General features: G+C 41.2%; 1 protein-coding gene, 1 non-coding gene and 1 pseudogene across 3 annotated transcripts; all 3 read right to left on the bottom strand.

Annotated features, from left to right (window-relative positions):
* Positions 1 to 22,676: 22,676 nt before the first annotated feature.
* On the bottom strand, positions 22,677 to 56,729 carry BTBD3 (BTB domain containing 3). Of its 2 annotated transcripts, XM_056121322.1 has the most exons (5): positions 56,579 to 56,729; positions 30,935 to 31,223; positions 30,339 to 30,429; positions 29,666 to 29,784; positions 22,677 to 26,635 (listed from the first exon to the last, which is right to left on the bottom strand). In XM_056121322.1, exons 2-5 carry the CDS (start codon positions 31,075 to 31,077, stop codon positions 25,603 to 25,605), a joined length of 1,386 nt encoding a protein of 461 aa, XP_055977297.1. In that variant the 5' UTR covers positions 31,078 to 31,223; positions 56,579 to 56,729; the 3' UTR covers positions 22,677 to 25,602. The 2 variants fall into 2 exon arrangements, with proteins under 2 accessions (XP_055977297.1, XP_055977296.1); XM_056121321.1 differs by lacking the exon at positions 56,579 to 56,729 and having other exon boundaries at positions 30,935 to 31,703.
* Positions 56,730 to 58,635: 1,906 nt separating this feature from the next.
* On the bottom strand, positions 58,636 to 68,391 carry LOC130030364 (axin interactor, dorsalization-associated protein-like; annotated as a pseudogene).
* Positions 60,793 to 60,899, bottom strand: LOC130030943 (U6 spliceosomal RNA). Its single transcript, XR_008793587.1, has one exon. It is a non-coding gene; the product is annotated as a U6 spliceosomal RNA (small nuclear RNA).
* Positions 68,392 to 72,089: the final 3,698 nt, after the last annotated feature.

Raw genomic sequence — 72,089 nt, 5'->3', positions numbered from 1 at the left:
GGCATATCGAATACTCTCGGTAGCTTGCCGGGCTCTCCGAATATACATATATATATAATATATATTATATTATTTTACATTGTATAGCATGTGGCACAAGCCCAAATCACGGGTCACGGTCCTCCCGTTGTTCATCGATCTGCTCGAGCGGGCCCAGTAATGTCTCTATTGGAGACTTTTTTGTTACTGTGATTAGGGCATTTGCCTTGCACACAGCCAACATGGTCAACCCGAGTTTGATTCCTCCGCCCCTCTGAGAGAGCCCGGCAAGCTACCAAGAGTATCCCGCCCGCACAGCAGAGCCTGGCAAGCTACTCGTGATGTACTTGATACGCCAAACACAGTAACAACAAGTCTCACAATGGTGACGTTACTGGGCCCGCTCGAGCAAATCGATGAACAACGGCAGGACTGTGACCGTATAGCATGTATATATGTGTGGGCTGGAGCGATAGCACAGTGGGTAGGGCATTTGCCTTGCACGCAGCCAACATGGCTGACCCGAGTTTGATTCCTCCGCCCCTCTGAGAGAGCCCGGCAAGCTACCAAGAGTATCTCTCCCACACGGCAAGCCTGGCAAGCTTCCCATGACGTATTCGATATGCCAAACACAGTAACAATTGTCACAGCGGAGATGTTACTGGGTCTGCTCGAGCAAATCGATGAACAACGGGAGGACAGTGACAGTCACAGTGATATGTATATGTGTGTGAGTATATATATATATATGTATACATATATATGTATATATATGGGCTGGAGCGATATATTTGGGTATCACATCTGCAAAGGTTTAGGGGTTACTCCAGGCTGTACACTAAGCAATAACTCTGGACTATGCTCAGGTGACAATATGAGATGCCAGATAACAAACCCAGATTGGGCATAGGCAATGCAAGTCCCCTACCCACTGCAATGTCTCTCTAGCATCTGCTTAGGCCCACTATTAAAACACTTGTAGTATATATTTTTTAATCTTTTAAAGTTCATGAGTTTTGAGGTGATTTGTTACACAGCAATAGCTAACTGATACACATGTCTCTAAGAATGAATTTCTGTTCTTATTTTTATTTTTTAGAATATCAGCACTTTATTATTTCATATAATTTAAGAAAGGTGTTGTATTTGGTATCTAGGCTTATCTTAAATGGACAATCCCTTCCAAGGCATGCCTTCTTGCTTGGTGTGTATGGGCCCAGCACGCTTCCACTGTGCTACTTGCTCTGTTGTTTGGTGATGTAGTATTCCCTGTTTAATGGCTTTTCGGTGCTTCCACTGTGTCCTCTACTCCTACAATTCTGAACCAGAGCTGTGGTGGTGTTGCAACTCTTACTGCGGTTTGACTCACCTTTTGGTGTCATGTCTTGACTCAGCTCTTGATCTCAGGGATGTTTTTGTGTTACCCACCTCCCTAAGCCTGCTTCAGTGAAGAGCTGAAACCAGAGGTAATATTAGGGTGGTTTTTCCACGTTATTTTAGGAGTCTAAAACCACTCCCAATCTATGACTTCAAGGAAATAGATTTTCAGGGGAAATTTCTCATGCTGGAACATGTATCTTTCCTAGAATTATCTCTACCTAACACAATGTCAGAGATGCCATCTCACTTCCTGTATGAATGTGTGAGTGTGCATATATGTGTGTGAATTTCATGCCTTTTCCTTTTTATGGACATGTTAATTTTACATTTAATTCTAAGTTCATCTGTGATATTCTACTTTAAAGAAAATTATAGTGGATGGTGTAGTTGAGAAACACTGATGTGTTTCTCACTCGCACCATTATTCTGAGCTGAAAATTTTGATTTTTGTTTTTTTGAAAGCGCTTCCTGACCTTTCAAAAAACAGAAGGACGACGTTTGGAGGTGAGAAACTGTGTGTTGGAAGGTTATTTCCTTATCAGAGAGAAGAGTCGTTAAGGCTATCATTTTAGTTATAGGGTTGAGGAGAAATAGACAGGTTAGAATCACATATTTAACATCAAAACACCAGAATTTTCTAATATAAGAGATGTGAGAAGTGATGAGAAAAGAATCCAGGAGGACACTGTCTTTAGCACTTGGAATGAAAGTTGTAACTTAAGTTAATAAGATTGAGAAGATGAGCAATTTGTGTTGTTTTGTTTTTAGAAGATAATTGTGGAAATCAAGGTTTTCATTTTAGAAGTGGATGGACATTTTGAGCTACTCATTTAGATATTCAAATGGAGTTTTAAAAGACAGTTTGACACATAAAGGCCTAGAACTCAGATTTAGTTTGGAGACATAAATTTAGAAGTCATTATTCATCCTGCCCGAGCACTTAATGGAATAGACAATAACTATTCTCTTCTGCTCACAGATTCTGTAGATCACAATTGTAAAAGGGCACAGTAAGGACATATCCTCTCTGTTGCTTGTTATCAAGGACAGCATCAGGAAGTGACCTAAATGCCTGAGGCTAGAATATCCACTTCCAAAATGACTTCACCACCCTGTTTCGGGATTGGGAGTTGTAGGTTACACCTAGGTGCTCGTGCTTACACCTGACTCTGTGTTCAGGGGTCACTCCTCGTGGTGCTAAGGGAATCATATTTGGAGTCATGGGATCAAATGTGGATCAACCATATTTAAGGTGAATGCTTTACCTGCTGTGATATCTCTCTGAGCTGTGGGCAGTATGTTGGAGCGATAGCACAGCGGGTAGGGCGTTCGCCTTACAAGCGGCCAACATGGCCGACCCGAATTCGATTCCTCCGCCCCTCTCGGAGAGCCCGGCAAGCTACCGAGAGTATTCGATATGCCAGACACAGTAACAACAAAGTCTCCAATGGAGACGTTACTGGGCCCGCTCGAGCAAATCGACGATCAACGGGAGGGCCTTTACCTTTACCTTTACCTCTTTTTGTGCTTTTGTTTTGGGGCCACACCTACCTGTGTTCAGGGATTACTTCTGCTTCTGTGCTCAAGAATCATTCCTGACAGTGTTAGAAGGACCATATGGGGTGCTGACCATTGAACCTCGGTCTGCCACATGCCAGGCAAGCACCCCCCCCCCCCAGTTCACTTAGTCTATTTATTTTGTGCCCATGTCAGGCTCCAGAAGTGAGTATTTCCAGTGACCAATAGTCTTTAATGATCTATCCTGGCAGACACACACAGCACTGCTTCATTTGGGTCTATGATCCACCCAAGTACAAAAGAGTAGATAGTGATCTCACTTTACACTAGATGGAGAAATAGAAAATTTAGAATCATGCCACATCTTGGGACCAGAGCAATAGGACAGAGGTTGGGCTCCTGCCATGCGCATCCCAGATTTGATCCCAAGAACCGGATATGGTCTCCTGAACCTCTCCAGCAGTGATCCCTGCACACAGAGCCAGGGATAAACTCTGTCAGCCCAAGAAACAAACAAAAAACCCCAAAACCAACCTACCAAACAAAAGTCCTGCCACATCTTACTCCCCATACAGAAATATGTTCTATGATACTGGGATTTTAATTCCAGTACCTAGCAATATATTTCTGAATTAGTGAATGAAGGAAGGCAACAAAATCACAGGACTAGGAGAGATGACTTAGGAAGAAAGTACTAGAGGAAATACTATAGGGCTTAATCCTTAGGGGGTCACTCCAGCATTTAGTTTGCTTCGTTTCACATTATACTATTTGGAATTCTGAAATTCTCTTTCACTCTCATGACCTCAGCCAGGGTCCTAAGGAGAAGGTCAGGCCACCAATGGGTGCATTCATAGGGTATACTGGGAGTGGCCAGGTGGAAAGGACTGTGTTAACTATATGGGATGAGGAGCTCACATAAGCATGGAGACCTTTGGCTGCATGAGAAAGTCGGGGATTCTAACAGAAAGAGTGTCGACTAGGGCAGAAACCCAGGTGTCAGGTTTTCGACCTCTTCTACATTCTCACATTCCCAGAGAAGAACTCTGATGCCATGGACATGAAATATGAACCTGGCCTTGAAGTTGCTAGAAATTTATATTTGTCAGTAGAGTATCAGAACATGTTTTATTTAGTAGTTTGTTGGCCTCATTTATGCCTTTTATTATTCACACATATACCACATAGGTTGTCATTTCTACAATTTGCACCGGGTCTTAAACTGGTGGGCTGTGCAGAGCTAGACGGAAGGTCTGAAGAGGAGAGGATAGTGGTGCTGCTTCCAGGAGCCAGAACAGCTAAAACTAAAGTCCAATCGACATAAGTCCTCCCTGTTCTTGCAATTAAAATTTGCTAAAATTAGATTATGTTGCCATCAGGGGAACTGTATGAATGCCCTAATGAAATCATGATGTAAACTTCCATCCAAGCTTCTCTCAGATATGATTAACAAAGATCAAGAATTTAGAATGTCTTCCCATTTAATTAGGAATTTTATGAAATAGGAGTCTTCATTTAAGCTGCTAAATATAAATGTCAATCCCTGCTTTGGGGCAGATGCATAATTTAAGTTTTAAAACTCATAAATCTAGCATTTGTAAAAAACCTGAGTCAATTTTTTATATGATGCCAGAGGTGGCGGGCTACAGAGAAATCTTTTGTCCATGTGTATGCCCAGAACAAGCCTAGTTTACTTTCTAACTTTGCTGTTGATTATAAATTATTTGAATTGGCCATGTGAGCACGATAACTTAAAGTTCAGGGCAGAGGGTCTCTGAATAGGAACTGCAAGCCATGTGTGAGCCCTCAGATGTAATTCCTACTATGATATAAAAGTTTTGTCATTTTAACAATGACTCAATGACAACAATCAGTGTAATTGTTGTGTTCATGATTTAATCATCATTTTTGGTATTTATTATTAATTCTCAAACATATGTGAACATATTCTTGTATAATCAAAGCCATATCCAGTAAAAAGGATGATATTCTTTTCAGATTTATGTTTGGCAGCCATTCTCTACTAGTCTCAAATCAAACCTGTTCTTAACTGAAGGCAATGGGTTTCTTCGTGGTTCAGGGCTTTCTTTTATTTTATTTCTCTATTTTTATTTATTTATCTTGCTACCTAAATGAGATTCAGTTTTTTTTCCTTTGGATTGTCCCTAAGGATAGGGACCTGCAGGTACATAAATGCTTTTATTCCAGATAGGGGTTTTCAAAGCAAGCTTTTTACCAATCTTCTCTCCCTGCTCCCTATTATTGTACACTTGTTTCCATTGTTAACCAGGAAAGAAAATGCTTCTGGGAAGAAATTGGAAAGATGACATCAATTTAACACTGCTGTTTGGGGTTAGCACAAAATGACAGGACAGCAGGAAGCAGTTAAAAAGCTTCCCCTGACAAGAGAAACTTAATGATTCTGAGAGCTGCTCCCAATCAGGCGTGGTATTGACAACAGACCTGTTCTAATAATGACCTATGAAAGACTATTCAGGCTGCACAGAATAATTTGTTACTTTTGTGAGGCCACTTTTGTGAGACTTTGAGAAGACAGTAAACCACTATGTAAATGGAATTCACATGACAAAACTCAGCAACTTACTCTTTAAACAAGTTCCCGACCCAGATTTGATCTCCAGCATCCCATATGGTCCTCCAAGCCCCATTCCTGAACGCAGAGCCAGAGATGCCCTACTCACTCTCCATACCACTGCAAATTAACACCTAGAAAAATTATTTTGGCTACAAGAAGCCACTTGTCTTTTATTGTCCTGGGATTTCATCATTTCATTTCATCATCCTGTTAATCGTCGATTGCCTCGAGCAGGCCCCAGTAACGTCTCTTTCATCCTAGCCCTGAGATTATATTCAGGGCTCTTTAGGAGAATGAGACCCATCATTGTTACTGGTATTTGGCATATTTGGTAGGCCACGGGGAGTTTGCCAGACTCTGCCCTGTGGGCAGGCTACATTCGACAGCCTGCAAGTTTGTCCAAAGTAGGAATGAGATAATAAGATGTCGCGTGGCCGTCTCAGCATGGTGGTGGCTGGTCCTGGAGGTCTCCGGCTGCCGTAGCCCTGGCCGGGGCGGGGAGGAAAGCTCAACCCGCTCCCCTCCAAGGGACTCCGGGAAGGAACACCGAGGCGCGGGGGCAGAGACTGCACTGCTCTCGTCCGGGATCTGGATTTTATAGTCTCTGAGTCTTGGCCGCTGATGGGATTACACGGCGCCATGCTGAGACCACTCTCCGCACACCTGAAGGTACTGGCAGAGGGACAAAGCCACGCGGGTTCCGGGGCCGAGACCTCCAAGCCTACTCGAATTGGAGTCGAGCATCTTCCACCCAGATCCTCCAAATTCCAGTAGGCGGGGGTCACACCCACCACCTGGCCCCCTGGCGCCGTGTCCTGGGATGGGGATGAGGAATCTGGCTACGTTCACACTCTCTCTATGCTTAGTTATTCCTACCATGTGATGCCATGGTACTTGAGGAATCTTCCACCTATTTTATCTCGTCCTATTTCCCCTGTATTTTTTACAGTGTAGAGTGTTGTTTCCCTATGAATTGTGAGTGCAGATATGTAACACACAAGTTCCCTCATATTCAACAATTTTGAATGATAAGTGGGGATGGGGTGGGACAGGAAATGGAAAAATTGCCCAAGTTCAGGGGTTATAGCTGAAGGGCTGTGGGTAACAGTGAGATAACAACAGGTATGTTTGGGATCGCCCTGAGTAAGACCATTGGTTCTCTCTGGCAAAAGATGAATATCTATCTTTAGAGTTGCTATACAACTTAGGGTGTAGTAATATAGAGTATATCATGTAAAGGAGTTCTGGTTGAACCGGTTTCTACCTCACTCCTTAACTAGAAGTGACTAGTGGGTCTGGCCTGGTCCTATTTACAAGCAGAGAAGCTAAGATGCCCTCAGATAAACCTGACAAGATCTTTTATAGGATGGTAGCCAACGGCTTGGTATACTTGTGCAGTCTCTCTTAAAGAGTGTGGGTGGCAGACAGGGCCCAATCACTACCTGGCATTACTCTGTCCACCCAACAAAAACCAATTCCTGGGGCACGAGCAATTGTACAGCAGGTTCGGCATTTGCTTTGCACATGGCCAACCCGGGTTCAATCCCCGGCATCCCATATGGTCTCCTGAGCACTACCAGGATTAATTCCTGAGTGCAGAGCCAGGAGGAACCCCTGAATATCACTGGCTATGACCCACAAATCACAAATCACAAATCATCCTGTTATTCGTCGATTGCCTCAAGCAGGCTCCAGTAACATCTCCTTCATCCTAGCCCTGAGATTATATTCAAGGCTCTTTAGGAGAATGAGACCCATCATTGTTACTGGTATTTGGCATATTGGCTACACCACGGGGAGTTTGCCAGACTCTGCCATGTGGGCAGGCTACATTCGGTAGCCTGCCAGTTTGTCCAAAATAGGCTATGACCCAAAAATCCAAAAATAAAAAAACAAAACAAAACAAAAAACACAACTAACTTGTTTTCTTCATTTTTCCTCAGAACAGTTTTATTTGAGGTGGGGAGAACATCTATCTATCAGGGTTTACTTTTTTTTTTCTTTTTGGGTCACACTCAGCAATGCTCATGGATTACTCCTAGCTCTGCATTCAGGAATTATCTCCTGGTGGTGCTTGGGGGACCATATGGGATGTTGAGGATCAAACCCAGGATGGTCGCATGCAAGACCAACACTCTACCAACTGTACTATCGCCCCAGCACTCAGGGTTTACTCTTGACTCTGTGCTCAGGGATTATTCCTTGTAGTGCTTTGGGGGATCATATTATGTGGTATAGGGGGTTGGTTGTATGGTAAGCAAACACCTTACCCAATGTATTATCTCACTGGGAACCCCCAAGACATCATCTTAAAATAAAATGGTGATTCTCTCTGTCTCTGTGTCTCTCTGTGTCTCTCCCTCTGCTCTGATTGTTTTTCTGTACTGCTATGGTGAGTTGAGGCATGGGTAGCCTTACCAGACAGTGCCTGTGTCTCCCCTCTTGAATCTTGACTCACCTCAATCCACCGAAAAGGTGTGTCAGGAGGTAAGGGGGAGAAATTAATAAAAATCTTCCACAAGCACCTACATTGAGTGGGGACAAAGGTCAGCCAGCTTCACAAAGGTAGCGGTTAAGCTAAACCTGAGCTTTATTGGAACACGTATGTGGAAACTGCAACAGGCATACCAGGGAAGTCTGTAATGAAGTTTTCAGAAAATAATAAAGCTAAGGAGAAATTAACTAGTTTCCATTTCTGAAGAGATCCAAAAGAGTGAGCACACATCCCTTTGTGATGCAAATACTGAACTTTTAGAGATGGAGGAAATGAGGCACCATCAAGAGAAGAGTGGACCTTTCCACCCTTCCAGAAAAGGAGAAACTTCAAAAGATTTTCAAGGTCTTCATGAGAACATCAAGATCAAGGGGGGAAAAAAAAAGACCAGAAAGAATTCTAGACTCCACTCCTTACCAAAGCCTGAACAGACTCTTACCCAGATGGCAACAGTCTGGGAACAGTCCCATTATAAAACCAACTTTGTAAAGGAGACATGTGCATTTCCCACCCTGAAGAATCTCCTCACCCCGCAGCAGGGATGTGTACTCAACATATTCCCCTCTGGAGAAGCCCACATTCTTTCTTGAAATTGAGGTACTACCCAGGCTCCCCTCTCTTATATCACTAAATAAATTTCTCTAACTCAAACCCACTTCAATATACTATTTGTCTCCTCCTGAAATTATTTTCTACAAAGGAAGGTGATGACGTTCCTGGAAAAACCTGAGTGGAGGTTAGGGTTGACTTTCCTTTTCCTATAAAGAGCAACTCCTTGCTCTGGCCTAAAAGGAGAGGCCTCCCCTGCTCAGGCTGGAGAAAGTGAATCTTTTGGAATTCATGCCACTCTTGGTATTTTGCATGGGTGAGAACTCATTTTCTGCTAAAAGTGGCGAAGCAGCTCAAGAAGAAATGCTTCACTCTGCTCTGCTACCGTAACTGCAGTTCATATTTAGACAGTGAAATCCTGAAGACAGCCAGCTACAGATGTAGCAACTGGAAGAGTTTCTTCTAGGTGAGAAACAACAGTTGTGAATGCTAAGAGTCAGCAGAAAGAGCAGATGGTGCTGTGAGAGAAGAGTGCCACCTACTCCCAGGTGTTTCTCTGCTGCCTAGCTTTGCTGCAGATGTTCTTTAGGAGCATCAGCTAAAGGCTGTCTGAGCTAGACTCCATCAGTGTCCAGCACCTACAGATCAACTGCAGTGCCATTATCTGTAAACTGAGGATAGAGAAACTAGACTTCTGTCTACACATTGCTGAGAAAGAGGAACTGCATCATCTCATGAGGAAGCATTTGGAGGCGGCCATTCACCTGCAAGAGCAGAGAACAGAGAAGTGCTGGCATGTCCTGAATACCTGTGAGATCTTTAGAAAACGGTCTGACAGGCTGTTAAAAGAGTGCAAGAAACCCAAGCAGTTGAGTGAGAACAAGCGCTGGACCCTCAGAGAGTTCAACAATGCTGAGCACTGAGCACTGGTGGAACCTGCAGTGATTCTTCTTCAGACTGCTGCCTCCTTCTCTTCCTGATAATGGGACTCCCTTTACTGTGGTGAAACATATTTGAAACAATGAAGTTATATAGGCACCTTCTTGGATTTTTCTTCAGTTTTTAGAGTGATAACAATCTGAAAAGTGCAGTCAATGATGTCGTTTTAGATATTGCAAATTGTCATGTTGGCCCCTTCTACAGTTGCTTATTTCCTAATCAAAGTGATGCGACTGTGTCTTAAACAAAATAAAAAATAGAGTCATGCAAGAACTCAGGTTATAAGGTCCAGTTCTCATGCCTTATCCATCAAGTGGACTTTAGGAGCCATCTGAGAGCTGCTCTGTGAGGTTGGTGAGACACTAGTGTCCATGGTGCATTGGTGCTCATGGCAGACTTGATTGGTCCTAACTTACCACAGCAACTTTGCTCGGTAATGAAGACAGTTGAGCAGAGAGATAGAAGTTCTCTTTTCTCAAGTTTACCGCCTTAATTCCATTACCTAAGCTACCTGCATCACTTGCTGAGAGAATAGGAAGAAGGGGACCTGCAACATTCACAAATCACCTAGGGAATCTCTTATGGTGATGTGACCTATTATCGCCCCCTACAATAGAAACACTTGAGTTTTCAGGAAGCTGTAACCTCTGGTAGGAGCAAGGGTTTGTTCTTTTTAGGAAAGGAAAAGTCAACCTGACCTCCACCCAGATTTCCAGCTTCAGTACTCACTCTTGCATAAAAAAAGTAAAGGCCCTCCCGTTGTTCATCGATTTGCTTGAGCAGGCCCAGTAACGTCTCCATTGGACATTTTGTTGTTACTGTGTTTGGCATATCGAATACATCACGGGTGGCTTGCCAAGCTTTGCCGTGTGGGCGAGATTCTCTCAGTAGCTTGCCGGACTTTCTGAGAGGGGCGGAGGAATCGAACTCGGGTCGGTCATGTTGGCTGCGTGCAAGGCAAGCACCCTACCGCTGTTGCCTTGGCCGGCAAGGGGGCACCCAGATTTGAACCGGGGACCTCTTGATCTGCAGTCAAATGCTCTACCAGTGAGCTATAGAGCAATACATTTTTTTAAAAATCAATCGAAAAAGCATTTCAGGAGGAGGTAAATAGTGAAATGGAAATATTTTATCATAAGGGAGAAATTAAAGAAAATACATTCAAGAGAGAAGGGGTTGTGGGTTGATTATTTTCTGATTGCTTTGGCCTAGGATTCTCTGAGCTGACAAGAGTTCACGTCAGGGTGCTGTCAAAAGGGAAGGGCTTTGTGCTTGTGGTGGCCTTCTTGCACGTTCTTATTATAGCCTGTTGTTCCTGTGGAAGTTTTTCTACTCTTGAGTAGGCCCCACCTTCTCTTGACTAGAGCTAGAGTTATTTAGAGTCACATCAGGCCTCAGTTCCTGCATCTCCAAAGGCCCAAACCATCATGCTTTGGAGCTGGTGAAAGGATTGGCAACAGAATAACTGTTAGTTTTCAGACCATATCATATGTGTCAGCCACGTGACACATCATAAGACACTCCATACCCATTTTCCATAATTGCCATACCATATTTGATGGGGTTCAGACAGTAGGCAACAAATCATAGATGGAATATATAGAGAGAACGATAGCATAGCGGTAGGGCGTTGGCCTTACAAGCGGCCAACATGGCCGACCCGAGTTCGATTCCTCCGCCCCTCTCGGAGAGCCCGGCAAGCTACCGAGAGTATTCAATATGCCAAACACAGTAACAACAAAGTCTCCAATGGAGACGTTACTGGGCCGGCTCGAGCAAATCGACAATCAACGGGAGGGCCTTTACCTTTACCTTTACCATATATATATATATATATTTTTTTTTTTTTCTCCCAGCAAACTACCAAGAGTATCCTGCCCGCATGGCAGAGCCTGGCAAGCTCCCCATGGCGTATTTGATATGCCAAAAACAGTAACAATAACGGGTCGCATTCCCCTGACCCGGAAAGAGCCTCCAATACTGCAGGGTTGGGAAAGATGAGTAAGGAGAGGCTGCTAAAATCTCAGGACTGGGATGAATGGAGATGTTACTGGCACCCACTTGAGTAAATCCATGAACAAGAGGATGACAGTGATACACTAATAATAGTGATCTGGGTTCTAGTGCCTCCCCACAGGCATTAATGATAAGGTCCTCCCTGACATACTGCCTGTAGCACTATCCTTTTTCTAGTAACCTTCACATTTTTTTTCTGAAGATTTATTTTTTTTTGAGTTGGAGCCAAGGTAACTAACATCTATGAGAGATTTTGTTGCTATCAGTCTAATAACTGTATATCTGAAAAGGTGGTTATGGTTATGGTTATTTCCTTGCGGTTACAGGGAAAAAAAAGTTTGTTTGCCATTTGACTTATAAAAACCGTCTTAGGGCCAGAGAAGCAGTCCAGGGGGAAAGCACATACCATGCACGTGGCTGACCCTGGTTCAATCCAGGCACACACGGTTCCTTGCACATATCCAGATGCAGTCCTGGAGGTCCCTGTGCACCATCAGGGAGGCTGGAATAATCTCCAGCACCATTTGGCTGCAGGGGGAGGAGGCTGCTTGGAGACTTCTTGGGAAACCACTCCCAAAATAAAGTAAAACTGAATAAACATTAAAGAATGACAATAAAGTTCCCTGCAAATATTTCCCGAAACGCCTAACTAGAGTTTCCTTGTACATTTTGTCACTGAATACTCTGCTATTTATCAGTAATGAAAGCGATCACTCTGGTTGATTATGCTTCCTCAGGGTGTAGTATTTATGGGGGCAAGTTCCACCTGAATGTAGGAGAAGGAGCGAGTTAAGGGGATGAAGTTTTAACATTTCACAGCTGGTGAAAAAATATGTATAAGTAATGCCAAGTTCAATCACTGTTCTCTAAAGAGATGGACAGCAGAGGCAGACTCTGGGAAGCCATCATGTCTTGTGGCTCCCAGGGACACAGAATGTGGCAACAAAAACTTATAGTCATGGCTTCTGTTTTGTTTTGTTTTGGAACCACACCCAGCCAAGCTCATAAACTACTCCCAACTTGATCGGTGCTTGAAGGTCACGCCTGCCTGCTGGTACTTGGAGTTCATATGCTCTGTCAGGGATCCCACCCAGACCTCTGCATACAAACATGTGCTCCAGTCACTGAGATGTCTCCCTTGCTACAGTTGTGGAATTTTTACAAGGGACCACATCACCACCTGACGAACATTAAACTACTTAGTGTTATCACAATTGTTGTATTTGGGCATTCCCTTATTAACAGGAAATGAATGCTGAAAGCTTAAGCAAATGAACGGCATGAGTTGCTTCTCTCTAGATTTCTGATAACCCCTGTGGCAAGCCTGAAATTGGGGGAAGGAGTAGATTGATTTAACCACTTTTGCAGCAATTGAGTTTTTTAACTGGTTACTAATGGTTACCAAGAACAATTCCTTAGTAAGAAATAGAGGATCTGGGACACTCCTGCAGTACAAATTCTCTGTTCTGTGGGGGAGTAACCAAGAAAGCAGCCAGGGCTTCCCTTCAGGCTTAAATTGTCAGTAGTTCCCCACAGACTAAAGAATAAAGAGCTAACTCACAAATGCACAGATGAGGTGACCAAGCCACGTTGGAAAGGTCACAAAAGGAAGCTTTTTCTGGGACTGGGGATGGAGCTCAAAGGACTAGTACATTTGTTTGGCATGCCAAAACCCAGGAATCAATTCCTGGTGTCACGTAAACCTCAGAGAACTACCCTTCTGAGCACCATCTGAGACTTAGCTCTGAGGCCTACCAGTTGTGGCCTAAACACAAACAAACAACAAACAGATCAAAGGAATGTTTTCACTGTATGATGCACTGGAGTTCAGGTCATAAAAATTCACAGTAGAATTAAGCAAACTCTTACAGAATGAGCCTTAAGAATAAGAATGCAGGTGGTAGTGCAGTGGTTAGGGCACTTGCCTTGAGAGCAGTCAACCCAGGTTCGATCCCTGCCATCCCTTATGGGCCCCTGAGCACCACCAGGAGTAATTCCTGAGTGGGGAACTAGGAGTAATCCCTGAGCACTGCTGAATGTGACCCAAACACAAGAAACAACATACAAAAAAGAATAAGAATACAGGTCAGGTTCCCAGGTTACCAACAGGTAGACTTGCCTTCAGTTTTTCCCATTTGCTGAGTTTTCCCAGGTCCAACAACATGGCTCAATTTTAGTTCAATCCTGAAGAGAAGAGAGAATTGGAAAGAAGTTCCAGACAGAAGCAGTGTTAGGTTTACTGCTTACTTCAGACATCATCCTTTCTCCTTCTTCCCTTTTCTTCTATCCCCACCCACCCACCCACTTCTTCAGCGTCAGCTGCATTGTTAGAGTTATATACAATTCCTTCTTTCTTCCTGACCCGCTGAGGGCTATTGTTTCTCTCCTCTTCTCCCTGTAACTAGAAGAAGCTCTCATAACACCTAAAATTTACCAGAGGTGCTACTGTTAAAGACGCTGAGGCAAGTCCTAGGACAGAAGTCCTTTCTCTCTAGTTCCATCACCTTCTCTTGCTTTCCTGGGGCCTGGTGCCCTGCATAGAAGTGCTCGGCAATGTGTACTAGTTTTAAGGAGTAGAAGTGTTGTTGCTAGGAATGAGGCATCATTTTATCCAACAAGCTGTTCACTAAGACCAAGGAGACTCTGGTATGAGACACTGGCCAAGAGAAAAGATGTGGGTCTGGTCAGGAAATACAACTGTGTCTAAGAGACATTACTCTGGATAGAACCAACCAGCTATGTAGGGAGGAGACCTGCCAACTGGATTTTTGAGTAATTTATGCTGAAACCATCAGCATGTCTAATGAAAAGCTTCATGTTATTACTAGCTTGGGGGCAAATATATTTGTTGTGAATGACTGTAGGTGGTGTTGAATGTGACATATAAGCTTAGAAGGAGCACAGCATATGCTGGCAGACATGGATCTATGCTCAGGCATCACTCCTGGCGGTGCTTGTGGAACCACGTTGAGTGCAAGAGATCAAACCTAGGGCAGTCATACATGTAAGGCAAGCTCTCTGACCACTATACTATCTCTCAGGCCCCAGAGTTTAAATCCTTACTCTTTGCAGCCAGGTTGCCTTGTAGAATGTTTGGACCAATGCAATAAGGCATGAATGCTGATGCGCAAGAGCCGAGCCCCAGCCTCGAGAGGTCTTGTTTCTTCCCTGGCAGGCAACCTTCATGGGCCTGGCCATCATCATCACAATATGCCCAGGTTAACTGAGATGAGATCAGGTCAAAGTCAAGTGGGAAGAATCATCACAGGTGCTCTTAGACACACAATCATCCCAGTATATGGGATAGTGGGTGGTTTTGTGTATGGTAGGCACTGTATGGGCAACAAGCAACCAATCTCTTAAGTACATATTTCCGGGAGCTAGGTCAGAGGTTAAAAACGAAGTTATGAATAAGGGCAAACACAACAAGGTGGGTAGGGACCTCTGTCCAGAGCAGTGAACAGGAGGAGACGCCTGGACTGGAAATTAGGAGACGAGATCACACAGGTTAAGTATACAAGGCCAGCACAGACCTGAAAGAAAAGAACGGTAAGAGACAGGCTTCAGAACTTGAGTGTCGCAAACAGGGAGACACTGAGAGCCAATGGTAATCAGTATTGAGCATGTAGCATAGGACACTGATGAAACAACTGGTTTTATGGGTTTTTGTGGTACAAACAGAAGATTAAGGGGTCAGGGAGGCTGGGAGGAGTGAGCTCAAGATGTCAGGGTGAAGAAGTTCAGCTGGGACTCCTCTTCTTCCTGATTGATTCTTCTACCAACACAGATTGGGGGGTTGTGTGAGGCTGGCTTGAGGGTTCAGTGATACAGAGCATAAGTACTAGACTGACTTCTGGGGGTATGATATGACAGGTTCCCCCACAGAAAACTGGATGACCAAGTTAGATGTCCATGTGGTTGTGAAAAAAAGGGTTCAGGTTTCCTTTCCAAAAACTTATGCATCAGGATCCTTATAGACCCATTTGAGTTCCATATATTCCACCTGAAGGAGAAACTCAGGGGAAAGATAGGGGAAACATACAGGGATAAAGCTTATTTTGCAACCTAGAGAATTCAGTCTAAAGGGATCAGAAATGAACTTCTCTGTTATCAGGTCAAATGAGACCTCTGCTGGGCTCATGACCAGATGGGCTGTTTAAGAAAGGTGGAATTGGGGGCAAGGGCCACTCTGGGGCATCATGGCAAAAGAGAGGTCCACTTGAGCACTTATTCATTATTCTGGCACCCTGAAACCCACCAAATCTATGAATGTGCTTATTCTCTTTCCTTATAAAATCTGCTTCCAGTGACCATACAGGCAAGATGGCTACTTTGAGGATATGAGTCCAACAGCTTCCAACTTGCCCACGTATCACCACTAAAGCTCTTTCTTAATCTGTCACTGTATTTCTCAATCTATCAGCCCGGGTGTGGCAGTGGAACCAGACCCTCAGGGTTATGATGTGAGACAAATCTCTAGCATAGAAGACATCTGATGGGCTTGAAATTATCTACAGAAGAATAAATTATTTCTCTCTCATTAGCATGATAAAATTGAAATACTTATTAGAGATTCAGTTAAAATACAAGAATTCTGCAACAATGCAGCTCTTTATAGCTTTATAGCCTCCCTAGCAATTCACCATAGTGATTTAAAGGCACATCAACAAAATTACTCTTCTTAATTACCTACACAGACAACTTGTTAAAAGTATGTCTAAGTATTGCAGTGGTGGTGGGAGGGGGCTGAGGAGTGGTGCCAGGGAATTGAATGAGACAATTGGTCACTTTAAATCTTGACAAGATGAGGGGTAGCAAGTCAGACAGATCATGGAAATGGTTAAAAGATGGAGATCTTTCAAAAGGGGTGCAAGAGAAAACTTCCTGTTTGACCCCCCACTCCCATGTCTGGGCAGAAAGCAGCAAGTCTCAGTCACCTGGATTGAGAACAAAGGAAAACCGAAAGGACTAAGAGCTACATGTCTACGGGCCTTCAGATGGCTCCTGAAGGTCAGCCCCCCTTCCCCCTCCCACCCCCCCCAGCAACACAGTACAGAGCTGCAGACCTGGACCAGGAGGACAGTGAAGGTCAAAGGTCATCTTGGAGAGCGTGGGACATGAAGAATGACATTGTCCACTGGACGAGAGGGGACAGACAAAGTGACATGATACACAGGAAGCAAAGAGAGAACTGGGCATGGACACAGGAAGGGCCCGGATGTACTGAGACTAATAGAGAAACGTGAACAACAGAAGCATCGGGAGTTTGTGCAGTAACTGTACATGCAGAACTCAAGGCACCCATGCAGGAGTGGGCCAGTTTCATGGTATAAGAGTCTGACATCAAATGGACTCTAAGGGGCTGGAGCAATAGTACAGAGGGTAGGGCGTTTGCCTTGTAAGCGGCTGACCCGGGTTCGACCCAGTTTCGATTCCCAGCATCCCATATGGTCCCCTGAGCACCGCCAGGAGTAATTCCTGAGTGCAGAGCCAGTATTAACCCCTGAGTATTGCCGGGTGTGACCCCAAAAACAAAAGAAAAAAAATGGACTCTCAGGGGAGTAGCTGAGGAAAGGACATGGCTTTATTTTAATGTGTGACCTTGAAGATTGTGTTCCATTGAATCAACATGTATGTGGCCCTTCCTATTTACCAGGCACTGTTGTGTTTTGGAAATTTACTTAATCTTCATAATGACATTGGTAGGCAGGCACTATTGTTAGTGACATCTTTTTTCAGGGCAGCAAGTGAGGCTCTGCGAAGTTAAGTGAACTGTCTCCAGGCATATGCAAGTTAGAGCTGAGCTTCAAAACCAGGCGGTCCTGTTCTGAGTCTGTTAGTCACAACCACAGTGCCCAGGCTGTTGGTTACCTTTGGCAAGACTCTCAAAATCTAGAGTGGGTATTTGTCACCAACAACCTACAAGATGATAGTTAAAAACAGACTTCTTGGGGCCAGAGGGATGGGACTGGAGAAAGGTGTTTACGTGGCACATGATCGATCCAGTTCCATCCCCAGCACCACACATGATCCTCAGAGCACTGCAAGGTGGGATTCTGGAGCACAGAGTGAGGAGTCAACTTTGAGCACAGTGACACGTAGCCCCAAGCCCCCGCCAAACAAACACCACAATAGGTTTCTTTCCTTTCTTAGAATCAGAAAAAAAATTAAAAAGCTAAGAGATTTTATTCCAATTTCAACAAGTCTTTAAACTGGATTTTAGAGTCACTGCACCCAGGGAATCTCTCCTGTAATTTCAAAAACTAGCTTTCCTAGCTCTCCCATTCCTTGACTTCCTTCATCTTCATTTGTATTACCGAGAGCCCTGGATGCTCCTTCCGTCTTCAGTCTGTGACCAAATCTCAAAATGTTCATCAGTGAAAGATTTGCAGGGTTTTTATTTTTAAGTCATGGGCAAATGGGGGACTGGGGGTTCCCTTTGGCTGTGAAGAGACCTGAATCCTTGCCCATGTACTTTGCAACATCCTGGCCAAACAGCTATAAAAAACAAGGCTAAACATTCATCCAGTATCATATGCTCCTGATTTGCATTTTCTTACACCTAAAATTGGGACCTCTGCCTCAAAGATTATTGAGCTCTTGAATTCAAGATATGCATTTTCTGTTCAACCAAAGTTTAGAAATTATCCTAGGTCCACCAGAGACAAACAATTTGTTATTTAAAATAATTATCTAAATGTAAAAGTCTCATCTATTGAGAATGGCATGGGCTATTTCAACTGCATATAAACTAGAATGCATTCCAACATTTGATTAAAAATCTCTCTCTCTCTCTCTCTCTCTCTCTCTCTCTCTCTCTCTCTCTCTCTGTCTGTCTCTCCCCCATCTCTATCTCTCTGTGCACTGTTCTTTTTTCCATACAGTGCTAGCTTTTATTTACTTATTTAGAGGAGAGGGGTGCCCCTCGTTGTATTTAGAGCTTACCCCTGACTCTATGCCTAAGGACCATTTCTGGCAGTTTTTGCGGGACCACTTGGGGTGTTGGGGATCAGGCACAGGTCACTGTGTGCAAGGCAAGCATCCTGCATACTGCAATGCTTAATGTTCTGCTCCCCCAATTTTAAGTCAACAAGTCTATCCTCGAGTTGAGAATGTGTTTCTTGGAAACTGGGCAGAGTGTTCAGAAGTGCTGAAGTCATACCTCACACACAGAAGTCCGAGCTCAATGTCTGGGATGACGTGATCCTGGAGACCACTTAGTCTTGCTCCCATAATCCTTCAGCACTGCAATGGCCGCACACAGGACCTGCAGATCTGCACAGGAAAACTGAGTTTGCTGAGAGTGGGCCCTGGGCCCCTAGGCTACCGCTTGAGAGGAACCCACAAAATCAAATAGAAATGCTACTTCAAATCCCCTCAAATGCACTACTTTTTTCTGTGGATGAAAGGCAAGGACTGGAGCAATACCACAGCAGGTAGGGCGTTTGAATTGCATACGGCCAACCCGGGTTCGATTCCCATCATACCATATGGTCCCCTGTGCACCACCAGGGGTAATTCCTGAGTGCTGAGCCAGGAGTAACCCCTGTGCATCGCCAGGCATGACCCAAAAAGCAAAAAAAAAAAAAAAAAAAAAAAGGCAAATCATTTACCCTACTAGGTAAAGTGCTTTGAGCACCTGTCAACTTCACAGCCAGCGCTCCACCAGGCACGCACGAGCAGACACGCCCTTTCCCAGTGCCACATTGATTTGGGATTGCCATTCCATCCCCCGGTGTTCTCTTCTAAACCACCCTCTTATCCTCTGCCTACACAAGCATCACCAGTTCTCACTCGAGGATGCTAGTGCATTCTTCAAACCCAGCTTAAACATCATTTCCTTTGGGGAAAAAAAAAAGTTCGACTCTGTAACTGACCTAGATTTCCAACCCTTCACTCCAACCCTCTGTTTTTGTTTGTGGGTCACTTCCAGCTGTGCTCAGGACTCGCTGCTGGCAGTGCTCAGATACCCATATGTGGTGCTGGGAATAAAACCAGAGTCAGCGGCATGCAAAGTAAGCTCCTTAACCCTGCGTTATCTCTCCAGCCCTATATGCCATTTTAGGTGTAGAGGCCAAGAAAGACATTTCTCTACAAACTCTTCAAACTTTATTTCAGCCTGTGCAGCCCTTCCTCCTTACATCACTCATTTTGGTACTACTCTGGTAGGGTCAGAGGTTTCCTAAATTGTTTCTTAACTACAGGAAACAATTTCAGTATTAAAGGAGAACATTTAAAATCTCTGAATTTGGGGAAAGTGTCTCTCATGCCCCATCAAACACCTTCCAATTACTTCCTAGAAGTGGAAATTGGTAATCTATAAACCTTTAGTGTGTGGAGAGTGCTGGGTTTGTACCATGGACCTTCAAGAGCACATCCCAAGTCTCGGTGTCTTATTGGTATGATGCCCTCAACCTCTCTTTACACCTAAGATGAATTAAAAACTCAATGCATGAAATCCATGTTCAGCAGATCCTTTGAATGAATTCCTAAGACCCTAAGTCTTTTCTCAGAAACTTAATTAGGGAATATATTCTTTAGCCCATTAAGACCTACATATGTTCTTAGAATTATTATTTTTTTTTTTAGTTTTCAATTGGTTATGGCTCTGGTGCTCTACATGTTTGCTTCTGCACTACTAAAGTTAGGGTACTGAAATAATATATAGTTCAGAGCTAAGACATGCAAAAAATAAAAGCTTCCTAAAATGCACAAGATGTGTCTCAAAAGTACATTTTATATCATTATGTCATATAGCACAAAGTGCTACCCTCTGCTTCAAGCTCTGGAAGATTATCTGCAATTCCTTCAATAGTCATTCCCTTTCTTTTGACTACTTTTTGAATAGAGTTGTTTAGGAAGGAAAATGCAAATTGTATAGCTCAAGTAAAGACTGCTACATATCAAAATATTATCTCATAGGCATTTCTGGTTTCTTACAAAACAGTCTTTATGTAATATGCTGCTCATAAAAATTTACTGTAGAATCTCATGTAAAAATGAACAAGGGCACTAACATGACTTATTTAAAATTATTTTAAAGTTTCATTTCATTCATTTCTCAAGCCAATTGATGTCAAGGACTTAGTGTTCAAAACACTACTAATTAAATTTATAAAAGCCAAAATTATACTTTAATATTGAAGTAATTTTCTATACTGTTATATGAAGTGAAAAATGTAACCCTTAATTTGAAACACAGCTCTCTGCCTTCCTACTGCTTAAACTGTTGAAAAAACTATGAAAGTACCACTAAAAAAGAAATGAGTAAGCAGTTTAACTAACCTACTAGGCAACTTTGGTTATCTCTGTACACAGATTCAAAGTGCAGACTTGACAGAAAGGGTATTTTGTTTATGTATTTTGAGAGGATGGGCATTTCAGATGACTGGATATCAAATACCATCTGCTAGTAAAATTGCTGCCTAATGGATATTTGGGTAAACAAGCAAATAAAAATGATTATAATATCGCACCGGAGCAAGAGTACTGCAGGTAGGCAGTTGCCTTGCATGCAGTAGACTCTGGTTCAATCCCCGGTATCACATATGGTCCCCAAAACCCACCAAGAGTGATCCCTGAAGGCCTGAAGTCCTTCCCGACGGTACCTCATACCTCTCCAAAACGAAAAATAGTTCAAAAGAGACAACAGAGGGGAGATTCCCAATGCATAAATACACCCAAGTATCCCTCCGCAGTAGATCCACCCTTGATAGTGTCTGACACAGTTTAGGGTGGGACAAGATCAATCATCTATCTCTTCCTCAAAAACATTTCTTATTCTCTACCTATTTCTGATTGGGAAACTTCACCAAAGTTTCTGTTGGTTATAGAAATAAGTTAGGAAATAAAACTGTTGAATGAAGAGTCAGTGGTCAATAAACAACTCAAAAAAAAAAAAGCAATTAGAAATAAAAAAAAAATGTATTCATCTACAAACCATCTCAAAGGCACACAAAGTCCTACTTCAGTCCAAAGAACACGTAACTATAGGTTTTCAGGGCCCTTGCTAGCTGCAGTCTCTAATCTTGATACCACTTAGTTCTTCAGGAATGTTCTGCTCCTTCCCAAGGTTTTGTCCATGGTTTTAGTAAGCAAGTCCTGTTCACTGGGAAGAAAGTGTAATTTCAGTGACAAGCTGATCCTGAGTCCCAACAAAGGAAGAGGATCATTTCTAATTGTCTTGGGATACTGAAAACAAACATATGGGGATTAAGTTTAAACAGCAACAGAGAATAGATAATGGCTAAGACTTTCCTGGCTTAAAGATCTTTGCAATTCAGGTTGCATCTGTAATTAAGCTGATGAGAATAGTATTTCCAGTTGTCTTATTGTTTGGAAGGATTCCAAAGTCCTTTATGTATAGACTCTGCAGAAAAGGGAACCCTGAGCACTTGAAGTATTTAAGCAAATATACAGGGATTCACAATAAACTCCAGTATAAAGCAGCAGAGCTACAGAGAAAAAAATGATGTATGTGTATATAATTATGCAAGATTGTCCCTGTGTGTATATATGTATACATACATATATGTGAATGAGAATTTGAAACAGGAAATAGAGACTTGGTTGAGCATATAAATTATATAAAAAAATTCTCATATGGCCTTACCTCCCCATCCCCACCTCCCAATGTAAGCTGTTGTAGCAGATAGCAGGACTCGTCACATCTACAGCAAGACGAGATTCAGCCCCCTCTTTGTACAGCAAGATCCACAGATATTCAAAACACCACAGTACCAGAATGCCAGCCAACCAGAGCTCCATAAAGGGACTAGAAGTGTATCCATTACTCCTCATTAATTAAAGAGCCAGGCTTTGGAACAAAAACAATTGATTAGTTTGTGTACTGTTTTATGTTCTCTTTAGGATATTTTGTCTCAAAATTTACCTTTTGGAAGATGGGGGGGAAGGGAGGCGCACACCTAATGGTGCTCAGGGTTGATTCCTGGCTCTGCATTCAGAGATCACTCCTCACGGGCTCAGAGGACCATATGTGGGTGCCAACAATCAAACTCAGGTTGGTTGTGTGCAAGGGAAATATCCTGCCAGCTTATTATCCCTCTGGCCCTCAAATGTTTACCTTTTTAGGAATAAAACGAATGCTCCAGTGAAACTATCTCTGACAAATGTAGCGGCACCAAAAGTGCCATAAGAAAGTTTTTACTACTACAAGGAACCTAAAAAAATACCAAGGCAAACAAATTATGAACCAGCTTTATCTTTATTTGCATTTAACAGGATTATACACATTCATGTGTCTAACAAGATCTGCACTGTTACATTAAAAATACAGTACAATAACATTCAACATGAGGTACTTCATATTTATATATTTTCCTTCATAAATAATGCTGTAAGCCACTAAATTCAAGCACTCTGATGCACAAGTGGCTAGTGTCTTGAATTAGTTGAGCTTATTTAACATCTTAAAAAAAAACAAAAGACAGTTCAGTGCAATAATTATGTAGAAATTAGACCATTTACTTAAATACTATATTAAAGTATGCTTAAAGAATGTTACACAAGAACTGCTAGCCTAGTTCCCCTTTTTTCCCCAGGTATGAACAACAAACTGCCAGATATATTGGGAAAGCATCTACAGAGTATTTCTGTTTAATAAAGTTGAGTTTATACACTGGAGTTGCCTGCTTGTCAGAACAATGGTTTCTAGTTTTAAAAGCTACAAAGTCTGAAGTCACCAAGGAAAACAAGGCAAAGTACTATAAGTTCTTTGCTTCATACTGCTGAAAATGCAGAGGGGAGATAGGTTTCAGAGTTAAAAGTATTTCTTGTTTTAAATGCAATTTTCAAATTTAACTCATAGTTCTTGGTACCAGCTAATTAGATGGCGGACAGTTTCTTTAAAAAAAAAAGTCAACATAAAATTAAGTTCTTCCGCACCCAGTGTACAGCTGTCCAGGTGGTTCCCACCTGTTCCTTCAGTGACATGGGGGACAGGTTGGTGACAGGAGTAGCTGATAGTGAGTGTCTGTTGCTGACTGAACAATATTCACCTGAAGTTTTCACACCCACCCTCAACAACCTGATCCAATGGAATTAGTGCTAAATAAAATTACTTATTCTCTGGCTTGAAAATGAGTGCCTTCAAACAGGCATACCGTCTATCAATTTGCATGATAGCGGTGAGTTACTGAAATGTTTAGGCATCACTTAAAAATAAAGTCCTTTGTATACGAATTTTTTTCCCAATGGAAAATTGGACATCTATTTCACGGACGCACTGCCAAAACTACTATCTGTCATCTCCCTAATAATATAATATAAGCAACTGTAAGTAAATACTAGGTAATTCTAAAAAGTTGTCCTAGGAGTACTCACTCACAGTCAGCAATAACAGTTTTTTATCATTGACATTAACAGATGTAGGTAATGGCAAGGGTGATTAAAACATTTCCCCAAATCCAGTGTTCTCCTCCATCAAGGAAGCTGGCCAAAGGCAAGAAGCCTGTGTTTTCTGGGAAGCAGTGGCCCAGAAACACGGGCCAGTCACTCACTAGGCCTTGCAGGGGCCAGCAGGGGGAACACTTCTTGTCCCACCTCTCACTAGCCAGGCAGGGAGGAGACGACCCCCGAGGAGGCAAACGCTTGCATGCACGTGAGTGTGTGCACACGCGGCCACCCTACGACTAACCCCTGGCTGCAGACAAGCCAGCTCTGGGCCTGAAGAGCAGGAGAAGGAGGTGGCCAGAGACCAACTCTGGGTGGCCGGGGTAGCCATCTCGGGATCACACTGAGCAGAAAAGCTGCCCAGAACACATGGATGTTTCCACTGGAAGTGAACACACGGGACACTACCAGGATCACGGGCACTAATTTGTCACAAGCCATCACTGAAGTAGAATTTTTGGAAGTGCTTTTCCCTCCTTTGTTTGCACGATGCATGAACAAATGAGAGCGCTGTATATGCTGCTGATGCAGAAATATTATGTATAATCAAGTGTATTGCTCCAGACCAATTTTTTAAAACCCTGTAGGAATATCATTGGCACTTTCAGATGGCCAGTGGCCAGACTCTAGCAGTCCAGGAACAAGACAGAATCAGAATTAACTGAGAAGATGGAAGATAGTCAAAGTAGATGAGGAAGAGTTCAGATTTTTTTTTTTAAATCAACAAATAAAACTCTCATTACATCAACGTCAAGTGCTAAAAAACTAATAGTTACTCCATTATTCTAAAAATTGTTTGGTCCTCTTAATGGGAAAAAGGAGTATGTGCTATACAATGTAACTTACAAAAACAAGCAAGTGGGGAATAGAAGCTAAGTCAGGAGAACCCTTTGCCTTTTCAAACTATATATTCTTAATATTACATCAATCAAACTGTAGGATGGGATGTTTTTAGACCTCATTTTAAAATGATTTTAAATTAACGGGCACTTTTTTTCCCTATTAACAGCAAAATTTATAATTTAGTTACTTCTAAAACAAGTGCCCGTACAGCAGTCCTCCAATTTCTAATCTTGAGGAAAATATATACCTTCTCATAGCCAAAGTCAAAATCAGACACTGTCATATTAATGTATGAGAAATCTTGTGAGTTTGGGATTGAAGAACAAAACAATGTCCAAAATTGAAGTATTTAAAAAGAAATTGGAGCTAAGCATGATTGCGGTCTACTTTCTAAATCACACTTACGGATACGTGAAACTTCTTTCAAAATTGTACACTGAGGTTCATCTGTTTTGTGGGTTTTTTTGGTGGGGGAGGGTTGTTCAAAAATAATTCTTGTCATCAATTTGTCAAATAAATAGGGCTATTTATTGGTCAAAATAAAGCCCTAAAAAAAAATTCAAAGGGATTAAAAAAATTCTTACAAAGGATAAAGCTAGGGACTGTGCTGGGTAGCGGGCAAAGCGCACAAACTCTCCCCAGGTGTATAGACGCAACTCTAAAACCACAAAGCCTTAATAAGAAGTTGGCTCTTTTAAGCAGAGAGTTAAAAGCTGAATGCTGCATTTTTGCCTGTACATAATTAAAAGGTTGAAGGAAATTAGAAACTGCCTACAGCTTCATTCATTACAAATTACCTGCGCTGGTCACATATTTGCAGATGAGCTAAGCATCAAACAAGTAGCAACCAGATGTGCGCTTGAGTGCTCCCAGTTTTTCAAGCATAGAATATGAGTTCAGGAATCTGCCCTCCCTGGACCCCCGTGCCATTGGTGCTATCGGAAGAGCACTGGAACTGCACAGTCACTTTGCCACACTGGACTTCCGTCATGCCTTCCTGCCCAAAGTAGCTGAGTTCGTTGCCGTCCAGGATGACACTGGCTGTGTAGAAGGTGTCTGGCTCTATCTGCACTGGGTACTCGAACCACACGGGGAAGGTGTTGCTGGAGCCATCTGAGAAGTACTTGCTTAAGTTCTGCCCCAGGACCACGCCCTGCCGCTTGAGTTCGATCTTGGCGCTGTACTCGGCAGAGCCGCAGCTGGAGCCGTACAGGCCGAAGCCGGCGATGAACACCCGCTTGTCAACTGCAAACTGGATGCTGTCGCAGCGGCCCCGGTAGCGCCACTGGTTGCTCCGATAGGCACATGACTGGAACCGGTGACAGCGCTGGGGGACGAGGCCCTTCCGGGCTTTACTCACAAACTGCAGCTCGGGCTTCTTGGCCGCCGTGTACCAGAGGAAAATGTCGTTGGTCTCATTGAGAGTTAGAACTCCGGACTGCGCAGCACCATTTGCAAAGTCATCCAGGGCCATTGTAGGTATTCGGATCAAGTAAAGCGCCTTCCCGAGGACCTTGCGTTTGTTCTCAATGCTCAAAGCGAGGTCTTGTCGCTGGCATTCTACTTCAGCCCAGTTGAGAGCGGCCTCAAAAACTACGATTTCTTTGGCATTCAGAGTTTCCCTGCGGAGGATACTTTCGAGTGTCTGGAAGTCGATATCGCAGAATCCCTCAGACTTGAGCGCTAACTCGGCCTGGGCGTCAATCACCTCCCAGCAGCGCTGCGTCAGGTCGGGCTCCTCGAACAGGCAGCTCTGGGACAGCAGCACGCAGGCGTTCTTGGCGCTCAGGCTGGTCTCCAGGAAATTAACGCAGGCTCTGGCAAGGTGAGGGACAATGTACTTTTTGGCAGCATAGAGAGTGGCCAGCACTGTGTCAGCAGCCAAATCAATTTCATCACAATAGATATATCTGAAAGAAAGTACACCACGCGGAAATGTCATTTTCGCAGAATTAAGCATCCTGAAAAAAAACAAAGGCAGCTACTTTCAAGATAGTTGCAAGAAAATCATCTTGCACGGCAGTTAGTGCAGAAATCATCAGAGGCCAAAGAAACATGAGATGTATTTGTAAAATATTATTATTCCAGCTCAGTACTAAGTATACACAATTAAAAACATTAACTGTGTTACCATTCCCATTCTTCTTTATAAGTCACACTCTGTCTTCTCAGAAATACAACAAAAACAAAACAAAAAAAAACATGAAATAGTTTGCTTTTTATTTAATTTATTTTGGTCACACGGGAGGATGCCCTAGGGGTTACTTCTGGCTCACCAGCGCCCCCCGTGGTCACCCAAGCATTGCAAGGAGTGATCTCTGAGTACAGAGCCAGACCTACCCACTGAACTATCACTCTGGCCCCAGGTGGTACAGTTAGAAAAAGAACTGCATTCTCCCTATGTTAGTAGCTGAGTCTGCTGCTGTCAGGGGTTGCACTGGCTGCGTGATCTTCACAGTCACTGTACTATTAGCTCTAAGCGGTCCTTCTTCCCTTCTTCCTCCTCCATTATTTGGTAACTGGTCTTGAGTTTTTCCAAAATATAAAATAAAACCTTACATTACCTATTCTCAAGTATGTCCAAGTTTACTAGATTTTCAAATACAGATGATGCCTTACACTAAATCCAACATAGGCTTTGGGAAAGAAAGGGGGAAAGAAACAAAACACAAACCTAGAAACTCTTAAATTCTTAACCCTACACATTTCTTCTACCTTTAAAGAGTGCACTATTTCTTGACACATCTAATCAAAAGACAGAGTAATGCCTAATTATGTATTATATGTGTGCTTCTGTGAAATGTCCCTGCTTTAGGAGACAAAACACTTTGTGAAAGATGATGGCAAATCCAAAAATGGTATGGCAAGGTAGGAATTACCTGCTTCTTTTTAGGTTGCTGTGGCTGACTAACAGACACTAAGAACTATAAGTTTTTTTTTTAAAAATGCTGATAATGGGGGGCATGTAGGTTATTGGCTACTTGCTGTTAAGTGTCTCAGGTTAAGTCACATAAAGCAGAAATTAGCAATGACTTTTGTGAGAAAGTATAAAATTGAAAGGACATTTTTTGAAAAACTGCCCCAGTCAGAAATGAAACCTGCATTTTTGCTTTCAAGACATCCATTCTCTTCTCTGATAGGCTATAAGCCAACACCACTGGCAAGACCACTTGACACATACCTGCAGCTGAGTCATGCTCTGACCAAAGAACCAGAACCTTGGAGAATCCAGAAGCACAGTCAGCACTTCGTAATTCTTACCCCAGAACTGTTCAGTAAGCAGCCTTCCTTTTCTCTTGACAACCCCCTTTCTAGGAACACTGGCTGCTCACCCACAAGGCAAGAGTGAGGAGAGCCTGCCTCACTCTCCTGCGTGATGAGGCATCAGGAACAACTCTGGCACAACAGCAAATGGCCCCTAAATTCTTACCACTTTATGTGGACTGTGAGTATATTTCAAAAGCTGAACCACAATCTGTACCAGGCAAAACGTTTGTGAGAAAAGATGACTGTCAAATGATGGGTCAAATGGCTCAGGTCTTAGGTGAGATGTAACTGACGCTTGTTTTCCAATTGTGCATATATAATGAATGACACAACACTTGACTGCAGTGTGACCAAAATGCTGAACCAGAACTAGTATTTCACTCTGCAGAATATAACAATGTCACATATACAAAGCTGACCTTACTGGAAAAAAACAAAACTCCTCCCACGTAAAATCAATCTCTATACACATGTCTCTAAAACTGCCCGGGTCACAAAGTGGCGGGTGACTGAAAGAGATGGACTGGTTTAAATGCAGAGCTTCATGTGATCACTTGCCTTTGGCTTCCCTTATCTCCCACTGTGAAAGCCAGAGTCAGCAGCAATTAGATTTCAAAACTATAACACAAATTATTAAATATTTACGTTTCCAAACTACAATACTGTATTTGTTCAGTAGGCAGCAGATAATGAGATAATGCACATCGACATTTTAATCATTTATGGGATTATTGTCCAACTTGTTGAACTGAATATTTGAACGGCTGATGTTTTTTCCCTCAACAAATATTATACTTATTCCAGTGAACTGAAATCCATTCAGCAGCTGAGAAACCTGTATGATGATTTACTTTGGGTGTGTGAGGATAAGGATTAACAAAAATAATTTAATTACTTATTATAACTGCCAAAGGATTTTAATTATATGATAGTACACGTCAATAAAGCAGACCAGACTCTGGTTAACATGTACTGGATTCAGAAAAAAGACCCACAAGACATAAAATTATTTTCAAGAGCCAATACATGCCTTATAACTTTACATTTCTGTATTACCAATCCATCCTTCTGGATACATCCACATGCAATTACAGAAAAATGTATCTTTCAAAAGTGCTTACTATCAAATGCTTAAGATAGAAAAAAAAAGAGTATTTTATGTAAGACTATATATGTATATGTGCACAAAGGTCAAATTTTAAGTGTCAATTTTTACATTTGCTTTTTATAGATAATTCTTAGAAAACATAAATAGTTCATTAATTACTCGTAAGCAAGTCATATGATTTTTTTTGTAAATCAAAAAAGCCCCCAAAACAAACAAAATTTTAAGAGACTTATTCAAAATGCCTAGAGAGAGAGAACATATTTTATTAGATAATGTCTAAACTAGAAAGTTTTATAATTGTAACTTAAGAGCAAATCACAAGCTATGCCTCTAGCTCCATAATCTCATGCTAAGGTGTGATTATAAATGCCTGCATCATTTCACATGTTTTCTACGGCAAGATACGGAATAGTCTTCTTCTGAAACATTTACAAGGTAAGCAGCACCCTCTTTCTTCCTCAGTCTTCCTGTTCTGTTACCCGAAACTTATATTTATAACTGTGAAACTTGCAGGGGATAAGTACGGCACAACTGAAGACTTCCCAAACATATGAATGATGCTTACTTCAGCATAGCGAGAAAAGCAGCAGGTTCAACATCTGGTATACGAATCTCATCTTTGTCCTCAGCAAGTTCTCCGTAAAACATTGCATGGAACACAGAGCTCCCAACAGCTAAAACATACTGTGGAGAAAGGAAAATCTTATTTCACGCACTAAATTGAAAGTATTTTCAGCAAATCAATTCAGAAAAATAACTCTAAGCAATCAAGTTTATTGGACATGGGTACCAAAACCTGCTCTTCTGAAAAAGGTAGAGCGCATCTTGCCATGAAAGAATGAGACAGATGTTCTCACAAACCAATCTCTGCTAATTATCTCAAGGCTTTAACAGATTAGTGCTCAAATTTCCTCATTACAAAATAAATAAAATGAAAAGCTTATCTGACTGATTTCCTAAAGAAGGGAGACAACATATGACTTTCCTAACCTGTCACAACTTCCCATAACTGGAGAGGTAAGAGGGCATGTTTTTGTGTGGGATATAAAGCAGGGTAGAGGGAAACAAAGAAAAAAAAATTAAACAGTGCCAAGGCTTTCTGGAGAGGCTTTTTCTCTGATCTGGTGAAACATGTACTGCCTGCCATCGACACGTCGCCCGCCCCCAGATCCAGGCCGCCTGAGAGGGTCCCTCTTTATGAATCTCACAACTAAACCGGTAATGCAGCTGTTGCTTACTTTGTGTCCTGGCAACCGCTGAGTCCCACCTGGTGGCCCAACCACAAAATGTACATCTGCCATCAGATCGTTATTGAACATCACCGCATTTCTATAAACAGAGGCAATTCATTAATCCACAGCAGCCAACACTTTTAATACCACCCTCCCAACATATAAAATGCACAAACAATTTGCAAGCTAAGCAACAGTTTAATAACTTCAGGGTAAAACTGCAACTAAAGGTTCCAACTAAACAACTGTGGTTGTGATCATTGCAAACACATGGGAAGTAACTAAAGTTAAGAAAAAAATAAAAAAGTTAATGCAAACTTTTCCTTAAGCTAAGGACAAATAAAAGATTCCTAGCTCCTACAGCCCACAGACACAACCCTGTCGCTTAAACGTTACAGCTTGCAAAAACATTTTTTTTTTTAATCTAAGAGGAAAACAGCTGTTCTATTTTGGAAAAGATACAAGGCAGTTTTCCATTACCAATAAAGCTTCTGGGAAAAGAGGAAACAAAGATTTATGTTAAAATACATTACAGGTTGTGCAAATGCAGATACTTGAACACAGGAAAACTTTTCAAGTAAATATGCTGTCCCGGCACTTACCTTTCCCTAATGGTGGGATAAAGTCCCTGCCAATTCGGAGCAGGAATAAGGTTGTTATTACTGAGATTTTGCTGGTGGTACTGCTGGACAGTGGTGTTGCTGGAGTTGGCTGGTTTCTTACGGGGGAATATATCAGCAGCCATCTTCTTCTTCTTTTTAGTCTTTAAGGTAATTATTTCATAACAAACAGGGGGTAACTTGCTGCTGCTGCTGCTGCTGCTGCTACTGCTGCTGCTGCCGCCGGTCGCTGTTTTCTTTGAGCTTTTCTTAGACCTGTTCTTTACCGTCTCTGGAAGCATCAAGAAGAAGGTGAGACATTTCATGTTCTTTTCCTTGTCATCTACCATGAGTACAATATTTCTCTTTAGAATCGGATGTCCCAAATTGGCAGGAACATAAAGGAAAAATTGCTAGCATAAACTAAGATGTTAACAAAAAGTAGTATGCTGGTATTTTGCTTCTTTTTTCAGCCGGGCAAGGTGACCTTTTCACTACGTTGAACAGAAACTGGCTTTAAGTTTTATCCAGTACTGGATCTGTTAAATACATCCCCATCATGATTCCTGTTTCTCTTATTTGCTCATAAAAATAACCCAGTGTCCTAGATCACCTGAAAAGGCTACCCTGAGCGAGGATGACAGGCACAGAGCTGTAGCGCTTGTTTTCTGAATTAGGTTAGCAAGACGTGCGGGAACCGCGCGAGTCTGTTCAGCCGGCTGAAGTTGTGTGGTGAATGGATCGGGGAGAGTAGGTATTACAGCCCTGCAGATGGAGTCAGACAGCCAGTGCTTGGAGCCAATAGCTGAAGTCACCAATCATGATTGGACCAAGCAAAACAGTGACACCTATTGTAACGTGCATAGTTCTGATGTTAAAGGCACAGCAGTTGTATTCTCCTGTCTGCGTTTACTGTACATTTAAATAAAATAAACAACCTCGGAAACGCATTTGAAAGCAGGAAAAGAACAGTTTGAGTCCAGAGATTTTCCTCAGTAGAGTATGCTCCTTTATCTCCCCACCCCCCTTAAACAAGCAGCAACAACTAACAAAGGCTACGAACTGATACCTACTCTAGATTTGTCACAAAATCTTTATCCTGGCAGCAATTTTTTTTCAAATACTGCAAACAAAATCTTCCACTCTAACGGCTAAAAGGGATTATTAATAGCAAAAGCATTCTAAGCACATTTATTACAGCTTAATGAGAAGAACTGTTCTTGCTCTTTTTCTTTTTACAGACTTTCTGAATGCATGTTATAATAGTCTAGTGCAAAATAAGAGATGAGGTCATATGTTCATTTTACCTCCCAATGTTTTCTAGCTTCTGTAGAGTCCCAGATCACAAACACTGTAAATTACACTTGGCTGCACTAAAACATAAGATTAATTCTAGACATAAAAAGTAAGGTTCAAATGAGACAAATCTGGTAATCGGTGTTTAAAGGTTACTAAAACTAAAAAAAAAAAAAAAGTCAAATAGGGCCCTGCTCAAGATCCTAAAACCCAACTACATGCTATAGATACATTTAACTTACTGTAATTTTAAGGAATATAATCCGTAACTTCTAACATAAAGCCAGTAATAGGGCTATTCAAAATTCTCATGCTGCCTAGTTAGAATGCAAAAGGTTCTATTTGCTTTGAATCAGAAGAAAATAAACTATGTCATTTTCACGTATATGAAGCCTCCATTTCGAGATCTGAGTAAGAAAAAACAAAAACACCTGCTGCAAGTTGCACACATGCTTATTTATTTCCAAAGAGCAACTAATGAGGAAATTCAATCTCACCCCCATCTATCTGCATTACTCTCATTTGTTCAAAGGGCAGCAAGCCATTTGCATCCCTCACCCCCAATCTAACCTTCAAGACACCAAGCCTTGCTTGCTGGCTAACATTTATCTGAATAATGTGTGCCTGATGAAGTGTGGCACAACAAAGGAGAGGCATTATTGTTATTATAATTAATAATCTACTAATGATAACACTTCAGAAAAATCAGGACTCCAAGTACATAGGACACCCCCCTCCTTCAAAAAAAAAGTATATTCCATAAGAAGGAGGATCTTTACTGTCATGATGATTATTCTTTGGGCTACTCCTGGTATGGTGCTTGGGATCATTCTCTCAACAGTGCTCAAGGGAACATGCAGTGGTGGAAGCAAAGTCTGATTTCCAGTGTGTAAAGCATGCACACAGTCACCCTGGAAGCAATCGTCCTAGCCCTAGGAGTGTTACTCTTAAAACTATCTACAAAGCTACTGCAAAAAGACAACAAGCACTCTGCTTTTTCATTACACGGATTAGGTTCTTATTACAGGGCTACCACAAATACACAAATATATATATACAGTTTCAAATCATCTTTAATCTTACTTTAACACACACACCAGTTTAAAATCAAACTGCACATGGATGGGACCACCATTACCCCACTTCAATCCCCAGCACCCAGTATGTTCCCCTAATCCCCACCAAGAATAATCTCTGAGCACAGAGTGGAGAGTAAGCCCTAAGCAGCGCCAACTGTGACCCCTTGTTCCTCCCTCCTCCTCCCCAAAAAAGCACATGGAGAAAAGAAGAAACAAAGGAGCTCTAATGATCAAGCTCACCACTTAGAGTAGGGTTCAAATCAACAATTTCTTTCCTGTACACTACAATGAGTGTCTGGACCATCATCAGAGCCCTAGGAAAGCCCCCAAGACAAGGTTTCTCTGAGCAGGATTGATTCCAGGCATATTTCTAACAAACCTAACTAGTACACAGTTCTTCAGGTCAAAAGAGAAATGAGCCTCTTTGAGGTGGACATAATCATTGGAAGAAGGACAAATCATAGGAAAAAGTATAAAGAGCAGTCACAAGAATTAAAAAGCTTTGTGTTTTTATTTTGAATGCAGCTGAACATTCTTTGCCAAGAAAGATTTAAAAAGAAAAAAAAAAAACCCTGGCCTCTGTCCTCTGTATCACTTCATCACTTATGAACCGAAAGTCAAAACTACCCATGGAGCAGGGAGATAGCTCAAAGGGATAGTGTGCATGCCTCACATACCAGAGTCCTGAGTTTGATCCCTGACAATAAGTGGCCACCGGAACACCACTGGGAAAATCCAAGAGCACTGTACTAGGAGTAGCCCTTTGCATCCAACATGGCTCACAACCCAAAACCAACCAACTAACCCAACTATACAAAACAAGTTAAGGAAGAAAACCATGTAATTAAAAAAAAAAAGTTCACTCTCAAAATTAAAGGCTGCTCTTAATAAGAAAATTCTGCTTTGTGGAAAAGCTTGAAAAGACTAGGTTAAATACAGTAGTGCTGACTCAGAGTACTGTGCCAAAGAGGGACATTATCAGACATGGAAGTGGGAACTGATAAGCATGGCAGCTAAGTACCCCAGAACAATAACAAAACTTTCTTTTAATTTCTGAGGCAACTTTGAAAAGCATGGAAATGTTAAATAAACGCAAAACAATAGAAAGCTTGTTTGAGAGCTACTTATCTTAGCATGGTAACAGAACAGGTAACACAAGGTTCTAACAGTCTAAGGAGCAGCCATAGCACCTCCTGGGAGCCTGGCATAAAGGCAGGATCACAGCCAGATTCTGGACTAGAATCGAGAACCCAAAGAGACTTTCTACACAATATGTATGACATTCACGTTTGGAAAAATCTCATGTAACATAGAAGTGAGGATTGTTACAAGGATCCCAAGGATCCAGCATCAATATTAAATGGCACATTTTGCACGGCATTACCCAATAAATAGAAAAAGATTTTAAAATAATTAAACTTGGTTTGGATGCACATACAACAGTATAACTTGCTATGGACTTCTTTTTTGGGGCGGGGGGGGTTACACTGGCAATGCACAGGGGTTACTCCTGGCTCTGCACTCAGGAATTACTACTGGCGGTGCTCAGGGGACCATATGGGATGCTGGGAATCGAACCCGGGTCGACCGCGTGCAAGGCAAATGCCCTACCCGCTGTGCTCTCACTCCAGCCCCACTATGGACTTCTCTGGATAAAGTCTTAGTTGTAAAAATTCAGGTATATAGACAACCAAAAGAGAGAGGTTCCAACTAAGGTATCTGTACATCTCTGGAAAAGGAGCTAAAAGCCAGATTATTTAAAAAATACTGACTGAGGTAATTTTTGGATTTTAAAATAAAGAATTAAAAAATATCAAGCATCAATCACACAGAACCAATTAATAACTTAAAATGAGCCACTCTGAATTCCATTCCAAAAACTCAGCACCCTGGCACAATGAAACCATCTACCAAGTAATTCGCATTGGTTTGAGCACTTAAAAGTTTGGGGGAAGAAAAAAAAAAGTTTTGGGGCAGGGGCGGACAGTTGCTGAGGTCTAATGGGCTCCTTGCCTCAGCCACAAAATGCAGTTTCTTTAGAATGAGTGCTTCTCAAACCAAATAAAATATCAATTCAAAATAAGACCTTTTGTATTTTGACTCTAATAATAACATACTTAGTGCAAGTAAACACACATACAAACCTTGGAAAAAGATGAAAACTAAAACCAACTTCAACACTGTATTGTAACTGGCATAAAAGGGTTGCTAGGTTCATGGTCATCCCTCACTCCACAGATAATAAAGGGGACCAACATGAAGGCAAGGAGAATGTTTTTTAAAGGATGGGCAACAGAGGGAACCTCAAGCAAAGTCTGAAGCTATGTAGGAAACAGACTGCCCCTGTGGGGTGCTGGGTGAGGTTCTCATAGACAGAGTGAGGGTCCTTCAGCGAAAGCAGGTAGAAATCTGGACATAGACTGCAAAAGGTGACCACTGGCTGCAGGATTGCTGGCATTCCCTGGGCCGGGAACCCGCTCCGTGCAGGCTGAGTGCGGCAAGTTCCCGGTGTTCCCAGGGTCTGCTCTTTAGAGGACGCTGCTTCCAGATCTCCCCTACCTACCCACCTCCATCACTGTTCTCCTTGTGATGAACTCTATTTTCTACTATGTGTTTTCTCAATGTTATTCTTTGGATTTCATGATCGGAGTTAAAGGATCAGTGGCATTGTAGATTTCTAAACTTTTAAAGCTGAACATAAGAAAGAAAGAAAGAAAGAAAGAAAGAAAGAAAGAAAGAAAGAAAGAAAGAAAGAAAGAAAGAAAGAAAGAAGAACATTCCATTATTCCTTTTCAATCAAAGATTTGGACTAGGGATCACCAGGTAAGGAAGAAGGCAAAGCTTCATCTACTTAATATAACCCATGAATAACCCCACAAAGTACACGCAAAATTAGGAGTGGGCAGTTATTTTTCTGGGAAGGAAAACAATCTATGACCCAGAATACAATTGCAATGTTATGAAAATCTAAGACAGATATGAATATATAAAACAGCCATAGCATTTTGTTCTGTTTTCATTTCTAGTCTAATTACAGATTATGGCATCTTTCCTTCCTTAAAATTAAATATTTTTTAAACATAGCTAAAACACCATCTACTGAATGTATAATGCGGAAACATCACCCAAGTGGCTGAAGGTAATGAAGGCCACCAGCCCAATACCTCCTGCCGAATTTCACAAAAGCTCTTTAAACTAAAATTTATTACATCGCTATAAACATCCTGAAATTTAGAGCTGTTATGGGATATGGCTAATGTACCCTAATGGGACTGGTCAAAAATTCCCTCAATAATTTATGAAAGTACTCTCAAATTACAACATGTTGATCAAGTGGTGTATAATGGGCTTGGTATCCACCTAAAGAGATGCAAGGTTAGGTTAGCTACTAGAGAGGTTTGGATCACTTTTAAAATTTCAACACAGTCCAATCATCTTTCTATCTTTACATTCAACTACTAGTAAACAAAATTATCAACACAATTAAGTTCACTTAGTCATCTGTTTCACTTTCACTGAAGACATCAATCCTTCTATTTACTAGTATATTTCATTTGGAGACATGAATGAAATTTGCGACTTAAAGGGACTTCAGAAATCACTTAATACAACATTGTTCCATTGACAATTATGCTGTCATTAGATTTTGTATTAAACGTCATTAATAGTGTTGTATTAAATGCAATCGAGGTCCACAAGTTTAAGTTTGTATTTAAGGGGGGCAGGAAAGACAGAAAAGAGTCCATAGGTAAATTGTGGAGCAACGTCTGGATTAAAAGGTAGTTTTTCCTTCTAAGGGTCTATCTCACTGTGATTCAATAAAAAATAAATAAAAGGTAGCTTTTCTTCACTACCTCATTTTGTCTGTTTCAACTTACTCTCATTTTCATCACAACGATTACCCCATTCTTACTCAATGCTTTCTCTTCATATTTCTAACCTACTTTAAAAGAAAATACATGCAAAATTTTACAGAGATGGAAATCTGAGTAAATGTACTCTACTACACCTTACAAGAAAGAATGATGGACAGGTCTTTCCTAGAAAGAAATGGTGGAAAAGTATAATAGAAAGTAAATAAATGTGTAAAATCTAGAGGAAAATATTGAAGAACAGAAGAGGCTCTCCAGGTAAAACGCAAGTCAGAAAACCAGCAAATTCTGTTAACAGCTCACAATTCTGGCAACTCTTGTTTGACTTGTCTAACTTTGAACTCCTTCCTTGTCTGGACTTGCATGGTCTACTATAACTCATCTAAACAGCCACAATTAGTAGTAAGGTTAACTGGTTTATACAAGGTGGAAACTACACTTCAAATGTAACAGAAGTGTAAGTCAAGATGGAATAGCATGTAGTGCTGTTTTTGCTTAGTTTTTGTTATTAAATGAAATGGCTTTAAAGAAGTTTAAGAAATATGATGGGGGTATTTTACTTTGTCCCCCCTTTAATAGAGAGCAAAATACACAGGTGATTTGGGGAGTAAATTATGTAACAGCTGCTAGAAAACTATATGCTTCCTAAATCTGAAAATGAATACGGAGTCAAGCATAGGTGGCTTTACAGTGAATAAAGGAAGATCCATTAACAAGTGACCTTGAGGTTAGGTACTTAGTATCTGTGGGCTTAATTTTCCTCATCTGCCAAATGGGGTAATTATATCCAACTCATACCTCTCAGGTTTATTATAAAGGTTGGATTACAAATTTGTGAAAGCACTTCTATAAAAGCTGAAAACACAGAGTACAGAGGTAAATTTTCACCATCAGTTGCAACTGAAGCAAAGTAGAAAACATTTGAGATACAATCTTGCAAAATACAAAAGCCCAAAACTCAAGCTGGCTCAAGTCAATCTTTCACGCTTTCCAACTACTGACATTTCATCCCAACTACAGGTTTGCTCCTGCCCACTGGTCAAGCAAGTTTTTTTGCTGTGGATCTCACAGGTGAGGTTCAGTAATCACAGTTTGTCTTGAACACTGTGATCTGGTCCCACTCCTTCCCGGAATTCCACACAGGAAAATCATATGCACTCTGAACCTCAAAAGGTCACTTCCTGGCTGATACCCAGCTCCAAGGAGGGCAAAGGCGGCAAGCAGCCCATCTAACCACACAACAACATCTATACCAGCAACTCAATTTGCCTTTTCTCAAAATGACCTAATCTGAATTTTAGCACCAAAGGAAATAACAAAAACAAACAAGCATTTGGTTCAAGACATAACCTGAGGGGCTGGAGTGCCAGGACGGGTTGTGAGGTTCTTTTGGACACAGCAGACCAGGGCTGCATCCCTGGCATCCCGTAAGATAGATACCCTGTACACCACCAGGAGTGACCCCCTGAGTGAAGAGCCAGGAATAAGTCCTGAACAGTCAGCTGTGGCCCAAGACAAAAATTTAAAAGGAAAAAAAAAAAAGACCTAACCTCAATACTAAAGTTCATGGACACTTTTACTATATTATCTCCTTTTAACCAGAACACTTTTAAATGGGGGAAATGAGGTGGGGATTGCTCACCGTTAACAATGTAATGATTTTCTAAAGCTGAAATATTCTTTTTAAAATTTTGGATGTATTTTGGTGCCAAGGACCAAACCCAGGGCCTCACATATGTAAGAAAAATTACTGAGTTACAAATTTGTCCCTAAACTTTCATATGACATCTAACAGTATTTGATGTGTATAGACTTTTAAATGACTTTTTTTTTGTTAGAAATTAACACTTCATCTAAATCCCAAATCATCCCCTATGTGAAATGTGGTGCTATTCAAAACAAATATACAAAACTTATCAAGAGAAATTCTAAAGATAGCTATTTAAAGCAATGACACAATAAATTTTTAGTACAGTTTTTGATTTGGTTTTCTTTTGGGTCACACCAGCATGGCTCAGGGCCAACTTTTGGCTCTGTGCTCAGAGATCACTCCTGGCAGTGTTTGGGAAACAATATGGGGTATCAGGGATGGAACTCAGGCTGTCATGTACGAGGTAAGCACCCTACCCACTGTACTACTGCTTGGGCTCCTCTTTTTAGAAACTTTGGTTAATAAAAAAATCTAGTGATTTTTGTATACTCTGAGAAATACCACAAACTTCCTCATATGCGATTTCTGCAAAATATCTTTTCCAATTCTATATACATAAAGATCAAATAATCTGTAATGTTTGGAAAATATAATGATTAAAATTTTTCTTTATATTGTGCTATTATTAGTTTTAACATGCAGTTAAAACTACAAACATGCATACATATATATGCATATATATATATGTCACACTTTATTTTATTGCTAAGATTGGTTCTTCCCACATTTTACCATTTCTAAAATCAGGTTATATCTTATAATTGATGGCATTCATGAAAAGTCTATCTAAAAGCTCTTCTCCCCCTTTCTTGTTGGTATATAAAATAATGGCATGTTTTACGACTTATGGTAGCTTAGTGACAGGGAAATAAAAGTAAAATACATATAACTCAAAAGAAATAAAGGAATCTATTTCAAGCTGATGGCTCAAAATTCTGGCTGAACTACATTGAAATAATTGAGCTTTTTATCAAGTAGTTATTTGATAAAGTATATAATCATAGTTCTCAATTGAGACTGCTACTATGACAACCAATGAATGATATGGTATAAAGTTTAGATGGAAATTCCAAAATGAGAATTTCCATTGCCAGGAGTAGTTGAGAATTCTGGGATTAAGACAACAAATGCACTTGAATATTTTCTCACTGCACAAAACTGTAGATGTACGTAAAGCTGAGTAGAAAAAAGGCCATTAAGGCTCTTCGTTCAAGGACTATTCCTGATGGGTCTCAGGGGAATCATAGAGGATGCTGGAGATCAAACCCGGGTCATCCAATTGGAAGCCTTAGCAATGTACTATCTCTCCAAGTCCTCAGGTAATATTTGAAAGGAATTTCATCAAAGATTAGCATACTTTATGTTAAATATATTAAACGTATCAGCTTACAAAGCACCATACTTAAATTTAGGATTAGATGATTTTAGAAATTAAAATTTCAAACAGAATCAAATTTCAAACAGAATGAAACTGTAATTTAAGAGGAAGAAATATTATACTGAAACCATTCCATTATATGTGTGGTATTGATACTTAAGACAGATTTGTCCAAATAAAAGTAAAATTAGATCTCAGGAGGTGACTTCTAAGAGGACCTGGAAGGTGGCTTCTGATCCAACAGAGGGTTTTAATCATACTGAAAATGCTACAGTGCAGTAAACTTACCCAACCACTGCTATAGCTACTTTGGGGTTATTTGTAGGTTTTACTAAACAAAATGTATTTTGGGCAAGATAAATTTTCTTTTATATTTTCTACTTAATTTTATTTATTTTTATATTTATTATTTATTTAATTTTATTTATTAAAATTATTTAATAAAATAATCATTTTCTATTTGCACTACTGATTAAAAGTATATCCACTCTCAGGTCGTTAAAACCCAAAATCTTTCTTTGTTTTTATGTATAACTAACCAAAGAATTTGGTAAGGTTACCTTTTTCAATGAGTATGTAGAAAGATAAAGAAAAATCCAGACAATCCTGAAGTAACCAGACAGTCTGTATTAGTGGGTCACAAACCAATATCCCCCAACAACTATTCTTAGTGGAAACCCTCTACAAAATAAAAAAGGATTGCTAAATACAAGTCACCTAAATGCATGCTGTGCCCTTAAGTCATTCACAGGTGCTTAGAAATGAATATGCTATCCTATCCTTCAATACACTACCTCTCCCTATATCCAATATAATAATAGAAATTATCATAGATTTAAAAATGTTGTCACTGTAAAATGAATAATGCAGGTTTGTTTAAAGCAAGGTGGAAAAGTGGGAACTGAGAAGCTTCCATATCTTATTTTTGCAAAACCACAGAGAAATGACCAGTTACCAATTTTACATTTTGACTATCATAATACACACATCCACAAGCTCTTCAATTAATTCTTAATGAAATGCCTTCCTTCATTTCTACAACATATGTGACTAGAATAAAATATAGCTATTTTAAGCAGGTAATACAAGAGCTGAAATAAAATATCTGCTACATTGAGACAATTGTGTTAGGAGAAAACACAAGCACATGTGAAGGTACAAGGCACCTTCACATTCAATCTACAAGTTCCAGGAGTAGAAAGCACCACACAGAAATGAAAAAGGCACATGTAATTTCCAGTCTAAATAACAAAAATACCAGCTAACTATTAAAGCTGGATAAAAAGCCCACAACATAGGATTATTATATAAGCCAGCTTCTGGCAAAAACTCAAGTAAAATCTGTTCTAAATACAAATTAAAACAGTTTATGCTATACTTAATTAGCTGTACCTATGAAGTTTACTATTCCTCCTGCCTGTTGTGAAGGAGACAATACAAAGGTATAATGTACTCTGAATGTTGGCATAACTTTAACTATTTCATCACCAAGCAGCATTCCTAGACTATCCTCATTTGCTGCAAAAAATAATTACTTGTCTCTAGCAATACTTCCTTTTTATTTCCATGTGTTCTAATATTAAAATCGGAATAAAAATTAAGAGGGATCTATACCTGGCTTAAGTGCATGAGTCAGAACAAATTAGGTTTTTTAAACAAAAAATGTAACAATATACTCAGAAAGTCTTTTTAAAATAAACTACTAATAAATTACATTAGTAGACCAGAAATTAATTGCTCATTAAGTAATGCTTAAAAAGTTGACTTGGAAAGCGTATTCATAAAAATGTTTCAAATTAATTTTAAGTCGATTCCCCCAATTCTGCAAGTGTTTTTCAGTAAAAAAGCAGATTAAAGGCAAAATTAAAGTCAAAATGTATCTTCAAAAAATGGCAATTCAATTGTTAGTACTTTAATGTGTGTGGCTGTTTTTGTAACATGAAAAAACAATCATTTTGCCACAGTTTAGAAATATATGCACTCATATAATATCCATGAGTCTTGATGGTGGATGATCAAGGATCATGATTACTGATCTAACAAAGAGCAAACAGTGTCACAGTGTAGCTGATCAAAATTTACTTGAGTCTGTCAGGTGTCTATATTTCAATATTCTAATGTAGGGATATTCTGATACAGTAGGGTTCAGTACAGGAAACCCAAATGGTTTATATTAGTACTTGTTTTAAGTAATAAAGTCAGAAAGCAAAATTTAACATAAAAAGGGGATGAGAGGAGGCTGGAGCAGTAGCACAGCAGGTAGAATGTTTGCCTTGCATGCGGCCAACCCAGGTTTGATTCCCAGCATTGCATATGGTCCCCTGAGCACTGCCAGGAGTAATTCCTAAGTGAATGAGCCAGGACTAACCCCTGTGCATTGCTGGGTGTGACCCAAAAAGAAAAAAACGGGGGGGGGATGAGAGGGGGTTGATTATTAAGAGACATGTGGTCAACTGTTGAATCAACTGTTCTCCCCACTCTCCCTAAAAGGGGAATGTGAAAGGAGAATGGTTCCTCCCCCCCACCCCCCATACCAGATGTACAGCATCTATATAGGAAGAAGAGTAGAAACCTTATTTACCTTTCCTTTTCACTGAGACAAAACTAGCTGGTGTACAATAAAGACACTGGAATCCCTGAGACCTGGCTCATAGCTCTACCTATATGTGTTCTCTTCAGTTATGCATCGTGCAAGTAAGATTCCTGACCTTATTACTTCCTAAAATCCTCACAGTCCTTTATAAATCTACCTATCAGAAATCTATAGATCCTTCACAGAACAGTTCAAAGAGACCTACGACAAGACAGTTTCCTGGGATTTTCACACACCAACAACAAACACTTGTGTCACATCCCATCATGCTCCAGGATTTTCTGATTAGACTGCATTTTCTCAGGTCTCCAGCTCCGTATCTGAGTAAATGCTCACAATATCACACCCACACCTGGCTTTCAATCACTACATCTAGATTGCATTTGTGGAGTAACTAAAATTGCCTGAAACTAAGGCAGATGTGGCTTCCGGCTTTCAGAGATGCAGATTTATACAAGGTACAGTGGTAAACAACCTAGACAGACATCTCGAAAATGTGTCCTGAGGCTCCCTGAACATGTCCAAGCACAAATGTGGTTTTTACAATATCACATTCATCTTGCAGCTAGTTCAACTGAAAATACTACAGCTCAACTTAACACAAGTTCCCACAAGTGCTCACAGCCTTAATTTAATGTAATATAGATATACACATATTCAAAGAGAAGGGCTGGTTAACCAGGAGCAATATCTCAGTTACCAAGAGAAACTTGCCTTTATCAACAGTTCTCAATTCATGGCCTGGAATATTAACATATAGCACAAGGAAAGAATTTTAGTGATTTAATGAACTGTAAAGGATGATAAATTCCCAGTAATTCACATGAAAGGAGGAAAGCAATCACATGATTAAGCTTTGAAAAAAAATGGATAATTAAAAGAAGTTTTATATGTGGCTTTGAAATGGGTTTTGTCTGTACTTAATATTGAATGGATGAATTTCCACTACATTAGACACACCCAATCTTCAAACAAAGTGAGAAAATAGACTTGTGTATACATGGCTGAGTATATGAACAGTCTAGAAAGTTACGCCTACCCAGCAAACAAACCACACTGGGATGGGGAATATCAAATTTCAGATTTGAAACACCACAGAGCAGGAGCAGAAGTCAGAAAAGGTTATTTCTTACATGCATTCATCACTAGGTTATAATCTCCATATCCTGAAAAATGAAGAATTCTTAACTTTCATCTATGTGCTTCTACATCCTCTTAACATATTGGAGTAAAAATCAATACAGATGGCAATATCAACATCACAACACTTGATCAAGCTAGCCACGGCTGGGATAGTATGTTTATGAAAGGAAATTTTTGCCACTAGCAATGATTTTGAACCATTAGTAGTGTTGATAATGTAAACAAACTTAAAAAGAAGTGGTCTGAATGGTGTGTTAGCAAACAAAAAATTAATAATAATAAACTAAACAGTAGAATGAAAAATGTATTTCTTGCAAGGGGGGATGAGGCCAATATATTCTCTGTTGGCCTAGCTACTTAAAAGAGTGTTCATTTCAAAGCATTATCATTTGAAGTAGATCTGTATTTAAAATAAGTACAAGTGAAGGAAACCCTCCAGAACCTCCCACTGACATTTGGTCAAAGTGACACACAGCCTAAATCCTCAGGGGCGGAGCCATCTGTTTTAAACATAAAGATAAGATTTTTTTTTCCCTCAGAAGCCTCAGAAGAGATAAGGTTCGGTTTCTGTAAATCACTCTCTTCACTATGGATGCAGCTGATTCCTAACTTAACTTGGTCAAGCCAAAGACCCAGAGCAGCAAGAGGGAAAATGCCTGGAAGGAACAATCACATAACTTTTTCTTCCCATCCCCCCACCCCCACCCCCCACATACACCTGGGAGGTTGAAGGATTTAGAAATAGAGGTCAAAGAGCCTGGGTGAATACAGATTAACTATTGTATTTTTGCCACATCAATGCACTATTTCATGTGGGATTTCTGGAAGATAAAGCAGTAAAAATTGCTCTGATTAAACCTCGACCTTGAATACACATTTTTTCCAATATTCCGTGGTGAAGTGGAAAGTCTGCATCAGGTGATTCTGGTGAAACTGAAATACAACAGTTGTCTTGGGGGTGGGGGGGGGATGCTAGTGCCGCTATTTCTTTCAAACCATTTCTTTGAAAAACTGTAAAGAAATTTCAGTGACCTGCAAGGGAAGGAGGGGAGGAAGGAGGAAAGAAAAGAGGGGAGGGAGGGAGGAAGGGAGGGAGGGAAGGAAGGAAGGAAGGAGGGAAGGAAGGAAGGAAGGAAGGAAGGAAGGAAGGAAGGAAGGAAGGAAGGAAGGAAATTTGTTGTCTATACTACACCAAATCCTCCCGACCTGCCCCCCCCACCCCAGTAATCAAGGTTGCCAAATTTAACAATAAGTTGCTCTGCAATGTCAAAATCTTTCTATATGTTACATAAAAAAAAAAAGTGTGTTGAAAATAGAGTTTAGGCACTCAACAGGAGAGTAAAAAGAAATGTGCCTGAAAGAGGCAGGTGGTGGGGGAGGGGTGGCGGGAGGGATACTGGGAATATTGGTGGTAGAAAATGTGCACTGGTGGTGGGATGGGTACTGATCATTTTATGACTGAAACAATCACGAAAGTTTGTAAGTCTGTAACTGTACATCATGGTGTTTCATTAAAAAATTTTTAAAAATATTTAAAAATTAAAAAAAAAAAAGAGTTTAGGTTAGAATTTTGCAGATGTCCAGAAAAGAGTCTACCAGCAGTAAGTTTTTATTTAAAAATAGTCCTTTGTGTTTATGGCTTTTTTTCTTTTGGGTTATACCCGGGGATGCTCAGGGATTACTCCTGGCTTTGCACTTAGGAATCACTCGTGGTGGTGCTCGGGGGACCATACTGGATGCTGGGAATTGAACCCGGGTTGGCCGCATGCAAAGCAAAGGCACTACCCGCTGTGTTCTGGCTCTAGCCCCTACAGCTTCATTCTTAAAAGACTGATACTAGATCTCATATTGCATCATATTCAGTCATTTTATATCATTACAGACAGAACATAAAATCAAAGTATAAATCGCCCTGATTGTGAGCAACCAAATTTCTTTTAACTTACTCCAAATACCTAGTATCTTGCTATCCCTAACCAATACCCACCCAACCGGGTAGTGTGTGTCACTGCCTTGGTGTGACGACTTTTAAGTAAATGTCAGCAGCTGTGAACAAGCCCTAAGTGCAGAGTCATTTTGAAATTAGAGTCTTACATAGCACTAACAAGAAAAGTAGATAATAACCCAGAATTTCGATTAAGCATAGCTTGATACTACAGAAAAATGTGTTCAATAGTAGCACACTAACTAGAAAATCTACTAATCACAGAAAGAAGTTCTGTATCATTAAAATATGTGTCCAAAGGGATGGTTTCAACGTGAGAGACATAAAGATCAGAGTGTATTCTTTGTCCAGCACTAACTGTCCATGATAAAAACCGTGGTTCTAGTTTAGTCTATTCTTAGGTTGCTAGCCCACTCACTAAAATAGCCTTTCTTGTACATGACATCACTTACTTGCCTAAAAATTGTCAACGTACAAACCTATGCATCTCGTTCTTATGCAACTAAAGATAGAGCCTGATGCTTTTGAATTATTTTTTGAAGTACACAAAAGTAGACTTTAAAAAAAAATGAAAGCAAAACTTTACAATGACTGTGAAAATGGTTGCTGTAGGAATAACTAGAAGGTACTTTGGTTTAGGATACTGAAGGTAAAGAATTGAGATGCTTTGATTTCTGTGAATTTAGTATTGTGTTCCTCTGTGGCTCCAAAGCATTTAAAAATCACCTCGCAGAGGAACATATTTCATTCAGCTAGAACCTCAGAGGGGAAAATGTTGAAAGGAATGAGACAGAAGTATGTACTGGGCAGCAAGAAAGCTTAAAAAGAGAAAATAAATGATTCCATGTCGCTTTAAGAACTGTTTAATGAGGAAATTTACCACAATAAACAGTGGTAGTACATCACTGGTATTTACCAGGGAGTAGAGACATTGTTTTTGAAAAACTCTCAAGCTGACAACATTGCCCACTCTTGGTTCAAAACTGAAATCCAAAAACGATAGCTTCTAAAACACAATTCACATCATGTAGAGGTAAAATAACATAGCTGGCTAAACGTTATTGACAGCTAAGTCACCTGTCCTAAAAATACTGGCACAATTTAGCACTTTACAGATAGAATATTATTTAATCCTCATAATCATAATGTATTATTACATTCATTATAAATTATACATGGTCTGGAAATGTGCCCTTCTGGTAGAAAGCTAAATCATGAATGCTGAACCACAGATGCCAACAGACTATGGTGCTTTGTGAGAGATTCATGGGGGAAAAGGCAAACTCTTCATTCTCTCCAACAGTACACAAGTAAACTCTATCTATCAAATAATGATAAATAGACATAAAATGTTTGCCTGCGCAGAACTTGTAAGTCTAAAGGGGATAGGTTAAAAATACAATTCAACAAAAATAATAAATGAATATGCCACATAATAACTTAGAAGTAACAAAGGCTGTGAAAAACACTACAAGAGGGATATAGGCCTAACCTTTAATTATAAATGAGTAGAGCTCAATTATAAGGAGGTACTTTAACAAAGACTCTAAGAAAGTAAGGGAGTTTGCCTTGGATATATTGGGAAGGAAATTCTAGAAGCAGAACCAAGAACAAAGACCTAAAAATCTGAATATGTGTCACCTATTCCAGGATCTGCAAAGATGGCTGGGTTGAAAAACAGGAAAAGAAAAGGAAAAATCTGAGTTAGAGTAACCATAACAGAGTGTATGGAACTTTGTGAATCATTATGTGTAATGTGACTTTTATTCTACGAGATGAAAAGCCACTGGAGAATTTACTTCTTTTAAAAGATTGTTCTGGTTAGGCTACTAAGAATTAAAGAGAAGTTAGGAAAGAAATAATAAAAGCACTGCAGTAATACACGCAAGAGGTGCTAGGGACTTGGACAAAGATGTTAGCAGGATAAAGGTGGAAAAAGTGACTGAACTCATTTATTTTGAAGACAGGACTTTGGGTACATTTGAAGACAAAGCAGCAGGAGTTTCCTAGAGCTTAGAGGTAGAGTAGGAGAAAAAAGGAGCTAGTATACGTTTCAGTTTCTGACTTGAATAACGTAAGAAAAACAGAAATTTGAAAAAAAAAAAAGCAAGGAGAACAAAAATGCGGCAGGCAATCAGAAATTTGGTTTTAATCGTGTTAAAATTGGTAAGGGGCTGAAGCAATATTATAACAGGTAGGGTACTTGCTTGCACACAGCCAACCAGGGTTCAGTTCCAGCATCCCACATGCCCCCTCCACCCCCCTCACCACCCCAGTGCTGCTGGAGTGATTTCTGAGTGCAGAGTCAGAAGCAACCAGGTAGGTATGGACCCCAAACCAAATAAACAAACAAAAAACTGGAGGTATCTTTTACATATTCAAACATAGACCTAAACACAGATACCTGAGTCAGGAGTTTAAGAATTATTCCAGCAGGGAATGAACACTGGGAAATCTTAAGCAGCTACATGGTATTTTATTAAAGTCTTACAACTGTTTATGACAAGAGTCCTACAAAGAGAGCCTCAAGGCATTCCAAATTAATTGGTTGAGAAGAAGAAAACCAAGATTATTTTTTAACTGCAAAAAAAGTGGTATAGGAAGAAAAGCGTAAGACCACGGAACACTCAAACTCAAATGAAGGTGGTATGCTCCACCCAAACAGGGTGTTGGCCAATTGCTGCCAATAGGTAAAAATGTGGATTGGACACTGGATTAACCAACTTGGTAAATTTTCTTTTGGAAACAAAAAACAAACAGACAATCAAACAAAAAAACTATGGCTGTTTCCCAACTACTTCCCATCCCAGAGGGCATGGTTATGTGTTAAATATTGTTACATTTCAATTTCCCCATGAAGCAATTTTTTTGAAGTAATTCAAAAGAAAAAATTATTTCAAATTAATATACGGAGCTCAATAGATTTGCTTATAAACACCAGTTATAAATCAACCAGTATTAAATTCCTGTGCTTTAAAAAAAATAAAAAACAAAGCGCCTTTAAATCATTAAAAAACAAAAAGGTAAAGAAATATGAAAAAACACTGGGATATGGTGCCGCCAGCAGGTCAATCTGTACCTGTGAGGCGAGTGCATCAGCAGCCTGATCTAACTTTCAAATTTCCAGATATCCCAAAATTGCTACTGTGCCTTTGGCCAGACCCCAAGAACTTGGGGCTAAGTTTACCAAGAAAGTAACACTGTCCTCCCGTTGTTCATTGATTTGCTCAAGCGGGCCCAGTAATGTCTCCATTGTGAGACTTGTTACTGTTTGGCATATCGAATATGTCACGGGTAGCCTGCCAGGCTTTGCCATGTGGGCGACCGGGTTGGCTGCGTGCAAGGCAAACGCCCTACTGCTGTGCTATCGCTCCAGCCTTATGCTATCGCTCTACCAAGAAAGTAAACGCCCAAAAGTTAGCTATGTGGGAGACACACTCACAAACCACCTCTGGTCAGCTATATATCTGGTGGCAAGACCTCTCTGGTTCCTGATGAAACTGCTTAACAGCTATGATCCCAGAGACTCAGAAACAAATCTAGGAACCCAGCGGCTTTTGGCAGAAATGTGTCCAGTCCCCACAGTAGGCTACCTCCTTGGCCTGTTTCCCCTGATGGCTGGGTAGCCGCCATCCTCCAGAGGCCATTGCACAGTCAGGTTTGGGCCTGCAGTGACAAGACATGCAGGGCCTCATGGGATGGGAGTGGAACCAGCCCTTTCCTTCCTGCCCCAAAGAGTCTCCGGGTCGCTGCCCACGAACAGTCTCTCTGGCTCCTGATCAAGCTGCTTAACGGCCATGATCCCAGAGACTCAGGAACAAATCTCGGAATCCAGTAGGTTTTAGCAGAAATCCCTCCAGATTTAAATGTTAAAATTTCAGAATTCCAAAATCATGCGGCCACTACTGCTGCTGAGCAACATCGTATATTATTCATAACCAGCAATAGAAAACATATTGTGTGCGGTTGCCTTTTCTGCAGATCTGAGTGTTGGGGTAAAATCCCAAATAATAATGGTGGGTCTGGTGTGGAAATATTGAATGTAACCAAAGTAGAGAGAGTAATTTGGAAATCATCTGCCCCAGAGGTAGGGGGTGGGTGTGGGATGGGGGATGTACTGGGGTTTTTGGTAGCAGAAAATGAGCACTGGTGAAGGGATGGGTGTTTCATCATTGTATGACTGAGACTTAAACCCGAAAGCTTTGTAACTGCTCTCACGGTGATTCAATAAATAAATTTACAAAAAAGAGAAAAAGAAAAAAAAAGGAATGTGAAGTGCATGCCCAATTCAATCAGTCTAATCAATGGCTGAATTAATAGCAATACTCCTACATTAAAATAAAAAAAATATAAAAAAAAAAACAAAAAACAGTGTTCTGCTATTGTTTCTTCGATTAAAGGACACAAGTGCACATTACTGATATTACTGGATTATGTCCCAGAAGCATTTAACTATGAATACTAGTGCAACATACCATAAAACCAAAATAAAACATATAATTATTAGAAAGTGAACACTGCCATATCTTCAGCTGACTAACTAGAAAATGCTAGAGAATAAGTTGCAAAACCCTTAAATAAGTCTGCTATGGATCAAATATATGAAAATCATAAACCACATTATACCAGCAACAGTCAACTTGGGAGAATCCAGAACAAAGTCACAAAGCATACCTATAAGATATTTTTTTTTTAACACAAAACCTAACTTGGAAACTTTTCTTTTTTAAAACCCAAACACTACCCCTTACCTCCAATCCCCAAGTCCCTTCCAGGTCCTTTAACAGAAAAACAAACTACTTTTAAATGGTAATCCTTGCCCAAAATAACATAACATCAGTGGCTATTTCTTAGTTGTGAGGATATATCCTCAGACACATCCGCAGAGTCTATAGATAAAGATGGCGGGGGGGGGGGGGGATTGTTTTCTTTGGGGTGGGTGGCATATTGGTTGTGTTCAGGGATCACTCTGAAGGGGAAAGAGGACCATAAGAGGTGCCATAAGGGGTGCCAGGGACAGAACTCAGGTCAGTGTCACAAGCAAGGCAAGCTCCTTCCCAGCTGCACTGTCTTGTCAAGATGGCAGGCTTGGTAAAACATTCAGTAAAAGAAATTTTTCTCAATTAGAGGAAGGGTAACCGTGGATTTAGGGCTTCTTATGCAGCCTTTATTAACATTATTTTAGCTCACTATCCTTATATCTCCATTTTTCCCCCCAAGATAAACTTGTGCTTCTCTGATTTGTTCCCCAATGGAGTACTGATTTATTCCTTTCGGACTGTTAGTTACCTGTCCATTGGTTTTTCACTTTGATAATTTTGTTGTTCCCACAAAAGTTCTTTAATTCCTTGGCTCTGGATTCTAGTTTATAAGCTTTCTAAGCACGTAAGAGTTGTGCAAAAATTGGCTTAAAGATAAAATCTTTATCTGAACAGACAAGTGGACATAATTATGACTTTTTTAAGAAAATACAACGTCTCTGTCATATTCCTATGTTGTGTGTATATGCACGCGCGTTGCATGTGTATGTGCACGCGCGTTGCAGCAGGGCTCAAGGACTGTGTTCAAAGGTCACTCCTGACAATACTGGGTATTAAACCAGGTCAACTGAATGCAAGGGGAATGCCTTAATCCCAAGCATGCTCTCTGAGCTTTTTTGACCAATATTTTAAAAGATCTGTGCGGTATTTATAACTAGAGATCAATACATAAATGATTAAGAACTGTTAAGATCTTAAACCAAAAAATGAAAAAGATCATGAACCAATAACAAAGGAATGGCTACTTCACAAATGTGGCTTATAGAGCAGCCTAACTGGAGGTGGGGGGAATATGAGAATTTATCTCCACATTTCAATAATCAATACATAGTTAAATATTAAAATATCTATTTTATTTGCCTCCAATTTTAGTTTATGTGCTGCTGAAGCGAGGTGATAGCACAGTATGGGTGTTTGCCTTGCATGCAGCCAGCCTGGCCGAGCCGGGTTCGATTCCTCCGCCCCTCTCAGAGAGCCTAGCAAGCAACCGAGAGTATTCAATATGCCAAACACAGTAACAAGAAGTCTCACAATGGAGACATTACAGGGCCCGCTCGAGCAAATCGATGAACAACGGGAGGACCGTGATCTCTGTGATCTCTGGACTTTACAAATACAAATGTTTAAAATCATAAAGGGCAACAAAGAGAATTACTTTATAAAAGTCACTCTCAAGACAAATAATGAGCTACGTGAAAAATCTCTAACAATAAAACAAATGCACATTACTTTATATAATGAACAAGTATTTTAAATTTATTTTTTAAAGCATCACTAAAGAATGGGAAAAGTACCTGAAAGGACAATTTTCAAAGGGTAAGCGAATAAACAGAAATTACAGGGGCCAGAGAGATAGTACAGTAGGTAGAGCACTTGCCTTCTGTAAGGCTGACACGAATCCGGTCCCTGGAACCTCATATGGTCCCCTTAGCACCACTAGAAGTGATCCCTGATGAGCTCAGGGCCAGAAGTCAACCCTAAGCACTGCCAGGTACACCCCCTCAAGCCCCTCCCCCCAAAAGAAAAAAAATGGGGGAAAACTAATTAAAAATATCCCAATTATCTTATTAACAAAAATATATGCAAACTGCCACAGAGAATCAGGAAAGAACAGGAGTGCTAACACTATGGGAGAACATCCAGCAGGTAAGGGAATGATTGTCTTGGCATAAGCAATTTGGCAAGAAGCCTCAAAGAGTCATAAAGAGTTTACTTCTGCCCCAGGAATTCCACTGTAAATCCAGTCTAAAACAGCGAGACTTTCAGACCCAAGGTTTTATCCAAGTTCTTCCTGCATGGCTGTTATTTTCTTAGTGTACTTCTCCTACTAGACTGTGTAGAGGACCTTGCTGACATTTGTAGATTCTGTCTCTCCAAAACTCCACTTTGTAGGCACCATTATTACCCCCATTTAAAGAAAATGCAATTAAGGAATTAAGGTCAAGCAGGTTGGAAGTGAACAAACTAAGATCCGCAGTGTTTAGGATTATATTTCCAGTCACTAACAATAAAAGGCCCTAAGTAAAGTAAAGGCCCTCCCGTTGATCATCGATTTGCTCGAGCGGGCCCAGTAACGTCTCCATTGGAGACTTTGTTGTTACTGTGTTTGGCATATCGAATACGTCACGGGGAGCTTGCCAGGCTCTGCCGTGTGGGCGAGATACTCTTGGTAGCTTGCCGGGCTCTCCTAGAGGGGCAGAGGAATCGAACTCGGGTTGGCCATGTTGGCTGCGTGCAAGGCAAACGCCCTACCCGCTGTGCTATCGAGTCACTAACAATAGAAATATCAAACACAGAACTAAATAAACTTTGGCATACCTAATGTTTAAAAAAAATCCTGTTTCCAAAGATTTAAATGCATAAGAAATGTAAGTAACATGTGTCTGTATATTAAGTGAAAGGGCACTATTTTATTGTTGATGAAATAAAACTTTGTCTTTAAAAAAAAATCTGTGCAAACCAAAAAAGGCAAATAAATATCTTTCCATAAGCAGTTGCTTATTTTTTGACAATCTGACTAAATGCTTAAAAACAGACACAGAACTTCTCAACTATAGTTGTTTAACTGGGGGAGAGGAGGAATGGTAACACAATGCACAATTTCCATGGAATTTTCTAGTGGATAACAAGTTTGAAAAATACATTGATGGGCCTCAATTTTTGAAGTGCAATGGAAAAAAGGAAGATCAGGTGACAGGTGATCTTGGCAGCAGAGCCTAACTATTGAACTACAAGGTCCATCTAATGAGTTGGTTTTCCCCACTGTTATTATTTTTCAGAGTGAAATGGAAATATCAGCTTTATATCATTTGTTCATAGTCTTGTTAAGTAACACATTAAAGGTGAGATGGGAGCAAAAGGAAGCATAAATCCCCCAAGCAACTCATTACCACTGAATTACTAAAGGTATTGTGGAACTGACTGAATTCTGATTAAACAGTGAAATCTGAAAATTTCAAGAAACAAAAGGCTTGTAAACTGAAAACATGAGATACCGCAATTCTGAACTATTGTTCAGAACACAGTAACAGGTATTTAAAGGCACAGTACCATTAGATGGCTAGAAAACACGTCTTGCGTGTAAAATGATTCTTATTTTTTTTAATAATTGTTTTCATTTTGGGGTCATATCTGGTGACACTCAGGCCTTACTCCTCAGTCTCTACGCAGGGATCACTCCTGGAGTAATTGGGAGACACTGGGAATTTAACTGGGGTGTCTGCGTGCAGGGCAGTACTCTCTCCCTGTTCTACTCTCTCCAGCCCAAGAATATATAAAGTTTGAGAAACCTGTGGTGTGGAAAGGAGTGAACGCATGTGCACTGTACTTCCCTTTGTTATTTTCAAGTACCTAACATGACATGTGGCACAACATTTCGTGAAGAATCTTGGCGAAACACTAAGGCAGGTAATGACTTATCTTGGTGCCACAAATCAAAAGTTTCCTTGTATGGCCACAGAACATTTTCACTAAAAAAAAAAAAAAAATGTATCTTAAGACTTTAGAGCAAAGATGGATTCAATTCTTGTGTTTGTGATTTTATGTTCCAGAAGACAATCAGGAAAGAAAGAAGAAAGAAAGAAAGAAAGAAAGAAAGAAAGAAAGAAAGAAAGAAAGAAAGAAAGAAAGACAAGAGAGAGAGAAGAAAGACAGACCAGAGAGACAGACAGAGAGAGAGAGAGAGAGAGAGAGAGAGAGAGAGAGAAGAGAGAGAGAGAAAGAAAGAAAGAAAGGTAAGTTAGTTAACATGTCACTTTGGAACTTTGTCAAAGAGTCCTCAACTGCAAAGACCGGCAGAGAGTGAAGATTCACATATCAACTTAGTAACTAGCAGTATCACTCCATAAAATAGCATTAATAATACTGTAATTAGTTTGAAAAACTGGAACTGCATGAACTCTGAGGTCAAGATCTAAAAAGGGTGATTCAAAATCTTCAGAAAAGGAAGAGTCCTATCCAGACACTGAAGCTAAAAAAAAAGGGACTGTCCACTTCCCCTGGAAAGCTCGTTTCTATAGAAACCTACCTTTAACCCTTAACTGCCAGTTCAAAACTCCAGGAAAAGGATCCACCAGGGACCTGGGGGATGGCTAAAACCCGGAGGAGGGATTAAAAAAGGAAGGTAGGGAACACGTCAAAAAGATGGGGTGGCAGGAATCAAAGTGAAGATTCCAGCAACGCCACAGTAACTCTAAACACCAGTTAGAACAAAGTTCGGGCCGCTGGAGTAATATTATACTTCAAGCTAAAGTTTGAACCATTAGAGACGCTTCCCTCCCACCCTGATAGGAAACAAAAACTCCCTTTGTGAGCTCGTGTCCATAGAAATCGAGGCTCTCGAGTTGCACCGCATCGATTACAAAAATAAATGCTACTACGAAAACTAAAGCCTTGACTGCCTAACCTTTAAACAGGTACCCAACCTCGGCGGCGGTAGCACAGAAGCGCCCTCCTCTCCACTCCCCCCCATCCCCCCCCCAAAAAAGAGCTTTCCCAAACGAATCACGTGTGACAACGTTCTGAAGCGCAATTTGAGTAGAGGGAGTTTTAAACTCCCCCGTGGTTCTCAGCAGCCCAAGCTGGGAGCGACTGCAGTTGCCAGGTCTTCTTACTAAGGGGCGAAGAGTTGGAACCGACAGCGCAAGGGCGCGCGGGGCCGGCGAAGTTAGCGCTCTTTGTCTTCCCAGGCTAGCGGTCCGGGGGCCAGGCGCACTCCACGCACACCACCGGGGACCCGGGACAATGGCTTGCCAGCTCACTCGGCCGCCCAGGAGGCCTGTAACACGACTTTCCTCGACGTGACCCAAGACCTAAGGCGGTCGCCTCTCGCCCCCAGCGCGGGCGCATCCCTCCAAGCCAGGCCAGCGAACTTCGGCATCAGCCCCGAAAGTGATGCGCGGACCACGGGCACGGCTGGGACTCGCAAGCGCCACGGGCCTCGCCCCACCGACCCACGGACCCGCCCCCTCCAGCCCCACCCCACCCCCACCCCCGGCTCGGCCGGCTCCCGGGGGTCACGAACGTGCACAGGACCCGGTGTGGGTCTCGGAAGCCCCCCGGGGGCCCCGCCCCTTCGGACGCCCCCACCGCGGCGCCGCCACCAAGTTACTTGGCAGAAGTTTGCGGCTGTTCCTCGAAGTGCACCTCCCGCGGCGAGGGGCGCCGCCCCCGCCACCTGCCGGCCGCCCAGGCTCCCCCGCCGCGCCCCTTCCCAAGACCTCTGCCCCCACCCCCCACCCAGCAGGGCCAGCGCTGGAGGACCCCGACGCCCACACGGCCGCCGGCCACTCCCGGACCCTCCCGAGCGCCGGAGCTGCAGCCGGACCGGCCCCCCGGCCTAGGGCGCCCGGGGCCCCCGTGCCGGCCGGGAGACGCGTCTCCGACCCCTGAGGGCGTCCCGGCCGCGCCCCCGGCGCCTCGGCCGCCCGCGCCGGGGCGCGACCACCGCAGCGCGGCGCCCGGGGACCCCGAGCCGCCCCGCCAAGCGCTGCCCCTCCGGCCCGCGGCCGGGAGCGCGCCCCTGGCCGGACGGTCTGGCGCTGCGCACGCGCGGAGGCGCAGCCCGCTCGTCCGCGACCCCCCGCACTCACCGCCCGCGCCGCTCGCCGCCTCCCACGCCGCCGTCGCTCGCAGCTTTTCGCCGCCGTCGAGCCGACCCAGTGCCCGCTCCTCAGACCCCGGCGCGGGCGGTCCGGGATCCAGCGCCCGGCGGGCTCGGCGGGAACCCGCACGCAGGGCACGCTCCGCGAGACCGCGCGCGCGCGCCCCCGAGCGCCGGGAGGGGGCGGGGCCGCGCTGGGCGCGCGCCAGAAGGAGGCTGGGAATACCGGGCATGCGCACTGGTCCTCCCCTGGGCGCCCCTCCGCCTCCCCCCGCAGCCGCAATCCCGCGCGGAAGGGAAAGTTGGGAGCGGGCTCGGAGTTCTGCTCAAGGAAAGAAATGTTTCTCAGGCACCGCACTTTTCCCCTCTGGTCACTTAGCAAATCAGGGTTTTCAACTGTTATTGAGCGCTTTTACTTCTGCAGATCCTAGGGCTTCCTCCTGGGAGAGAAAACTCCAGGACACTCGACTTAGGAACTTTTTTTTCTGGCTCGGATTCCCGACGTCGCTCTGAACGCACCAGGACCGGGCAAAAGGGAGAGATCATCCAATATTCCAAACGACACAGGATAGCAACGCTCTTAGTTGTTTGGAGGACATTTGCTGATGGACGAGAGACAACAAACTTGGAGGGTCTCAGAAGAATCAACGCGGGAATCAGAAGATGACTCACTTGCCACGGGAGGCGAACGCAAACAATTGAATATATCAAGTCGTAGGTGAACTCACGAACTCTGAGACGTTTAGCCTGAATAGTTTGATTGCAAAGGGCGAAAAGCAATGACTGGAAACTAGTTGGCACTCACCTGGAAATGATATTAAAATTTTAGCCTTAACATCAAAGTGTTAGCCTTTTGTCTGGGAGCAATCAGGAGGTAATAACACCTGGAGAAGGACCTCCTGGGAGAGCAGGAAGAGAGTTGGTGGGTCTGCAGGAGAGACTGAACAGTGAGCCCCTTCAAAGTGAAAAAGACCTCAAGGACCAGGCGAATGTGCCACCATGCTAGTGGTTTCCTGTGCTGAAAGACAGCCTGCAAGGCACAGCTACCCACCAAAGGACTCACCAGGGAAAGCACTAAGAACTAGCAACACATATGGTCCCCAGAGACTGCCGGTCATCCCTGAGCACCATGCCAGGAGTAAATCCTGAGTACACCCCCAGGTATAAACAATGCCAATAAAAAAGAATCTTATCAAGCACCCCTACTAGGGAAAGTCCACTGTCCACCTTTCGCTCTGTGTGAGGTACTGACAGTTGCCTGTCCCTTAATATTTTTCCTTTCTTCCTTGTCAGTCATTTTTCTCATTAGCTGAATAAGAGACCACGAACCCTTGCAGTTCCCCTACAGAAGTTAAACTAGTCTGAATGTGATTAAGTGCAGAATTTAAATATAAAATAACAACTAGAGACATGAAATGGACATATTCTACATAAGCAGTAGTAGGATTTTAACTTCATGTGTTGGCTTCTGGAATGGACATCAGGGAAAAGTTTGCAGAGACTGTAGAGGACAAGATGATTCTCTAGATTTGGGGGTTAGGATTTCCCTAGCCTCTTTGGGCAGAGAGAGCTGTTATTAAGGAAAGATGTCTATTCTTTTAGACTTTGTAAACATTAGCTCTTTAAAATATACAGCCACCAAATAAGCCAAATAAACGTGTTTTTTTTTTATAAGAGCTTGGGTCCAAGAAAATTTATTTCTACATAAATGAAAAAGGACTAACTTGTGAAATAGTATATATAGTGAAAGAGAATTTTGGAAACACAAGTCCTTTCATAATACAGTTCAGATGCTCCATCCAACTGATAAAAGTATTGTGCAGGGAGCTGGAGAGACAGCAGAGTGGGTAGGGTAGGGCATTTGCCTTGCACGCGTCGACCGGGGTTTGATTCCCAGCATCCCATATGGTCCCCTGAACACAGCCAGGAGTAACTCCTGAGTGCCGGGCCAGGAGTAATGCCTGTCCATTGCTGGGTGTGACCCAAAAAGAAAAAAAAAAAGTATTGTGCAAATAATTTTTTTTGTCTTTATTTATTTATATATATTTATTTATCCTCTTTCCTGGAAGCCACGGGTGTATCTTGCACAGGGGCTAAATCTATACCATTGATATCCTTCACGCTGACGGTGATGCACTGGCCGGCATCCTTTAGGCCGATCTTCTCGATTCGGATTGTGAGTAACGTCATTCCAGATTCTGAGGGCAACCGCGGCAATAAAGTACCGGGCACTCGCGCGGGAAAGGAATCCGGAGAGCCTGCGCCTGCGCCACCCTCCTCTTCATCTTCTTCAAATTCCAAATTTTCTTCTTCACCAGGAGCTAAAATTCTTCTTAAGGGGACAGGCTGAACATCAAATGGGAATTCCTTATTATATGTAAGAATATTCTTTAGGATTGGCTCTAGCTTCTTTAGGTCCTCCAGCTTAAATTCTTCTTGGGACTGTGTGGACTGCAAAGCTGCACTTCATAATTCCAAGCATGTTGCAATTTTGCCTATGGTTTTCTTTTGTTCTTCTGTGAATTCAGAATTATTGTGTTGAGCTTGGGCCTCTTTTTGCAGATGTCTTGCTAATAGCTGATACTCGTCGATCGCCTCCACCAGCTGGCCCCAGGAGTCGAAGTTGGCGCCTCTGCGAAAACTGGCGCCCCAGCGCTGCAGCAGACCTCGCCCACCTACCAGATGGTCAGACTTCTTCGTCAAGATCATGAACGATCGGTTTGAGGCCTTTCATGTTCCCGGAGCGAACAGATGCCACTGGGCTACACTAGCACGCGACAGGGACAAATGGAGACGTTACTGGCGCCCGCTCGAGCAAATCAACTACTAACGGGAAGTTAAGTGATTAAGTGATTTATTTATCCAGAGTTCCGATATCCGTCGACGATCAAGAATCAGGGACGCTGTCTCATTTGCCAAGGTGTCAAAAATCAGATGGGCTGGTCACATAATGAGATTTAAAGACGACCGCTGGACTAGAGCTGTTACCGACTGGATTCCACGGGATGTCAAAAGACCGCGTGGCCGCCCACCTACCAGATGGTCAGACTTCTTCGTCAAGATCATGAACGATCGGTTTGAGGCTCTTCATGTTCCCAGAGCGAACAGATGCCATTGGGCTACACTAGCACGCGACAGGGACAAATGGAGACGTTACTGGCGCCCGCTCGAGCAAATCGACGGCTAATGGGAAGTTAAGTGATTAAGTGATTTATTTATGGAATCATTGTGGGAAAAGTTACCAAGCTTTCAGGTTTAAGTCTCGGTCATATAATGATCAAACACCTCTCCCTTCACCAGTATTCATTTTTCACCACCAAGAACCCCAATATACCCCCCTTCCACCCCTCCCAATGCCTGTAAGGCAGATGATTTCCACTTAACTCTTCTCTACATTGTTTACATTCATTATTTCAACAAAAGATGCACCATTATTGTTTAGAATTCCCCCACCACCACCAACAATCAGAATTGCTGTAAAGGCATTATGAAATGCTTTATTTTCTATAGCAGGTTATGAGAATCATATAATGATTTTGGATTTCTGCAAAGAGCCAGATAATTATGAGATTGGTTTCTGTGCATCTGGTGTTATGGCTGTGCTGGAGAGCCGCTTGTGGGGGGCAACTCAGGACCTCAGTAGGGAGTGAAGGACGAGCAGGTACCGCCCCCCTTCCCATGAGACTGCAGTTGCCCCGTCACTGCCAGCTCATACCTGGCTTTCCTATAAGCTCTGAGGCTGAGGCCACTTTGCTGGGGGGGGGGGCATGGGGGGGTCGGGGGGGGGAAGGCGGAAGGGAGCAACACCCTTTCCCTCCTGGGGAGGCATGGCGCTGTAGTTTAACGCGTGATCCATACACTTTTCTGCTGCAAGCTGCCGGGCTCTGAATTAAGTCCTTTTGCCTCTGGAGCCATGGCCGTGTATGTGGTCCAGATGCATTTCTGCCAAAAGCCACTGGGTTTCAAGATTTGTTTCTGAGTCTCTGGCATCATGGCCATTAATCAGCTTGATCAGGAGCCAGAGAGGTCATTTGCAGGCGGAGACTCGAGGTCTTTCTGGGATGGGGAGGAAAGGGCCGGTTTCACCCCCATCTGGTGAGGCCCTGCGTGTCTCATCACTGCAGGCCCAAACCTGACTGACTGTCCAGTGGCCTTGGGAGGTCACCAGGCCACCAAGGGGAACAAGCCAAGGCACGAAACCTAAAAAATATGGAATGCTTCACAAATTTGCATGTCATCCTTGCGCAGGGGCCATGCTAATCTTCTCTGTATCTTTCCAATTTTAGTATATGTGCTGCCGAAGCAAGCACCAAATAACTTTAATATCTATGAATATCATTGTGTTCATCTGTAATGTGAATCCCAATATTTACCTTATGCTATGGTTACTTTTGTTTCAAACTGTCCAGGCTATGGTACTTGACTAAATATACTTCATAGGGGCAGGAGAAATTTAGGGATATGTCATTGCCTTGATATGTTTGGTTAAATATTAAGGTAAACGTAAAGGTAAAGGCCCTCCCGTTGATAGTCGATTTGCTCGAGCGGGCCCAGTAACGTCTCCATTGGAGACTTTGTTGTTACTGTGTTTAGCATATCAAATACTCTCGGTAGCTTGCCGAGCTCTCCGAGAGGGGCAGAGGAATTGAACTCGGGTCGGCCATGTTGGCCGCTTGTAAGGCAAACGCCCTACCGCTGTGCTATCGCTCCAGCGATGAGATGAAATATTAATCTCATTTTATAAAAATCTTAGTTTGTGTGAAGATTTTTAATAAGGTGAAATTATTATTTAAGTTGATAGGCTATAAATAAATCAGATTGTCCAATACTAGGGATGAGCCTTGCCAATCCACTTCCTTCAGTGGATTGGCAAGGCTCTCTTTCTGTCTCTGTGTCTGTGGCTGTCTCTGTCTCTCTCTGTCTCTCTGTCTCTGTCTCTGTCTCTCCTTTCATGTGTTATGGTTTGAAATACAGATACTGAAACTTTTTGTTTTTTTATTAATGCTAATTTTTTTATTTTATTGAATCACTGCAAGCAAGATAGAACATTACAAAGCTATTCATGGTTTCAATTATACAGTGTTCCAACACACATCCCTCCACCAGCCCACCACTAGTTCTTGAACTACAACTCTTCCTCAACCTACCAATTATCTGTCCATCAAGACTTTGTATTTGCAAGTCTCCACAACCGTGCTAGTCTTCTCTTTTAAATAAGGCTGTCTACACACTCGGATGAGCCTCATGCATGAAGGAACCGGCAGAGGAGCCCAGATATGCAGAAACCAGTGGCTGAGATCTCCAGGCCTGCTCTAATTAGCACTGGGACCCTCCACCAAGATCCAGTCTCACCCACAAACTGCCCCAGGTGCCATGTAATCTCATCAATGGCCAAGATCCAGAGACTATACAACAAAGCTCCTGGAAGAGAGCAATGCAGACTCTCCTGGAGTGGACCTGCTATACTCTAGACCACTGATGTACCTAAAGCAGCACACATGTGTTTGGTTTTAACATACTTGCTTATATTCTCTTAAAATGCCCCAGAATGAAATCAACAACCTTCACACACTTCCCTCTCTGTGGTAGGAAGACACTCCCTAGTTGGGTGGGTGTTTGAATACTATTTGTAATGAATTATTGTGAGCTACTTTATGAAAATAAAATGTATAAAAATTTTAAAAATAAAAAATAAAATAAAATAAGGCTGTCTTAGGGCTAGAGCTATAGTACAGCAGTTAGGGCATTTTCCTGGCAGGAGTAAACCTGTATTCCATCCCCAGTCCCCCACATTTTCTCCCAAGCCACCAGGAGTGATACTTGAGTGCAGAGCCAGGAGTAAGCCCTGTAGCACCAAAACAAAAACAAACAAACAAAAGCTAGTGGTGTTGTAATTGGCCCACACAGGTGCAGGTGTGATCCCTGAGCACAGAGTGAGGATCAAGTCCTGAGTACCTCTGGTATGGCCCTAAAAAGAAACAAATAATAATAAATCACAAATCACAAATCATCCTGTTAATCGTCGATTGCCTCGAGCAGGCCCCAGTAACGTCTCCTTCATCCTAGCCCTGAGATTATATTCAAGGCTCTTTAGGAGAATGAGACCCATCATTGTTACTGGTATTTGACATATTGGGTACGCCACAGGGAGTTTGCCAGACTCTACCTTGTGGGCAGGCTACATTCGGTAGCCTGCCAGTTTGTCCAAAGTAGGAACGAGATAATAAGATGTCATAATAAGACGTTTCCGGGAGCTGGTTTTTATAGTCTCTGAGTCTTGGCCGCTGATGGGATTACACGGCGCCAGGGGGCCAGTTGGTGGATGTGACCCCCGCCTACTGGAATTTGGAGGATCTGGGTGGAGGATGCTCGGCCCAAATCCGAGTAGGTTTGGAGATCTTGGCCCCGGAACCCACGTGACTTTGTCCCTCTGCCAGTACCTTTATGTGTGCGTAGAGTGGTCTCAGCATGGTGGTGGCTGGTCCTGGAGGTCTTTGGCTGCTGGAGCCCTGGTCGGGGCGGGGAGGAAAGCTCAACCCGCTCCCCTCCAAGGGGCCCCGGCGGCGAGGACTTATAATAATAAGTAAATTAATCCTGTCTTGCTCTATATGAAAGATATGTAGGTGGATGAAAGATATTTAACTAGATTTATATGTAAGATTTTGCTATACTATACAAAATATATCTGCACAGATATGCATATAGATTTCATATTTTTGGTTCTGTTTTTGTATAGCCTCATTTTCAAAACAGTAAATCTCAAGCCCATTAAGAGGTCACAAAAATAAATGTGGGGATGTGAAACAATTTATAATTTTGCTTTACAATAAATTTCTTTGTGATTTATTATCACTGAATGTTTGACTTATATACCTGTTTTAGATATCTATATAACCTGGGATTATATAAAAATTTCTCATGAGATAAAAGGTTGCAAGTGAAAAACATTTAAGTTGGCCTGTTCTAAATAATCTTTACTTATACACTTTAAGATTATTAATAGTAAAGAGATTAATTATCCTCTTAAATAGGATTATAATTTTTTAAGTTGTGAAGTTATGAAAAAGTAGACAAAATTGGATTAAGCACGCAACATGTAGTAGGGTCTAAACAAATAGGAACTATTTACTTATGAATGCCAAAAGCAGAGTCAAAAACAAAAGTAGACAATTTATATATTCACTGGTCAAAATAAATTGTTGGTTTTTTAAGTGGGGCCGGAGAGATAGTACAGCAGGTATGGCACTTTCCTTGCTCATGGACAACCTGAGTTCCACCCCACAGAGTTCCCCAAGCAGCACCAGCAATGACCCTGAGCTCAGACTGGACTAAGCCCTGAGCACAGCCAGTGTGCCCACAAAATGAAAATAAAACAAACCAAAAAAAAAAAAAAGGAGAAAAGTAAACATTGGCATTGTGAAAGCAATTTGCCCGCTCATTGGCTACTAATGGTAAATTTTGTTTGTTTTGCTTTTTGAGGGGTAGCATACATGTACCCGTGCCCCAGGGTCCTCCTGCTTCTGCACTAAGGAATTACTCCTGGCTGTGCTGGAAGACATACCATATGGAAGCCAGGATGACTCTAGGTCAGCTGCATGCAAGGTGGTTCTGTTTCCCTCTGGCTATTGCTCTGAGCCCAACAAATAGTAAATTTCAAAATCATATTTAAGAGGTAACAAAGAATCTTGGTCTCCCTCCCTAGTATAGAGATGACTATTTTAATTATTTGCAAATAAATTTCTAATGTGCCATTAACTAAAGATAAACTCTAACTGTACTCTTAAACACCAAACATGCAAATAATATTTATGAATTCATATCTGAGCATGTTGTTCTGATATAAGTGCCAATTAAAGTTCCACTATTTGCTGCTGGGAGTGAAAAACCTAAGAAGAATTTATATGAAAAACAATTTCTGATCGTAGAGTAGGTGCATGATTTAATAATAAATGTGTTTATTCAATCCATTCTAGGGCAACGTAGAGCTATTAAAAACATGCAGAAATGAATAAAATGTCCTATTTAATCTAAAAATATTGTTATTTATTATATACTGAGCATCATGCATGCCATCGGAAAATGTATCAAATAACCATGATAACCTTAAGGGAACAATGTGGCAAGTGTCTATGGAGAAACCTGAATGATTGGAACAATTATACCTTGTTCAGAAGACTGATTCTAGTTGGGATGAGAGGTGGGGGGTATCAATCTCCCATTTTTGCCTACTCTATGACTCAAAGATTTACAGAGTTTGGTATGGTGTAAGCCAGTGGTGTAGAAAAGTATCTCTTAAAAACATTTAGTATAAAGTTAATAAATATCAAATAAGATTATATTTTTATTCCACTGACTCACTTGCAATAAACTTGAGTTTGCAGAATATAATGTTCTGAGAGAGGAAGACAGAAGAATGTCCAACTTACTTAGATGTAAATGTCCTCTCTTTTTTTCTCTATTATCCTGATTGCTGTTTGGCTTAAAGGCAAATTTACTTTGGATTTTTTTAAATGGAGATAAATTGCCCTGATAAATGAAGATTTATAAGGAAACAACATAAAAGCAACATGAAAATAACAAAGGGTAGGGCTGGGGTTTCTAAAAGAAGTAGGAATGATTTCCACTGGAAACCATTAACCAGGTATAAACAAAGGATTTCATCAGGTTCATTTTGTACCCTTAACCCACCCACTCATGATGTGACTGCCTTTTCCTTTTTGGCCGGAGTTGAACTATTCCATCATGGAAGAGAGGAGACAATTATGGAACAAACAGAGATCAGTAATTTGGGAAAAATACACAGCAGTTCAGTAATTCTAAAAGAAGTTCTTTTCCCTCCTCTTTTGGTTGTAGCTGAGAGTTGCACACCCAACTGCAATGTTTGTGCACTCCATTGTAATCTTGTGAGAACTGGGATGATTACACACTTGGTTGTCATTCTCTGGAAGTGGCACATGGGCTGTAGCCCTGGGGGTCCCAAAAGACAAGTGCTACCAGGATCATGTATGGGCTCTGGTGGAAATTGAACTCCTGCACTCAAGCTGCAAGGCAAGCACTCTATCAGTGAACTATCCCCAGACCCCATAGTAATCTTTAAATAATCAGGATGTTATTTTACATGAGAATGCATGAATATATTCATTTCAGGAATTTGTCACAGTGAATGGGAAATAAATTAATGTGGGATTAAGGAAATTCTATACTAGAAAAGGGTTTCACTAAAAGCTAAACGAATGGCTTCAAGTCATGGATGTTAATTATCATCTGATGAATAATAATGATTATAGTAGAAGATGTAAATTAAAATATATCTAGACCAGAGTTTTTAAAAGTAAAAAACCCTAGTAAGACAATACAAGTGTTCCTATCTTACGTGTAAAAGGAAATCAACAAAAATATAAAACAGCCAAAAAAATAAAATAAGTGTGGAAGGGAATGAGTAAGCTCCATGTGTGAATAATTTCCGTAAAAGTAAATAGTCTGAATCACCAATCAAAAGACACAGAGTGACTTGTTTGTTCCATCAATACTATGCATGCCTTTTCCTGGCAATAATCACCATAGTTGTCACCAAAGTCTAGTTCATTTTATTGCTTTATATTAATTTTATATTAATTTGTTTGCTTCAGTAATTTATATTCTACATGAGTGAAACTACATAACTGTTTACAACTTCCTTATTTATTTCACTTAATATAAGATCTAATCATTTTGTCAGAAAGAACTAGAGTTTCATTTTATTTTAAATAGCAGAATTATATTTTATTTAAAGTTTTACTCCACTGGGAAGCATATGTGTACATTTGTGTGTATATATATATGTATGTATGTGTATGAATAATGTTGTTGAACATGTCAATGCAAATATGTATTAGGCTGGGGCAGTTTGGGGGAGGGAGGGTTGCCGCCACATCTGGGGGTACTCATAGGATGTTTCTGAGTTGGTGCTCTGGGGTTGTTCCTGGCAGTGCTGTGGAGATATGGAGGCATCAGAAATTAAATGCAGGTCTCAGGTACATAAAGCATAGACACTAACTCTTTGAGCTATCTCCCCAGACTGCAAATATCTTTTTGATTTGGTTATTTCATTTATTTGGCAAAATATATAGGCATGGTATTTCTGGATATTTGATTACATTTACTATTCAAACAGCAGAGCCTGGCAAGCTACCCATGGTGTATTCGGTATGCCAAAAACAGTAAGAATAACAGTCCCGTTCCCCTATCCCTGAAAGAGCCTCCAATATGTTGGAAAAGATGAGTAAGGAGAGGCTGCTAAAATCTCAGGGCTGGGACGAATGGTGAAATTACTGGTGCCTGCTTGAGTAAAAGGATGACAGTGACACAGTGATTGCTGGATAACAATGGAGCATTTATTTAGAAGCATTTTTTTAAATACTCGAACTGAAGAGAGAGTACAACTGATAGAGCACTTGCCTTACACACAACCAGTGTGGATTTCATCTCCAGCACTCCATACGGTCTCCTGAGCCCCATCAAGAATGACCTCTAAGCACAGAATCAGAAGTAAGCCTTGAGCATCACTTGGTGTGTCCAGAAAATAAAACAAAAAATTTAAATAAATAAAATATTAACAGACCTCAAGGGATAAATGGACAACAATATAATAATCGTAAGAGATCTCAACACATCTCTTAAAGAAATGGTGTTGAATTGGTTGTCCTTGCTCCTTCCTCAGGGAGTTTATGTTTATTGAGTTACTTCCACAACAGTGCCTCTGAGGCACACCCAATTCCATCAAGCACTAATAATCCTATATTGCTTTTCTCTTTCCTTTATTTCACTTGCATGGTTTAGCAATGTCCTTTCTGTATAGACACAGGAAGACAGTTCATGCTATGCTTTGTAACATGGGAGTTAATTGACTCCAAAACAATGTTTACTCCTGGGCATACATATTTACTTGACGTAAGCTTCAGTTGCCCTTAGTTCCTAACATTCCAAAAGTAGTGTCCCAATGAAGGAACTGGATGGACAACAAAGGGACTGGAGGTTAACCTGTAAGCTACCCTCGCATTGAAAGGGGACAAACTAAGCACCATACATATAAGTTAAGAGCATGGTCATGAAACAAACTGTCATGTACCAAAATGAAGTAATTGAAGAAGGACTCTGCTGGGGTTAGGAAAGACCAACCTGACCTGAGACTGTGGTCTGGAGTATATAGTGAGAGGTCCCAGGAAGAGCCAACCTTTAAGCTTAATATATCACTTACTGTGTTCATACAAAATGACCAGAAATATAAGAACTAAATTTACTATGATTGGTTAAATGGATTACTAGCCGAGGAAAAGAGAAAGCAATACACTCTGGATGGAATCCCGCCCTTGAGCGGATCTCTTAGTAATATGGAATGCTGAATCATCAGATGAAATTTTGTCCTTGAGTTAATCTCCTAGAATTTCCACTAAGGAATGGCTTTACATCTGTTTATTATTATTACAATATTCAACCTCACCTATGTGTACCCCAACCCTTCATGATTTCTATGTGACTATGCTCTAAGGGGATAGAGGAGACTAGAAAGATGAGGACTATGCAACTAGAAAGTAGAGGATTTTGAGGTTACGAGGCGACTAGAATGATGGAACTATAATATGACTGGGACTACGACCAAAACTATAACTACGATTGTGCTGTAAGGGAGAGAGAGGACTACGCTGGGAAGAAGAGAGAAGTAAACCATCTACCAACCATTTCTCCTTTCCCTGGTCCTTCATCCTTCCATGGCTGTGGGCTGGCCAGTGGAATGGCTCTCAGCCACCGAACACTCAGTCTCATGTGCCACTGTGTCCTCCTCTTTGAAACTCATGAATTGGAACATTAAGAAAATAATTAAAAAGGAAGTGATGGCATTAAAAAGAATAACTGACTAGATGAACTTGATAGATATTAGTGAAAATTTTAGCCCTCCCCCCCAAGAAATAAGTATACACTCATCTAAAAATTCATAGAGTACAGTCTTTATGCTAGATATGAGCTGAAATGTAAAAGGAATTTTCATATTTGTGAGGATTGAAATCACTATAAGCATGGTTGTTTCTAGCCTTTTGATACAAGCCATCCTATATGGTTTGAGATGATCGCTCACTGTTTTGACATGCATTTTTCTAATAATCAGTAAAGATTAAACACTCTCATTTGCTTTTTTTCCATCTATATGTCTTCTTTAGAGATGTGTCTGTTCCAGTCTTCCCATATTTTTGATCCAATTATTTGTTTTTCTGCTGTTGACTTTTGGAAATGCTTTATCTGTCTTGGATATTAGCCCTTTATCTTATGTATGTTGTGCAACTGTTTTCTCCCATTGGATAGTATGTCTTTTTCATTTAACAATATTTAATTTTGCCACGCAGAAACTTTTTATTCTGAGGTAATCCTGTTTGTCTCTTTGCTTTGTTTTATATATGTACAGAGTTGAGTCATTGAAAACACCTCTGAACTCTATATTCTGAAATGTCTGCCTGTGTTTTCTTTGATGTATTTTATAGGTTTCTGTCTAATATCAAGTCTTTAATCCATCTTGAATTAAATTTCATTTTAAGAGCATTGAAGTCCCTAGAGACTTAGAAGAAATTTTTGTCCTTGTCTCGGTCCTTGGCCCTTTTCTTAATCAGTGAAGTAATCACTGCTCCTTGCTTTTAAGACCTATACGAATGTCATTTGTTTGATGTTCCCCAGGTGTACAATGTTTATTAGTGAACATCTCCTCCCCAAGAAACTTACTTTACTCACAATAAAATACAATCATCCTCCTAATTATAGAAAATCTTCCCTTTCTCTCTTCCTTATGCTCCAGTTTTCTTGATATGTGTTAAATATCTCAAATATATCTTATTTTTCTTCAGAATTTACTGCCATGAAAATTCTTCATACGTTTGTTGTTAAATTGACTTTTCCTCTCCCAACTGTCTAATACTGTTTTGATTGCTAATTCAGCCAGAGACGGGACCAGAGGGGTAGATTTTTTTCCCTTGTGCCCTGACACTTGCAAATTTAATCAATGTGCTTGTATTAAATGGTTTAAGATTAGTCTTAAAACATAATTAACTCTAAACTGTTATACACAGCACCCTCTTTTCTATGTTCTTTTTTCTTATTAATGCTATATAAATGAGTTGAACCTGATCAGTATCACAAGTAGAATGTTTTCACCCAGTAAATATACTGATGGCTCAATTCATTATGTAAAACCATCTTCAACTGCATTTTGAAGAAAACCTCCCTAAGTGCACATGGGGAGATTCTTAAACTCAAACATAAATAAAAATGTATTTTATCAATTGGATATATAACTAACCTATGTTTTAAGAAATGGAACATGTACATTTCCTTCTCTGAGATTATTTATTTGACATCAAGGGAGTTTAAATCATATAAAAACTTTTTCCCTTTAAACAGGTATTGGAAATCACTTGTTATTCAGTTGTATCCTTCTAAGAGTAAATTATAGCTCATAAAACTTTGATTACTATGGACCTTTGATGCCAATAGGAGTAAATGACCAAAAATATATACTAAGAAAACACCATTTTGTTGTTTACCCCTTAAAATGTTATTTACAGTGTAGTTCCATTAAAACTGGAGAAAGTAGACATTCTGATCAAATAATGACTCAAGCCAAGAGAAGCCCTATGGCTTCTTATTGCCCCATGGTTATCATTGTGGATATCAAATATTCTGGAACCTAGAGTGATAGCATCAGTTCTGTTCCATCAGAACTCTTACTCTGATTTTCTTTATAATTAAACCTCCAAACAGGATTCAAGTTCAAATGATTTATTTGGCAGCCATCCAAGAAAACAACAGTGGTGTGGTAGGGAAGTAGAACAATGAAGGGAAGGCAGTCAAGAATCCAGCTGGAACTGGATTCCTCTGAGGAGTTCTGAAAGCTGGTAGCACAGAATATACATTACCCTGAAAATCAAATTGAGGGTTAGTCCAGGGTGCTAGACTCATTATTGGCTAACTGCAATCCATTAAGGGGCTATAAAGCTGAATTATTATTCAATAGTTCCTGTCTGTCAAAGACTGGCATCTAAGAAAGGTAATTTCCACACATTGTCTTTCAGCCTGTGATCTTGGGGGGAACAAAATTCTACAGTGAGAAAAAAGTCAAAGGATAAAAAAAAATCCAAAACTTGTTTTATTTATTAATTTATCTATCTATTAATTTATTTGGAGGAGTATCAGTGCTCAGGATAGAACCCAGGCCTCACAGATCCAAAGCAAGTGTCCTATCACTAAGCCATATCCATGGAGGTTCAATTAAGCCCATTGTGCAGTAACTGTAAAGGAACATAAGCAGGGCAGCACCAGTAGCTATCAGGTACTAAGGGAAATGAAGTGGCATCATGAAGTCTGTCTGGGTTCATGGGAAAATTTGACTCCATCTGGCTTCTTCTGAAATTGGACAGATGAACAAATTAACATCAGACAGATTAATAGGAAATGAAGCCAAAATTTAATAACATGCATATGGAGAATTTATATGACAGAAAGTTCTAGAATACCATGTGGGGCATGCTAGGGACATGCAGCCTTTGTTAAGTAACCTTGGGTATTGGGGCAAGAGAAGGGGGAGACATCACATAACAGGGAGGGGGTGACTTCTTTTTTCTATTCTAAGTAGAAAAGACATATTGTTCAAGTAGGGCGGACTTTTTTACTGGTAAACCTACACTTGCCTAATATTCCCCCAAATTATATGTTTTTTTAGGTCCTAGCTTCTGGAAACTGCAAGTTATGAAAAGTTTAGAGAGTGTGTTTTTAGGGATGGAAATATAAAGTGCTTGTCCTGCTTATAGCTGGCCCATGGTTCAATCCCTTGCATCATATATGATTTCCTGAGAATGACCCAGAGTGATCCCTGAGCACAGAGTCAAGGGTAGACCCTAGCACCACAGGTTGTCACCAAAAAATCTTCCCAAATTAATAAAATTTGTTTTTAAATCAATGTTTCACTTTATCACTGTCATCCTGTTTTTCATCTATTTGCTCGAGTGGGTGCCAGTAACGTCCACAGTCGTCCTAGTCCTGAGATTTTAGCAGCCTCTCTTTACTCGTACTTCCCAGCGGTGCCACATTGGAGACTCTTTCAGGGTCAGGGGAATGAAACCATTGTTGTTACTGTTTTTGGCTTATCAAATATACCACAGGAAGCTTGCCAGGCTCTGCCGTGCGGGCAGGATACTCTTGGTAGCATACCGACTTCTCTAAGAGGGAAATCAGATTATAAAACACTTGTTCTGTATTATCAACAAACTTTTTTATATGCCTATTTTATATACCTTTATATGAGAGAATGAGATGCCATCATAAGAAGGTGGAGGAGCACAGGGCCAGAAAGGTAAACCAGGGGTTGAGAAGCTTGCCTTGCATGCTGCTGTCCCTGGTACTGCATATGATCCACTAGTAACTCTAGGAGTGATCCTTCAACACAAAATTACTTAAAAGTTAAAACCTACCTTCTTTTTGTT

Source organism: Sorex fumeus, unplaced genomic scaffold (assembly GCF_029834395.1).
Source record: "Sorex fumeus unplaced genomic scaffold, SorFum_2.1 ptg000044l, whole genome shotgun sequence".
In the NCBI taxonomy this organism is placed as follows: domain Eukaryota; kingdom Metazoa; phylum Chordata; class Mammalia; order Eulipotyphla; family Soricidae; genus Sorex; species Sorex fumeus.
The sequence above is the reverse complement of the archived record's forward strand: the minus strand, read 5'-3'. Positions and strand labels throughout refer to the sequence as shown.

Excerpts from the sequence above, each read along its gene's own strand:
- BTBD3 (XM_056121321.1), bottom strand. The coding sequence starts at position 31,281 with ATGGTAGATGACAAGGAAAAGAACATGAAATGTCTCACCTTCTTCTTG. Across the intron at positions 30,430-30,934 it reads TATCCCACCATTAGGGAAAG|AAATGCGGTGATGTTCAATA; the intron begins GTAAGTGCCGGG and ends CTCTGTTTATAG. Across the intron at positions 26,636-29,665 it reads GCTTTTCTCGCTATGCTGAA|ATATATCTATTGTGATGAAA; the intron begins GTAAGCATCATT and ends ACTTTCTTTCAG.